Below are 72,089 nucleotides of genomic sequence, written 5' to 3' on the forward strand. Positions count from 1 at the left end.
CCACGTACATACACCGTTTCCATTCCACAGCTGTAAAAGTTCTTCAACTAATGGCCTTAGGTACACATCAATTTCGTTGTCGGGTTGCTTAGGGCCTTGGATGAGAACTGACATCATAATGAACTTCCGCTTCATGCACATCCAAGGAGGAAGGTTATACATACATAGAGTCACGGGCCAGGTGCTGTGATTGCTGCTATGCTCCCTGAAAGGATTAATTTCATCCGCGCTTAAAGCAAACCATACATTCCGTGGGTCCTTTGCAAACTCATCCCAGTACTTTCTCTTGATTTTTCTCCACTGCGGCCCGTCAGCGGGTGCTCTCAACTTCCCATCTTTCTTTCGGTTCTCACTGTGCCATCGCATCAACTTGGCATGCTCTTCGTTTCTGAACAGATGTTTCAACAGTGGTATTATAGGAGCATACCACATCACCTTCGTAGGAACCCTCTTCCTGAGGGGCTTCCATCAACATCACCAGGGTCATCTCGTTTGATCTTATACCGCAATGCACCACATACTGGGCATGCGTTCAGATCCTTGTATGCACCGCGGTAGAGGATGCAGTCATTAGGGCATGCATGTATGTTCTCCACCTCCAATCCTAGAGGGAATATGACCTTCTTTGCTGCGTATGTAATGTCGGGCAATTCGTTATCCTTTGGAAGCTTCTTCTTCAATATTTTCAGTAGCTTCTCAAATCCTTTGTCAGCCACAGCATTCTCTGCCTTCCACTGCAGCAATTCCAGTACGGTACCGAGCTTTGTGTTGCCATCTTCGCAATTGGGGTATAACCCTTTTTTGTGATCCTCTAACATGCGATCGAACTTCGGCTTCTCCTTTTGAATTTCGCATTGTGTCCTTGCATCGACAATGACCCGACGGAGATCATCATCATCGGGCACATCGTCTGGTTCCTCTTGATCTTCAGAAGCTTCACCCATTGCAGCATCATTGGGCACATCGTCTGGTTCCTCTTGATCTTCACCAGCTCCCCCCGTTGCAGCATAACCGTATTTAGGGAGCACATAGTTGTCATCGTACTCTTCTTCTTCGCCGTCTTCCATCATAACCCCTATTTCTCCGTGCCTCGTCCAAACATTATAGTTTGGCATGAAATCCTTGTAAAGCAGGTGGGAGTGAAGGATTTTCCGGTTAGAGTAAGACCTTGTATTCCCACATTCAGTGCATGGACAACACATAAAACCATTCTGCTTGTTTGCCTCAGCCGCATCGAGAAACTCATGCACGCCCTTAATGTACTCGCGGGTGTGTCTGTCACCGTACATCCATTGTCGGTTCATCTGCGTGCATTATATATAATTAAGTGTCCAAATTAATAGAAGTTCATCATCACATTAAAACCAAAGTGCATACATAGTTCTCATCTAACAACATATAGCTCTCTAGAGCATCTATTAATTAAACCATACATTGAAACTATGTAAAACATTTCAATGCGAAAACAAATGCTATCATAATCGCAACCAAGGTAACAATTGATCCAACGGCATAATGATACCAAGCCTCGGTATGAATGGCATATTTTCTAATCTTTCTAATCTTCAAGCGCATTGCATCCATCTTGATCTTGTGATCATCGACGACATCCGCAACATGCAACTCCAATATCATCTTCTCCTCCTCAATTTTTTTATTTTTTCCTTCAACAAATTGTTTTCTTTCAGGGGGCGGATACCAAAACCATCGCACTATATAAGATGCAATAATAAAAGTAAGAAAATAATACAAGTATCTATGTAAACATACAAGTAAGAATATTTTTCCTTTCAGAAAGAAGATAAGAACAAGAGGCTCACCACGGTGGTGCAGGCGATGAGCTCGACGCGGGTGATCGACGACGGTGAAGACGGGGACGGGGCGTGACGGACCGCTAAATCTAGACAAATATTATGGAAAATGGAGCTTGGAGGTCGAGCTTGGAGAGGAGAAAGCTTAAGTAGTGTGGCTCGAGCATTCCATCGAACACCTTGTGTGCATAGGAGGTGAGCTAGAGCACCACCAAGCCCTCTCCCCCTCGGCCAGAGAAAAACAGAGCACTGGGGTGCTCTGCTCGCGAGCGAGGGGTATATATAGGAACCTCATTGGTCCCGGTTGGTGACATGAGCCGGGACTAAAGGGGAGCCTTTGGTCCCGGTTCAAGCCACCAACCGGGACCAATGGTGGTGGGCCAGGAGCGAGGCCCATTGGTCTCGGTTGATCCCACCAACCGGGACCAAAAGGTCCAGATGAATCGGGACCAATGGCCCACGTGGCCTGGCCGGCCCCTTGGGCTCACGAACCGGGACCAATGCCCACATTGGACCCGGTTCTGGACTGAACCGGGACTAATGGGCTGACCCGGCCTGGACCAAAGCCCTGTTTTCTACTAGTGCATGGCGCCGATTAGGAGGTTTTCCGCAGCGGAAAAGGGAAAGATCCCCCTCGGGGAGCCTAAACTGCTCCCGCCGAAGAAGAGGTCCAGGCGTCCCCACGACATCAGGGAGAGGCAGGAAGTGGCGCAGCCCTGGTACAAGCGGCCACCACCTGGCTTCCCACTCCCTCTGTACGCCCGGGCGCAAGGCTCGGGAAAAGGCGGCAGTGCTCCATGCCATGCGAGTCGCGGCCGCGGGGATCAGACTGGGGCTGCATGGCCGACCGGCCCGCGAACCCACGCCGAAGGCTCTTCGCGGGAGTTCATGATGTGGGCGGCGATGCCATCGTGCACGTGGATCCGATTCCCGTAGTTCTTCACCAAAGAGATGCCGCCGAGGGGGGCGCTTGAGCTGTGGCTGCAGCACGCCAGGTGCTGTAGTCTGGCCATGGGGCGGAGGTCGATGTCGTATCCCTCAAGATCTTCATGACCCGAGGACGGGGTTAGGTCGCCTGCACTTGTCGCACAAAGGGGGACCTCGCCATCCATTTCGAGTATGACAGCACTTCCATGCTGTTCTTCAAGGTCTTCGATGAGGAAGGCCGCCGCTAAGAGTGCTGCCTCGGAGCAGACTGTCAGCGTGGTGAGGAGACGGGCGCAGGGCCTGCCGCTGGCTCTGCCGACAGCTCCTCCGGCAGCAGCGACGACTCCTGGGAGTCCAGCGACTCTCCCGAGCCTAGTGAGTCTCCGGAGCCGAGAGACAACAACTACATGCCCTCGAGCTCTCGTCGTGCTTGAAGCGCGGCAGCGACCTCCGCCTGGCGTCGATGCTGATCTGGATGGGGTTGGCGCTAGCCTCACATGGCCCACTATTGATGATGGCGTCAGCGGCGGTGCCCGTGGTCGAGGCTTCTTGAAGTTGTTCTCCTTTTGTTCCCTGCGAGGAATCAAAACGAACCCCGTGGGGGTATGTAAAAAACCTAGAATGCTTTTTCTCCAATGTTTACTGTCCTTAGCATGAGATTGCGGTTGTGTGTCTCGCTCTGGCATTACTCCCCCCTTTTCATTCTCATGGTAGCTTAGCGCTCTACGCCGGTGTAGGATTCTGGGTTCCGGCAAACCCTTGAGGTTCGAACACTAGGGTGCGCACAAAGAACTATCTCTCTCTCTAGCTCGCTCGCACAACGATCACAAGGCCTAACTTGACGAACCCAAGGAACAAGAGACATGCGGGATTATACTGGTTTGGGCCACCGTTGTGGTGTAATAACCTACTGCAGTGTGGTGTGGTGGATTGCCTCGAGGGCTAGGGATGAACTAGTACAATGGATGAACTGCCTCCTAAGGAGAGGTGTTCTTGAGCTCGATGAGCTGGTGTGTGTGAGGGTGGTCCGAATGATCCATCCTCCCCTTGCTACGGTGGTGGCTAGTCCTATTTATAGAGGCCCCGGTCCTCTTCCCAAATGTTAGTTAGGAAGGGATCCAAAAACGGCCAAGTTTGAAGGGGGACAACTAGTACAAGTTATCCTGACAAAAGGTGGTCTTCGCCTGCCAAAGACTTTGGTGGTGATGCTCCTGTGGGATTCGCGGTGACCTCCGTCCTGGTGGCCTTGGTCTTGTTGCCCCGATATGGAAACCTTTGCCTGATGCCTCGGGACTTCTCGCCTGCGCCTGCCTCTTTAGCATCAAAGAGGAAAATGGTACACTGCGCCCGCTGGCGCCCGCCTGGCCTTTGTCGTCATGGCTCACGTCACGTGCACCTCGCGAGGTGCCCCTTGCATAGATATCTCCGCTCCTCGGGAGCCAGCCTAGTGAGGCTGCCCCCAGGGAGGTCTTGACGTCGTCCACCTCGCGAGGCTTGGCCCCTAGCGAGGGTCTTGAGTGGTTGTTGTAGTTGATGGGCCATACCAGGCCGCTAGTGGAGCCATGCTGTGGGCCGCAAGCAGGCAAGTCTGGGTACCTCCATTCCTAGGACGCCGACAGTAGCCCCCGGGCCCAAGGCGCTCTCGAACTTGGTTTCGAGGCGAAGCCAAAGGGCAAGTACGGAGCGCCGCGGGCCCCATCCGCCTGTGGCCTTGATTGATGCGTGGAGACTGACGGGACGTGGGTGACTCCACTTCCCCATGCAGCCTCGGTTTCCTCCTAGATAGGCGGCCACCATAGTCTACATAGCTGAGGGAGTCCTGGATTAGGGGGACTCCGGACAGCTGGACTATATCCTTTGGCCGGACTCTTAGACTATGAAGATACGAGATTGAAGACTTCGTCCCGTGTCCGGATGGGACTCTACTTGGCGTGGAAGGCAAGCTAGGAAATACGGATATGTATATCTCCACCTTTGTAACCGACCTTGTGTAACCCTAGCCCCCTCCGGTGTCTATATAAACCGGAGGGTTTTAGTCCATAGGACAACAGACAATCATACCATAGGCTAGCTTCTAGGGTTTAGCCTCTTCGATCTCGTGGTAGATCAACTCTTGTAATACTCATATCATCAAGAACAATCAAGAAGGACGTAGGGTATTACCTCCATCAAGAGGGCCCGAACCTGGGTAAACATCGTGTCCCCTGCCTCCTGTTACCATCCGCCTTAAATGCATAGTTCGGGACCCCCTACCCGAGATCCGCCGGTTTTGACACCGACATTGGTGCTTTCATTGAGAGTTCCACTGTGTCATCACCATAAGGCTTGATGGCTCCTTCGATCATCGCTAGCGATGCGGTCCAGGGTGAGGCTTTCCTCCCCGGACAGATCTTCGTATTCGGCGGCTTCGCACTGCGGGCCAATTCGCTTGGCCATCTGGAGCAGATCGAAAGCTACGCCCCTGGCCATCAGGTCAGATTTGGAAACTTGAACTACACGGCCGACATCCACGGAGACTTGATCTTCGACGGATTCGAGCCCATGACGGACGCGCCGCACAGTTGCGACGAGTGAGATGTAACTCTGCCATCGGACAGTGTTCGGGAGATCACATCCGCAGCTACTCCGGTCGTTAATCCGGAGCAAATCACGCCATTCGAGAGCGGAGGGATAGACCCCGCCATGGAGGCCACACTCTCAGTGGCGATTGAGCCAGATACTGACTTCACCCCTTTCGAGAGCCGCATCACCGAACCACTGGATTAATCCCCAGCCACGGAATCCGAGCCTCCTACATCCGTGCCTGTCGAATCCGACGGGGCGCCGATCATAGAGTTCACCTCCGCGGATATCTTTCAGCACTCACCTTTTGGAGATGTGCTAAATTCATTAAGGTCTCTCTCCCTGTCAGGAAAACCTTGGCCGAACTATGTCCGGCTAGAACGGGATGCGGACGACGAAGAAATTCACTGCCCACCCACCACCCACTTAGTAGCCAATGTCGATGTAACGCCCACGATGCGGCTATATCTCCCACGTGTCGAAGCACGACTTAGAGGCATAACCGCATTGTAAGCAATGTCGCAAGTGGGGTAATCTTCACAAAACCCATGTACTGAATAAGAAAAGAGGTACATAGTTGGCTTATAATCACCATGTCACACAATAGCATAAATATATCATTACAATCATCCAGATACAATCAAGGTCCGACTACCGAACCAAAATAAAGACAACCCCAAATGCATAATGTCCCTGATCGCCCCAACTGGGCACCACTACTGATCATCAGGAAAGGAAACGTAGTATCATCCCGAGTCCTCATCGAACTCCCACTTGAGCTCAGTCGAATCTCCTGGAATGGTATCATCGGTCCTTGCATCTAGTTTTGGAAGTAATCTGTGAGTCATAGGGACTCAACAATCTCACACCCTCGCGATCAAGACTATTTAAGCTTATAGGTAAGGTAAAAGGTATGAGGAGGAGCTGCAGCAAGCACTAGCATATATGGTGGCTAACATACAAAAATGAGAGCGAGAAGAGAAGGCAAGGCGCGGTCGAAAAACTATGATCAAGAAGTGATCTTAGAACAACCTACGTTCAAGCATAACACGAGACCGTGTTCTATTTTCGGACTCCGCCAAAAAGAGACCATCACGGCCACACAATCTGTTGATTCATTTTAATTAAGTTAAGTTTCAGGTTATCTACAACCGGACATTAACAAATTCCGATCTGCCCATAACCGCGGGCACGGCTTTCGAAAGATCAAAATCCCTGCAGGGGTGTCCCAACTTAGCCCATCACAAGCTCTCATGGTCAACGAAGGATATTCCTTCTCCCAAGACAATCTGATCAGACTCGGAATCCCGGTTACAAGACATCTCGACAATGGTAAAACAAGTCCAGCAAAACCACCCGAATGTGCCGACAAATCCTGATATGAGCTACACATATCTCATTCTCAGGGCACACCGGATAAGCAATCCGTACAACTAAAACCAACCCTCAGGTTTCCCTGAGGTGGCGCTGCAAGGGGCTCTAGTTTGGACCAACACTCAGAGGAGCACTGACCCGGGGGTTTAAAATAAAGATGACCCTTGAGTCCGCGGAACCCAAGGGAAAAGAGGCTAGGTGACGAATGGTAAAACCAAGGTTGGGCCTTGCTGGAGGAGTTTTATTCAAGGCGAACTGTCAAGGGGTTCCCATTATAACCCAACCGTGTAAGGCACGCAAATTCAAGGAACATAACACCGGTATGACGGAAACTAGGGCGGCAAGAGTGGAACAAAACACTAGGCATAAGGCTGAGCCTTCCACCCTTTACCAAGTATATAGATGCATTAAAGACAAGACATAATAATGATATCCCAACAATAAACATGTTCCAACAAGGAACAAACTCCAATCTTCACCTGCAACTAGCAACGCTATAAGAGGGGCTAAGCAAAGCGGTAACATAGCCAAACAACGGTTTGCTAGGACAAGGTGGGTTAGAGGTTTGACATGGCAATATGGGAGGCATGATAAGCAAGTGGTAGGTATCATAGCATAGTCATAGCAATAGAGCGAGCATCTAACAAGCAAAGATAGAAGTGATTTCGAGGGTATGGTCATCTTGCCTGCAAAGTTCTCCGAGTTGACGTTAGCTTGATCCTCGTAAGCGTACTCAACTGGTTCCTCAATCACGTACTCGTCTCCCGGCTCTACCCAAGCAAGAACACAAGCAAAGGGAGATACACCACGGTGCAATGCGCAAGCAACATGATGCAAAACATGGCATGATATGCGGGATGTGATATGCAATGCATATGCATGCTTCGGAAAGTAAAGATTGAACCTGGCCTCATCTTGGAAAACCAAGAGTGCCACTGGAAAGAGGAGTTTATTTCGTTCGAAATCGAAATAAAGATCGCCGGAATCGGATGCACGGTTTGCAAATGGCAAGCAAAACAATAATGGCGCAAAGTTGTGCTTAACAACACGAGTCCATCTAAATGCATCAAGAACAACAAGCTACTGCACTCTAACATAGCACTAATCACATGGCAGTGATCCACTCAAGATGCTTAACAAAAGATGAACAATGAGCTACGGATAATTCACACAATAGCAGGCTCAAACAAGCATGACAAAAGTGAAAAAGATATCCGGTTACAGACTTAGTGAAAATAACATGTCAGGAATTTAACATCAGGAAGCAATGTTTAGAGCAAGATAACAACATGCTACAGGAACATATCATGGCAAAGCAAGGCATGGCATGAAGCTACTCAAAGCATAAAACAAAAGTCCCTTACTGACCATGAGCCAAAAGGGATTAGAAAATACAATGGCAACCATGTGAACATAGCAACTTTCGTTAACAGATTCAGACTTAGCAGAAAACTGGAACATGGCAAAAAAGATTCACGTAGGCATGTTTACGAGCTCGATGCACTCACCACAAGGCATTGCAAGACAAACTAAGCATACACCCAGCAAGTAGACATGTCATAGAAGCTAAACATGGCAAGAACAACCTCATAGCATGCACGGATAAATTATAATAACCTTGGCAAAAATGCTTAACACGTAAACATTCTACCAGGAACATTTTATAGCAAAAGTAGAGCAAGATTCATTCATGCTAGGGTGCTCCATAATTAAAAACAAAGGCATGGCTGGACAGAGCATAACAATATCTCCAAAACATCCTTACTGATCATGCTCAAAAGAGGCACGGATCACTCTGTAGCAACAAGAATACATCGCATAAAAATATTAACATGGCAATGACTTAGAAGATTTCTAAGTCCCTGAAATCAGCAACATCACGAGATCTACTTTGCATGCTTGTGCTAGTCACCACAGAGATCACAAAAATACATGGCATATACCCCTGTAAAGATGGCATGGCATACTTCAAAACACATGTAGGGCTCAAGTTCATAGGAGGCACACATCAATCATGGCAAAAAAGACAAATGTCCAAATTCTGATAAGAATCTGAAACTAACATTGCATAGCACTCTTGCAACAGCATTTAGGGCATCAAGATGAGCTCATATGAACATGGTGCAATGGAATGAAATGAAGTACTCGTCGAGATGAACAATCTGATATGCTACACGGCCAAAACGGAGCCACGGATGATGAGTTATGATGCGATGAAGAATGCAAAAAAAATACTGGGACTTAGGGAAAAAGTCAACCGTTAGGGTTTCGTCCAGATCTGGATCGGGATCACGCAAATAAGGTTCGCCGGACTTCTCACGGGAGTTGCTGTAGAGGAAGAAGAACTCACCGGAGAGGGGATCCGGCGACGAAGCGCTCGCCGGAGAGGGGCCGGACAGCGCGCAGAGGTGCGGGCGGCGATGGGAGGCGACACCAGCGAGGAGGAGCGGCGGCTTGGGGCGGCGAGGATCGACGTCGGCGTGAGGAGGCGGGCAGCATGGCGAGGGCGGCCTCGCCTCGGGCGAGTGGCGGCGGCGACCGGGCCTCGGGGGCCTGCCCTGGGCTCGGCGGGCCGGCGCGGTGGGACGCGGCGGCGGTGACACGTGGTGGCTCAGGAGTGGCGGCGCCGATTTGTCCGGCGGCGGGTGGACGCGTCCGGCCGCGCGGAGGTGAGGGGAGCTATGGTTAGGGTGGTTTGATCCTGGATTTTCGGGGGGAGTTGCCTTTTTATAGGTAGAGGGAGCTAGGAGGCTCCAAATTGAGCATGTTTTGCGGCCACGCGATCGTGATCGAACGACCGAGACGATGGTGGGGTTTTAGGTGGGTTTTGGGCCACTTTGGAGGGGTGTTAGGCTGCAACACACATGAGGCCTTTTCGGTTCCTCGGTTAACCGTTAGAGTACCAAACGAAGTCCAAATGGCACGAAACTTGACAAGCGGTCTACCGGTAGTAAACCAAGGCCGCTTGGCAAGTCTTGGTACAATCCGAGAACGTTTAATACCCACACACGAAAAGAGGTAAAAGGGAACACCGGATGACATAGGAGCGCTGGAATGCAAAACGGACAACGGGAAAAATGCTCGGATGCATGAGACGAACACGTATGCAAATGCGATGCACATAATGACATGACATGAGATGCATGACAAGACAAAAACAACACAAAGACAAAAACCCGACAACAAGGAAATATCATAACTTAGGGTCGGAAATGGCAAGAGTTGGAATACAAATATGGCAGGTTACATACGGGGCGTTACAACACTCCACCACTATGAAAGGATCTCGTCCCGAGATCTAGGACTGGAAAAACTCCGGATATTCGGAACGGAGGTGGTCCTCGCATTCCCAGGTGGCTTCACGGTCAGAATGATGTGACGACTTCAGTTTCAGGAATTTTAGAGACTTGTTGCGAGTCTTGCGCTCAGTTTCTTCAAGAATAGAAACGGGATGCTCATGATAAGACAAGTCTTCTTGGAGATCAATCTCTTCAAAGTTGATGGTGCGGTCAAGAGTCTTGAAACACTTGCACAGCTGAGACACGTGAAACACGTCGTGCACATTTGCAAAGTTGGATGGAAGCTCAAGTTGATAGGCGAGATCGCCTCTTTTGTCAATGATCTTGAAAGGACCCACGTATCTAGGGGCAAGCTTCCCTTTGATACCGAAGCGACGAGTACCTTTCATTGGAGAGACGCGGAGGTAGACATGGTCTCCGATCTCGAAAGCAAAGTCACGATGCTTGCTATCATAGTAACTCTTCTGGCGCGATTGCACGGCTTTGAGATTTTCATGAATGACTTTGCACATTTCTTCAGCCTCTGTGATCAAGTCATTGCCAAGAAGTTGGCATTCATCAGTCTCTGACTAGTTAAGAGGAGTACGGCACTTCCTGCCATAGAGAATCTCGAATGGGGCCTTTCCCGAACTCGCTTGGAAGCTGTTGTTGTAGGAAAACTCGGCATGTGGAAGACAATCTTCCCACTTCATATCGAAAGAAATGACACATGCCCTGAGCATATCTTCAAGAATTTGATTGGCCCTCTAGACTTGGCCACTGGTTTGAGGATGAAAAGCTGTGCTGAAACGAATGTTGGTGCCCATGGCCTTCTGAAAAGAATCCTAGAACTTAGAGGTGAAGATGCTTCCACGATCTGAAGATATCAACTGCAGAATGCCGTGCAGAGAGACAATCCTGGAGGTATATAGCTCTGCCAACTGAGCTGCTGTGATAGATTATTTGATAGGCAGAAAATGAGCCACTTTAGTGAGCTTGTCAATGACAACGAAGATAGCATCATTGCCACGCTTGGACTTGGGAAATCCAGTCACGGAGTCCATCCCAATATGATCAAACTTCCATTCTGGAATGGCAAGAGGTTGGAGGAGACCAGCTGGTCATTGGTGTTCTGCTTTCACTCTTCTGTAGACATCACATTCATTCACGAACTGAGCAATCTCGCGCTTCATTCGAGTCCACCAATACGACTGCTTGAGGTCATGGTACATCTTTGTACTACTAGGATGGATAGAGAGGAGTGAATTGTGAGCTTCGTTCATGATGACTTTACAAAGGTCTAATTTAGGAACAACAATGCGATCCTCGAAGAATAGAGTATCCTTGTCATCAAGGTGATAGCACTTGTACTTGGGTTGACTCTTGGCAATCCCAATCTTCACCTTCTTCACCATAGCATCAAGAATTTGAGCCTCACGAATCTAATCTTCCAAAGTAGGAGAGACTTGGAGGTTGGCAAGGAGTCCTTGAGGAACAACTTGGAGATTAAGTTTGCGGAAAGCTTCACAAAGCTCTGGTTGGTAGGGTTGAGAATCAAACTGTTGCAGTAAGCCTTTCTGCTCAAAGCGTCAGCAATGACATTAGCCTTGCCTGGAGTATATTCAATACTCGGATTATACTCTTGAATCATTTCGACCCAACAAGTCTGCCTAAGGTTGAGGTTGGGATGAGTGAATATGTACTTGAGACTCTTATGATCAGTGAAGATGTCCACTTCTCTTCCCAATAAGAGATGTCTCCAAGTTAAAAGAGCATGGACAACTGCCGCTAACTCGAGGTCGTGAGTGGGGTAGTTCTTTTTGTTGGGCTTCAACTGGCGAGAGGTATAGGCCACAACTTTCTTCTCTTACATCAACACTTCACCGAGACCTTGAAGGGAAGTATCACAGAAGACCTCGAACGGTTTGGATTCATCAGGAGGAGTCAGAACTGGAGCAGTGACTAACTTCTCTTTGAGGGTGTTGAAATCTACATCACATTCAGGCGACCAGACATACTTCACATGCTTCTAGAGGAGGTTGGAAAGAGGCTTCGCGATCTTTGAGAAGTTCTCAACGAACCTTCAACAATAACTTGCGAGCCCAAGGAAGCTGCGGAGTTTCTTCACATTCTGAGGCGGTTCCCAATTCACAATTACAGACACCTTCTCAGGATTAATAACTATGCCCTTGGCGGAGATGATATGCCCAAGGTAGAGAACCTCATCGAAACACTTTGAAAACTTCACGTAGAACTGATGTTCTCTGAGTTTATCCAGCACCAATCTCAAATGCTTGGCATGATCCTCCTTGTTCTTGGAAAAGACCAAAATGTCATCGAGGTAGACCAAGACGAAGTCATTTGTGTAGGCGTTGAAGATGAAGTTCATCATGCGAGAGAATGTTGGAGGAGCATTAACAAGGCCGAAAGACATGACAGTGTATTCATATGAACCATAGCTTGTTCTGAATGCTGTCTTGGGGATATCTTCTTCATGAATGCGAATCTGATGATAGCCCATATGGAGGTCAAGCTTGGAGAATACTTGAGCACCATTATGTTGTTCGAAAAGCTCATTGATGTTGGGAAGTGGGTACTTGTTCTTTATGGTCTTCTTGTTCAATGGATGGTAGTCGACACAAACTCAGTCCGTTCCATCCTTCTTCTTGACAAAAAGAACACCACAACCCCATGGAGAAGAACTTCTTCAGATGAGACCCATACGCTCTTCAATATCGAGTTGTTTATTCAGCTCCTTCAACTCTTCAGGTCCAAGCTTGTAAGGACATTTGCAAATAGGTTCCGTGCCAGGCTCAAGATCGATGACGAATTCAACTGGCCGGTGCGGAGGCATTCCTGGCAGCTCTTCTGGAAAGACGTCTTGATATTCGCAAACGACTGAAATCTGAGAGATGGCATCCAGCTCGCCCTTCTCATTGACAGAAAACAGTCGAATGGTATCATCATGAGCGGCAAAGACGATTACATCCTCAGAAGAATGTGTCAATTGAATCTGCCTGGCAGCACAATCAAGTTGAGCCTTGTGCTTAGAAAGCCAGTCCATTCCGAGAATAAGATCGATATCCGAGTCACCAAGAACATTAGGAGAAGACAGAAACTTATAGTCGCCCAACGTGATAGAAACATCCGGAACGAAAACTCTGGAAGTCATTTGTTGGGCCGGAGAAACAATAGCCAAAGGTCTCGGCAAAACTTGAGTAACCAAATCATGCATAGACACAAAAGGTCTTGAAATGAAAGAATGCGATGCACCAGTATCAAAAAGGACTTTTGCAGGAATATCTTTAACAGGAAGGTTACCCATAATCACATCTGACGAGTCCTCTACCTGAGCTACGTTCAACAAGTTGACCTTGGCATGATTGGGATTATTCTTGACCACTACAGTGCTGGCAGATCTCACAGGAGGAGGAGGAGGAGGAAGATGCATCTGATTGAAGCATTTGTTGGGATAGTGACCCTTCTGCTGACACTTGTTGCACGTGACCTCTGAAAGCGGACGGTGATACGAAGCACTAGATCTTGGAGCATGAGACAAAGTCTTGTTCTGAAAGCCTAGGTTGGGTGGGTGGGAAGATCCATTGCCACCTTTGCTCTTCTGCTGATAAGGCTGACCGAACAGAGGAGGAGGCAACCAATACTTTTGCTGCTTAGTTGCCACTTGAGTTGAGGAAGAGGGAGTTGTATCCCTGACTCGTTTCTTGGAAGCATCGCACTTCAGTTGAGCAGCCTCTTGTTTCAGTGCCATGTTGTAGAACTCATCGTACTTCTTCGGCTCGAAAAGCACGAGAGCTAGTTGGAGATCTTCTCTGAGGCCACCTCTGAACTGATAAATCATGCTCTTCTCGTCAGGGACGTCTTGCTTAGCGAAACGGGCGAGCTTCTGGAACATGATGTCATACTGGTAAATAGACAAGCTGCCTTGCTTCAGATTGCGGAACTCCTCACGCTTGCTCTCAACAACACTCTGAGGAATGTGGTGATCTTTGAAGTCTTGACAGAATTCATCCCAGGTAATCACACGACCTCCTCTGGAATCTTTGTATTGCTGATACCACTCTGCAGCTTGGTATTTGAGTTGGAACGAGGCAAACTTGACAAAGTCCTCAGGCCTGACGTTGCTGCACTCGAAATGCTTGCAGATATCCACGAGCCAATCATCAGCGTCTGTTGCCTCGACACAGTTATTGAAGGTCTTTGCCTGGTTTGCGAGGAACTGGTTGAGTGTAGCAAACTGATTTTGATTGTTGCCATGGCCTTGATTTCCTTGGTTGCGCTCTTGCAAGAGTTGCATGATCAGCTGCATGTTGGCATTAGTAGCGGCCATCACAGCTTGCCATGCCTCCGGAGGTGCAGGTGGTGGCGGCGGTTCAGTATTCTGACGCGTTGGAGGAGCCATCATAAAGAGGGTGACATCCGTTAGCATCTTGACATACATATATTCAAGCTGAATCAAATGGATCGAAATCGTAACATATAGTCTTAACATCCGAACAAGAATGAACGAATGCGTTCCAAATTAAATGGTCACACTTCCATAAATTGAGAAGCCACTTAGATAGAGGTAGATGAAAAAAACAACAAGGTACGGACATGAACAAATACTTGGTGAGGATTACCCAATCACAAACCAAATATTCGCGGAAGAAATACTAGAGCTACATGAATTCCCACCTATGAAACTCCCGAAATTTTCCCGGTTATGCAATCAGGTGTTGGGGATACAGGGGAAGCATAATATCTCACCCAAAGCTAACAAATCCTACATCCAGCTGTATCCATCCTTCAACACATAACCAAGAAACCTTCGGAAATCATTTACCTCAACCTTCGAAAAGCATCCGTTATACGAGTTATGGCAATACTCCCGAACTCCCGCCCCAGTACTGGGTGGCGTCGAGGTTATCTCACCAACAACTACATAAAAGAGATTTTCAATGTCGGTGAAAACTCAGGTATTCCAGAACTGCAACGATAAAATTGTGACGACAACAACTCGGAGCTCAACTCCCCGGGACACTGCCACAACCCCTAAATGTCAGGAGGCACCAAGAAAAATGTTCTCGTCACAAAACCATCGGAACGATTCCATGATACCCGCGTGATCCTAAATTTTTTTTAGTGAAATTTGAGAAGAGAAGAGTCAAAACTCTACGTTCGGATGCCTCACCAGAGCGACGAAGGGACTGAGGAGTAAAAAGAATCCTACTCTCCGATATATATAATCCTAAATGACTCATAACATTTTTCTAGACTCAACAACGCTAAGGATTCGATCAATCAGGGGGCTCCTAAGTCGGGGAAGGCTCTGAATACCAACTTGTAACACCCACGATGCGGCTATATCTCCCACGTGTCGAAGCACGACTTAGAGGGATAACCGCATTGTAAGCAATGTCGCAAGTGGGGTAATATTCACACAACCCATGTACTGAATAAGAAAAGAGGTACATAGTTGGCTTACAATCGCCACATCACACAATAGCATAAATATATCATTACAATCATCCAGATACAATCAAGGTCCGACTACAGAACCAAAATAAAGACAACCCCAAATGCATAATGTCCCCGATCGCCCCAACTGGGCACCACTACTAATCATCTGGAAAGGAAACGTAGTATCGTCCTGAGTCCTCATCGAACTCCCACTTGAGCTCAGTTGAATCTCCTAGAATGGTATCGTCGGTCCCTGCATCTGGTTTGGGAAGTAATCTGTGAGTCACGGGGACTCGGCAATCTCACACCCTCGCGATCAAGACTATTTAAGCTTATAAGTAAGGTAAAAGGTATGAGGAGGAGCTCCAGCAAGCACTAGCATATATGGTGGCTAACATACGCAAATGAGAGCGAGAAGAGAAGGCAAGGCGCGGTCGAGAAACTATGATCAAGAAGTGATCCTAGAACAACCTACGTTCAAGCATAACACGAGATCGTGTTCTCTTTTCGGACTCCGCCGAAAAGAGACCATCACGGCCACACACTCTGTTGATTCATTTTAATTAAGTTAAGTTTCAGGTTATCTACAACCGGACATTAACAAATCCCCATCTGCCCATAACCGCGGGCACGACTTTTGAAAGATCAAAATCCCTATAGGGGTGTCCCAACTTAGCCCATCACAAGCTCTCACGGTCAACGAAGGATATCCCTTCTCCCAAGACAATTCGATTAGACTCAGAATCCCGGTTACAAGACATCTCGACAATGGTAAAACAAGTCCAGCAAAACCACCCGAATGTGCCGACAAATCCCGATAGGAGCTGCACATATATCGTTCTCAGGGCACACCGGATAAGCAATCTGTACAACTAAAACCAACCCTTAGGTTTCCCCGAGGTGGCGCTGCAAGGGGCTGTAGTTTGGACCAACACTCATAGGAGCACTGACCCGGGGGTTTAAAATAAAGATGACCCTTGAGTCCGCGGAACCCAAGGGAAAAAGAGGCTAGGTGGCGAATGGTAAAACCAAGGTTGGGCCTTGCTGGAGGAGTTTTATTCAAGGCGAACTGTCAAGGGGTTCCCATTATAACCCAACCATGTAAGGAACGCAAAATCAAGGAACATAACACCGGTATGACGGAAACTAGGGCGGCGAGAGTGGAACAAAACACCAGGCATAAGGCCGAGCCTTCCACCCTTTACCAAGTATATAGATGCATTAAAGACAAGACATAATAATGATATCCCAACAATAAACATGTTCCAACAAGGAACAAACTCCAATCTTCACCTGCAACTAGGAACGCTATAAGAGGGGCTGAGCAAAGTGGTAACATAGCCAAACAACGGTTTGCTAGGACAAGGTGGGTTAGAGGTTTGACATAGCAATATGGGAGGCATGATAAGCAAGTGGTAGGTATCGTAGCATGGGCATAGCAATAGAGCGAGCATCTAGCAAGCAAAGATAGAAGTGATTTCGTGTGTATGGTCATCTTGCCTGCAAAGTTCTCCGAGTTGATGTTAGCTTGATCCACGGAAGCGTACTCAACTGGTTCCTCGATCACGTACTCGTCTCCCGGCTCTACCCAAGAAAGAACACAAGCAAAGGGAGATACAATCAACCACGGTGCAATGCGCAAGCAACATGATGCAAAACATGGCATGATATGCGGGATGTGATATGCAAAGCATATGCATGCTTCGGAAAGAAAAGATTAAAACTGGCCTCAACTTGGAAAACCAAGAGTGCCACTGGAAACAGGAGTTAATTTCGGTCGAAATCGATATAAAGATCACTGGAATCGGATGCACGGTTTGCAAATGGCAAGCAAAACAATAATGGCGCAAAGCTACCCTTAACAGCACGAGGCCATCTAAATGCATCAAGAACAACAAGCTACTGCACTCTAACATAGCAACAAATCACATGGCAGTGATCCACTCAAGATGCTTGACAAAATATGAACACTGAGCTACGGCTAATTCACACAATAGCAGGCTCAAACAAGCATGGCAAAAGTGCAAAAGATATCAGATTACAGACTTGGTGAAAATAACATGTCAGCAATTTAACATCAGGAAGCAATGTTTAGAGCAAGATAACAACATGCTACAGAAACATATCATGGCAAAGCAAGACATGGCATGAAGCTACTCAAAGCATACAACAAAAGTCCCTTACTGACCATGAACCAAAAGGGATCAGAAAATACAATGCCAACCATGTGAACATAGCAACTTCCGTTAACTGATTCAGACTTAGCAGAAAACTGGAACATGGCAAAACAGATTCACGTAGGCATGTTTACGAGCTCGATGCACTCATCACAAGGCATTACAAGACAAACTAAGCATACACCCAGCAAGTAGACATGGCATAGAAGCTAAACATGGCAAGAACAACCTCATAGCATGCACGGATAAACTATAACAACCTCGGCAAAAATGCTTAACACGTAAACATTCTGCCAGGAACATTTTATAGCAAAAGTAGAGCAAGATTCAGTCATGCTAGGGTGCTCCATAATTGCAAACAAAGACATGGCTGGATAGAGCATAACAATATCTCCAAAACATCCTTACTGATCTTTCTCAAAAGAGGCATGGATCACTCTGTAGCAACAAGAATACATGGCATAAAAATATTAACATGGCAATGACTTAGAAGATCTCTAAGTCCCTGAAATCAGCAACATCACGAGAGCTACTTTGCATGCTTGTGCTAGTCACCACAGAGATCACAAAAATACATGGCATACACCCCTGTAAAGATGGCATGGCATACTTCAAAACACATGTAGGGCTCAAGTTCATAGGAGGCACACATCAATCATGGCAAAAAAGACAAATGTCCAAATTCTGATAAGAATCTGAAACTAACATTGCATAGCACTCTTGCAACAACATTTAGGGCATCAAGATGAGCTCATATGAACATGGTGCAATGGAATGAAATGAAGTACTCATCGAGATGAACAATCTGATATGCTACACGCCCAAAACGGAGCCACGGATGAAGAGTTATCATGCGATGAAGAATGCAAAAAAATACTGGGACTTAGGGAAAAAGTCAACCGTTAGGGTTTCGTCCAGACCTAGATCAGGATCAGGCAAAACGAGGTTCGCCGGACTTCTTGCTGGAGTTGCTGTAGAGGAAGAAGAACTCGCCGGAGAGGGGATCTGGCGACGAGGCGCTCGCCGGAGAGGGGCCGGACGACGCGCGGAGGTGCGGGCGGCGATGGGAGGCGACGCCAACGAGGAGGAGCGGCGGCTCGGGGAGGCGAGGGTCGACGCCGGCATGAGGAGGCGGGCGGCGTGGCGAGGGCGGCCTCGCCTCGGGCAAGTGGCGGCGGCGACCGAGCCTTGGGGGCCCACCCTGGGCTCGGCGGGCCGGCGCGGTGGGAGGCGGCGGTGGTGACACGTGGCGGCTCAGGAGTGGTGGCGGCGATTTGTCCGGCGGCGGGTGGACGCGTCCGGCCGCGCGGAGGTGAGGGGAGCTAGGGTTTGGGTGGTTTGATCCGGGATTTTTGGGGGGGTTGCCTTTTTATAGGTAGAGGGAGCTAGGAGGCTCCAAATTGAGCACGGTTTGCGGCCACGCGATCGTGATCGAACGACCGAGACGATGGAGGGGTTTTAGGTGGGTTTTGGGCCACTTTGGATGGGTGTTGGGCTGCAACACACACGAGGCCTTTTCGGTTCCTCGGTTAACCGTTGGAGTATCAAACGAAGTCGAAATGGCACGAAACTTGACAGGCGGTCTACCGGTAGTAAACCAAGGCCGCTTGGCAAGTCTCGGTCCAATCCGAGAAGGTTTAATACCCACACACGAAAAGAGGTAAAAGGGAACACCGGAGGACATAGGAGCGCCAGAATGCAAAACGGACAACGGGGAAAATGCTCGGATGCATGAGACGAACACGTATGCAAATGCGATGCACATGATGACATGATATGAGATGCATGACAAGACAAAAACAACATGAAGACAAAACCCGACAATGAGGAAATATCATAACTTAGTGCCGGAAATGGCAAGAGTTGGAATACAAATATGCCAGGTTACATATGGGGCGTTACAGTCGACGACTTAACCGACATGCTCCGCTTTGACTCCGAAGACATCGACAGCATGGACGACGATGCAGGAGATGAACAGGAACCACCGCCCATAGGGCGCTAGACCGCCACTTTATCACATGACGTATACATGGTGGATACACCCAGAGAGGGCAATGGCAAAGAGATAGCGGAGGATGCCCCCTCGAAGCAGCCCCGGCGCCGACGTCAGCGGCGCCACTCTAAGTCCTGCCATAGCAAAAATAGCGATAACAGCGCAAGAGGAAATAACAGTCCGGTCGACTCTAGAAGAAACGACGACTACACCACCCCAGTGGCAGAGCACGATCAAGATGCAAACTACAAACATAGTACGGATCCGACGTCCGACCACGACGCCGCCAAGGATAAGCCTCATCAAACCCCGTCTGGGAAAGAAAACAGTCCGGACGAAGATGCACACATCATCCTGGAGCAAGAAAACCTCCACAGAAGGCTTATTGCCACAGCAAGGAGCCTGAAGAAACAGAAGCAAAGGCTCAAGGTCGCACAAGATACACTCAACAGCAAGTGGAACAAAGTAACAAAGTATGGTGGAAGTTACCATAAAAATAGCTATCCAAAGCACAAGCTATTAACGGAATTCGACGATGAGGCCTTAGAGCCCATACAACCGAAAAGTGATACGGCCAACCGCCGGATCCACCACCTTGTGAACGTGATAGAGCGGCTAACAAAGTCGCGCATAAGTCAACACACGATCTACGTGAGAACTTGTGTCAAAAATCTGGCGCGACCAGATCTATCTATCGATCTAGGAAGCGCGCTACGGTACAAAACCAACACCGAATACTACAACCGTCCAAACACCATGGAGCATCCCAATACAGGGGTGCCGCACACCCCTTACGTTTCACTGATGAGGTGCTGGATCACGAATTCCTCGAGGGATTCAAACGGGTGAACATAGAGGTGTACAACGGAACCATAGACCCTAGAGTCTAGATAGAGGACTTCATCCTCCATATTCATATGGCTCGTGGAGACGATCTCCATGCCATTAAATACTTGCCCCTCAAGCTTAAAGGGCCAGCTCGGCACTGGCTGAAAAGCCTCCCCGAAAACTCAATTGGAAGTTAGGGAGGAGCTCGAGGACACTTTTTGGGCCAATTTTCAAGGGACTTATGTCCGACCCCTGGATGCAGAAGATTTAAGTCATATAATCCAACAGTCCGGAGAGTCCGCCCAAAAGCTTTGGAACAGGTTCCTCACCAAGAAGAACCAAATCGTCGACTGTCCGGACGCCGAAACCTTAGCAGCTTTTAAACATAGTGTCCGAGACGAATGGCTCGCCAGACACCACGGTCAAGAAAAACCAAGAACAATGGCAGCCCTAACAAGCCTCATGATCCGCTTTTGTGCGGGCGAGGACAACTGGTTGGCCGTAGCAGCACCAGCGACCCAAGCACATCCGAAGTCAGGGATGGCAATGGTAAACCACGACGCAACAAAAACAAGCGTCGAATTAAAGAAGGTAGCCCAGATAACACGACGGTAAATGCCGGATTCAGGGGCTCCCTACCAGGTCAGCGGAAAAAGCCTTTCAAAGGCAGCAGAGAAGGACAATCTGGCCTAAACAAAATTCTTGACAAACTCTGTCAGATTCATGGCACCCCAGACAAACCTGCAAATCATACCCACCGAGAATGTTGGGTCTTCAAGCAGGCTGGTAAGCTAAACGCCGAACACAAAGGGGAAGAGACACCAAGCAAAGACGAGGATGGGCCCCGCCAGCAAAGCGCCGGAGGACAAAAAAGTTCCCACCAGAGGTTAAAACAGTAAACATGATCCATGTAACAAAGAGGAGAAGCAAGCATGCACTCTGAGGCACACGCGCCATAGAGCCCGTCACCCCTAGGTTCAACTCCTGGTTGGCCTACCCGATCACTTTTGATCGTAGGGATCATGAGACAAATATACGGCACAAAGGACTGACGGCCTTGGTGTTAGACCCAATAATAAATGGTTACCATTTCACACGAGTCCTCATGGACGGCGGCAGTGATCTAAATCTGATATATCAGGACACAGTCCGCAAAATGGGGATAAACCCGACACAAATAAGCCACAGTAAAACTACCTTCAAGGGAGTAATACCAGGCCAAGAGGCCCGCTGTATGGGCTCTCTACTACTAGAGGTGGTATTCGGTTCTCCTGATAACTTCCAAGGCGAAAGGTTAACTTTTCACATTGCCCCATTCTGAAGTGGCTATCAAAGCACTACTCGGAAGAACGGCTTTCGCTCGTTTTAACGCAATACCGCATTATGCTTTTCTCAAGCTTAAGATGCTCGGTCCACGTGGCATCATCTCAGTTAGCGGAAATACCGAACGTTTCCCACGTACGGAAGAGGATGCGGCGGCTCTAGCAGCCGCAAACTAGACGGCCTCACCAACCAGAAAAATGGCAGGTCGTCAAGACCACAGACATGGTCAAACGAATCTGCCGTTCCACCATATATACATGAGATTGGTTTGATGATCAAACCCTCATAAACGATACCAGGGGCTTCCCGTGTGTAATCAGGGCCAGCCCGGCTCAACTTGGCTTCTCTTGAATTTTGATAGTTCATTGATAATAACCAACTCTTCTTTTTGGCACAACAACTTTCACCTAAGTTCTTTCCTTTTGCAGATGACAATCATGCTACACCCATCCAGGACACGGCACAACGGAGACATAGGCGTAGACATGCAGCAGGGACCGGCCCAAAGGTTTGTTTTTAGATTAAGACCCTGTGTAAACCTTTTTTACTGTCTCTTGTTGCTCACATCCTCCGGATACTCCAAACAACCGAGAAGGATGCTGGCGTTATTGGCATGTGGCCACGCCAGGATTTTGCACGTACCTGGACACATGGGGTTTCTTATTAAGGGCATTGTTTAGCCCGGTCTATGTTATAAAGACCGAACACCTTAGGGAGTGTTCGGCGTCGCGAGTTTGGCCCTATATGCATCAGCTCCGAATCATGTATTTGGTCAAATGTTGCGTTTGCCCGGCTCCCACGTTTTGGTACCTTACATTCCGTTATATAGGCTAAGGTAGCACTGGGAGAACTACTGCGATTGTGCCTTGCTTCATCGGGATGAGCACCTCAGTAGAGAAAGCCAAAAACTGACTGTCATGATATAGCGAGAGACTGGTCAACCACTCGATGACTCATCAGAATCTTCGGGATTCCTCCGCATTAAGGAAGGTCCGTTTCCCGGTCATGTACGTATGCGCCACCATATTCGGACAAGCGCAGAAGTACCAGGGGCTATATAGTAGCCCCACTGTCAAACTCCTATGGCTAAGTGAAAGTGTTAAAGCAATATATTCCGATTGCCTCGTTCGCTACGCTATCACCTCCTTAACGGGCCAAGACATTGGATCGAATGTGGATATGCATCTTTTGCGAGCACCCCCGCATTATATGCATGGGGGTGGAAGCCGAGGACTGCAAACTTTCAGGTTATATACATATATACATAAACGGCCGCACAGGAGGCATCATAGTACTTTCGAGCAAAAGTATAAATACAGCCTTGATAATTCAGTAAAACATTGTTTGTACAATGGGAATACATGTTACTAGAACATAATATTCTTTGAGCACCGAGCCTCTATCGAACGAGCGCTTTCAAGAACTTCTTTAAAGTAGTGCTCGGCAGCCACTCAGCCTACGGTCGAACCCTGTGTCGCAACAGTGGTGGCCTCCATCTCTGCCCAGTATGTCTTGACACAGGCAAGGGCCATCCGTGCACCCTCTATGCACGCCGATCTCTTTACATCATCGGTGCATGGCACAGCACCAAGGAATTATTGCACTAAGCTAAAGTAGCTATTCGGCCTTGGCCCTCCCGGCCACAGGTGATCCACAACGGACCTCATGGCAAGACTGGACAACCTATGGAGCTCGGCCCACTCGGCCAATCGCTCATTCAACAGCAGCGGACGGACTGGAGCGTGAAACTGTGACCAGAACAGCTTTTCCACTTCGGGACCTTTCTGATCCTTGAAGTACTCGGCCGCATCAGCAGCACTTGCAGCCAAATCCATGTACGCGTCCGCAGAACTCCATAGCCGGTCCAAAGGAGCATACTTCGGATCTTCGAACTTAGTCCGCAACAAGAAGGGCTTCCTTGGCAGCCACCAGGGCCTTCTCCAGGTTCGTCCCCTTCGCCCAGTTTTCTTCTTCAAGAAGCTGGTAACGGTCAGCGGCATCTTTTAACTCTACAGCCATCTTGGCTATTTTTTCCTTCCTCTCGCAATGCGCGGCCTGTTCGGCCCTTAACTCTTCGGCCGCCTTTAGAGCGGCCGCATTGCTACTCCTTGCTTGCTCCTTGGCTCGGGCAAGCTCCGCCCGAAGGGTCTCCACGGTGGCAGCTCCATCTGCAGTCACAACATATTAAAGACACTGGCATCATGCTACTCTTATTATGTGACGATCACCAGAAAAAATCACTCACCCTGTGCCTCATCAAGCCGCTTGTTGACAAGCACGATGTCGGCATCGGCCGCATCAAGTTGCTGCTTTAGCTGGGTAAACCCATCAGTCCGGCTAGCCACCGGAGCTTCAGCCACCTGCACATAAAGGTGGTCTGGTTATTACCTGGGACTATGATCCTCTATTTTCCGCCATTTTCGATGACAACCAGAGTCTCAGGGGCTACTATCTACATAGGGCATACCTAACGTATGTGGTACTGTTAAAAACATACATTATTTCACGTACCTCGAAGCCTTTCAGGAGACTCATAAAGGCTTCATGCAAACTGCTTTCAGCGGATGAAATCTGTTGGGGATATTACTACCAGTATGACCCGCCCAGGAGGGGCCGGGTCAGCCTTAATGGCGGGTTACAGAAGAAGCCCGATAAACATTCAAGATGATAGTTTACTAAATGTATAGAAGGCCCAAAGGCCTGGGGCCGGCTTAAGGCCTAATACTGTAAACCGCCGTATGTAAGGAAATACTTGTAAAGAAAGGCATGTAAAGGAAGTCACCGAGCCGGACACGATTATGAGCCGTCCGGGACTCTGTAGGCCACCAGGCATCAACCCGTGTATATAAGGGGATGACCCGGTGGTGGTTTAGGGCAAGAAACAACCAAGTCGATAACCAAGCCGGCGAGTTGAGCCTCTTGGAGATCGAAACATCAGCAATACCAATCCCAACTAGACGTAGGCTTTTACCTTCATCGCAAGGGGCCGAACTAGTATAAAAACTCTCTCGTGTGTCCTTTGTCCTGATCAACCCCTTTAAGCTTCCTAGTGCGATGGCCCTATGACTAAGTCCTTGCTCTAGGACATCTGTCATGTCAACTCCACGATAGTTGGCGCCCACCGTGGGGCCAGCACATGGTGGATTTGAGTTCTTGAAGGGCAACTTCGAAGGGCTCAAAGGATACGCTGTGGGCCGGATGACCAAGAGTCATCGCGGCAAACTATACATCGAAGATGAAGGCTGGGGCCCCGAGGCCAGCTCGATCGAGTATGGGTACCGGGTCCCCTTCGGCGGAATTCACGTCTTCATCGGCCGGATCGGCGAGTCAGGCCCTGAGCCAGACGTCCACACCAACCTCATCGAAACAGCTCAGCGCGCCGGGTCCGCCCGTGTTCAATTTGTCGTGAAACATGCCTTCGTAGGCTGCATCCATGGCGGTGAATACTCCCAAGGATCGATGGAAGGCGGGGAGATGGCCATCTGCTCTGATACTGCATCATCAACAACGTCGGCTCGTTTGGCGGCTCTCCCAATGGAAGGCGACTCGCCAGCAGCAATTGAAACCCAGAGGGTAAGAGAGCTACTTCAGACAGCTTTGGCCCAGCAGGATGCATACTCCTACAGTCAAGACAGGATTCATTCAACTCCTCGCCCAAGATGGAGCCCGAGTTACAGCAGGCACATGGAGTCCGCAGAGATGTCAAGTAATGCTCAACGCCACAACCATCCATATAGGCATGAGCAGGTGCAGGCTGGAACCCTTAACTTGGCGGATCAGGAGAGGACTCGTCAAGAGGCGGAACGGGCGGCTCAGATAGCAGTAGAGCAGACGGCTCACCAAACCTTTCCGGCTTATCCAGCAACCTCGGTTGAGGCAGGAGTGGCCACAAGAACCAGAGGTGTGCCTTGCCTGGTCCCAGCCATACGCAATGAGCGGTTGCCCAAGGATTTCAAGGGGCCTCGTAAAGTGCCTAATTACATGGCTGACTTACAGCCGGGGGCTTGGATTGAGAGTTATGAATGGCTATGGAGCTGTTGGAGGTTAGTGATGCTGCAATGGCCAAGTATTTTACCATGATGTTGGATGGAACGGCTCGGACCTGGTTGAAGGGATTGCCACCCAATTCTATCGGCTCATGGGTGGAGTTGGAAGCACGGTTCATCCAGAACTTTAAGGACACGTGTAAGCAGCCAATGTCGATTGTGGACCTGACCAATTGCAAGCAAGAGGATGGAGAATCTACAACCCATTGGGTGCGCCGGATCAAGGAGATAATACATTCATCTGATAAGATGGATGCCACCTCAGCAGTTTTGATGTTGGAGAAAAACTCCCGCTTTGAACCGCTGAAGCAAAAGTTGGGGCGGCTTAAACGTGACTGTAATGACATGGGGATGTTGATGGCAGCTCTTGTCAAGTATGCTAACTCCGATACCACCAAGGACCTAGTGTCTGATGAAGAAAAGACAACAAAGGGAAAAAAGAATAGCAATGGCAAGGGTCACCAGCATAACCCGGCGAATCAACGAGGTAATAAATGTAAGGCTGATGAGTTTGTTGCTAATACTAATGCGCAGGGTGGTAATGAGCGGCGCAAGGGCAGGCAACCCCCTCGATCGGGCGGGTCAGGCCCCACCCTTGAGCAGTTGTTGAATGAACCTTGTCCAAAACACGGCACCCGGGAGAAACCAGCCACCCACTTGTGGAAGGATTGCACGATCATGAAGGCATTTAAAAATTCAAATGCATTTGATGGGGGTCACGGCCCAGGCGGCGGCTCAGGTGGAGGCTTATTTTCAGGGCCCGGGTGCCGGTTCAATCGGAGTAGGTTTTCACGGTCAGGGTTATCCTGGTCACCAAGGAGGGTATAATCAGCAACACGGCCAAGGGAATCAGCAGCAGCGGCAGCAATCTGGCTATCAAAGCAACTTGAAGCAGTTGAGTAGCGGACAGTATCATGTCTTTACTACCAGTTTATGCAAGAGGGACCAGAAACTCCATAAGAGGGTCGTCAATTCCGTTGAGCCGGCAATTCCACGTTATTTATGTTGGTCGGAGCAGCCTATTGTGTGGAGCAGAGAGGATCACCCGCCCCGGGTTGATAATCCGGGTCACTTGGCTTTGGTGGTGGCACCTCAGGTTGGTGGGTACAAGTTTACTAAAGTACTCATGGATGGAGGCAGCAGCATCAACATCCTCTACTATGAGACGTTCCGCCGGATGGGATTGACGGATAAAAATCTTAAACAATCCAACACTGTTTTTCATGGTGTGGTACCTGGTAAGTCGGCATACCCGGTTGGTAAGATTTAACTGGAAGTAGCCTTTGGGGAGGAGTATGACTCTTGAGCAGAAAAATTAACCTTTGAAGTGGTTAAGATCAAAAGCCCATATCATGCTCTGTTTGGGTGGCCGGCTTATGCCAAGTTCATGGCTCGGCCATGTTACGTATATTTGCAGCTCAATATGCCGGGTCACAAGGGCACCATTACAGTCCATGGGAGCCGGAAGATAGCCTTGGAATGTGAAGAAGGTGATGCTGCCTATGCCGAATCTGTTTGTGCAACAGAGGAGTTGAAATTCTACAAAGATCACGTTGACCCGGCGGAGATGACGTCATTAAAAAAGCCAACCACAGATCATGAGCCGGAGTTAAAATTCAAATCAGCTGATGACACTAAGATGGTCGACTTTGTGCCTAGCGATTCATCTAAGCAGTTCATCATTAGCGCAAACTTGGATCTGAAATAGGAAAGCACGCTCATCGAGTTCATCCGTGAGAACCGGGATATCTTTGCATGGAAACCTTCAGACATGCCGGGTGTCCCAAGGGAACTCGTTGAGCACACTCTTAATATTGATCCAAAGTTCAAACCTGTCAGACAGTTTCTCCAACGGTTCAATGAAGAAAGGCGCAAGGCCATCGGAGAAGAGGTGGCCCGGCTCTTGGCAGCCGGGTTCATTGTGGAGGTCTTTCACCCATAATGGTTAGCTAACCCGGTGCTTGTACTCAAAAGAATGGCACCTAGCGTATGTGTGTGTATTACACAGATTTGAACAAGGCTTGCCCGGCTGATCCTTTTGGTCTTCCCCGTATTGATCAGATCATTGATGCTACGGCAGGTTGCGCACGATTGAGTTTCTTAGATGCTTACTCCGGTTATCATCAGATTAAGATGGCAGTCAAGGATCAAGAGAAGACAGCTTTCATAACTCCTTTTGGGGCTTTCTTCTATGTGTCTATGCCTTTTGGGCTTAAGAGTGCCTAGGCGACTTACCAGCGGTGTGTGCAGAATTGTCTTCACAATCAAATTGGGCGCAATGTTCATGCCTATGTGGATGATATAGTGGTGAAATCCAGGAAGAGGAAACCTTGGTCACAGACCTGAAGGAAACTTTTGATAATCTTTGGGTTTAAAAGATGATGCTTAACCTGACCAAGTGTGTTTTTGGAGTGCCAGCCGGCAAGCTCTTGGGTTTTCTGGTGTCTAACCGAGGTATTGAAGCTAACCAGGAGAAAATCAAGGCAATTACATCTCTAGCCAAACCAACCTGCGTCAATGATGTTCAACGACTAGCAGGTCGTGTGGCTGCTTTGAGCCGGTTCATAAGCCAGTTAGGGGAAAAGGCTATGCCTCTGTATCAGTTGATGAAGAAAACAGATGTTTTTGTTTGGAGCGATGCTGCGAACGCTGCTTTTGAGGATCTGAAGGCACAGCTGGCTGAGCCACCGGTCCTAGCTGCTCCAATTGAGAAAGAGCCACTATTCCTATACATGGCTGCCAACTCACGGGTTGTTAGTGTGGCTATGGTGGTAGAGCACAAGGAGGCTGGCAAAGAGCATCCGGTTCAGCGGCCGATTTATTACGTCAGTGAAGTACTAATTGAATCTAAGCAAAGATATCCACATTGGCAGAAGCTTGTTTATGGGGTGTTCATGGCAAGCCGGAAGCTTAAGCATTACTTTCAGGGACATCCAATCACTGTGGTTAGCTCTGCTCCTTTGGGAGACATTATTCAAAACAGAGAAGCCATAGGGCGAGTTGCCAAGTGGGTAATTGAGCTTGGGTCTCATGGGCTGAAGTATGTTCCACGTACTGCAATTAAGTCTCAAGCCCTAGTTGACTTCATCAATGACTGGACAGAGATGTAGATGCCAGAAGAGAAGCCGGACAACACATATTGGACTATTCATTTTCATGGATCCAGGCAATTGGAAGGCTCGGGGGCTGGAGTCGTATTAACTTCCCCACGAGGTGATAAATTTTGTTATGTGTTACAGTTGATGTTTCCATGCACTAACAACGCAGTAGAGTATGAAGCATTGCTCCATGGTCTTCGAGTGCCAAAGGAGATGAGCTTGAGCCGGGTCAGATGTCTTGGTGATTCATATCTAGTGGCTCAACAGGTAGCTGGCAAGTGGGATTCCAAAGACCCTCTCATGGCGGCTTATCGCCGAGAGGTCGATGCTGTTGTAGGATATTTTAAAGGTTATCAGGTGGAGCTGATGCTTTAAGCCAGCTGGGGTCTCAGCGTAAGCCGGTACCACCCAACACTTTTTTGGATGTTTTGCATAACCCCTCTGTCAAGTTGCCCACAGAAGAAGATTTAGTTGTTCCTGACCCGGAGGCGCAGGGTGGCGGCTCTTCATGTCATCCCAGATTGGACGGTGCCGTTCTTGGCTTACATGACCCAGGGAGAATTGCCGGCGGATGAGACCCTGGCTCGGCAGATAACCCGGCAATCTAAGTCCATTACGATTTCGGATGGAGAGTTATTTCATTGCAGTGTTTCCGGAGCATTTCAACGGTGTGTTTCCCCCGAAGAAGGTCAAGAAATCCTTCGTGAGATCCATGAAGGCGATTGCGGTCATCACGCCGGGTCAAAATCTTTAGTGGCCAAAGCGTTTCGTCACAGTTTTTACTGGTTGATGGCTCACACTGATGCAGAAGATCTGGTCAGTAGATGTGATGGATGTCAAAAAATCGCTCGACGAGCGCATGTGCCGGCTCAAGAGCTCCGGATGATTCCAATCACTTGGCCGTTTGCAGTTTGGAGGCTTGACATGGTGGGACCTTTCAAAAGGTCTAAGGATAAAAAGACACATCTCTTGGTGGCTGTTGATAAGTTCACCAAATGTGTTGAGGCGGAGCCTGTGAGTAAGTGTGATGTAGCCACAGCGGTTCAGTTCATGAAAAAAGTAATCTTCCGTTTCGGTTTTCCACACAGTATTATCACAGACAATGGCACTAATCTGTGCCAAGGGGCTATGGAAGATATTTGTCAGCGAGAGCACATCCGGCTTGATGTTTCTTCCTTAGCTCATCCTCAATCCAATGGTCAAGCTGAGAGAGCCAATCAGGAAATTCTGAAAGGACTAAAACCCCGGCTTATGGTTCCTTTATAGCGAACATCGGGTTGTTGGGTAGAGGAATTGCCTTTAGTGTTATGGAGTATCAATACTACACCCAACAGGTCTACGGGTTACACACCCTTCTTCATGGTTTATGGAGCAGAAGCAGTGTTGCTCAGTGACATCCGTCATGACTCGCCCCGTGTGGCGGCTTATGTTGAAGCTAACAATGAAAAAGCCAGACAGGATGCGCTTGACTTGTTGGATGAAGAAAGATACTTAGCACACAATTTATCCCCACCTTGGGAAGGACCCTTTGTGGTCAGTAAAAATTTAAACAATGGGTCCTACTACCTCATTGACGTTCGAGAGCATGCAGACTCACATAAGTCGGAAGAGGAGACCTGCCGTCCATGGAACATTGCTCAACTTCATCCATATTACACCTGAGCCACCGGCTCTCAACATGTACATACATTCACGTTGTATATATTATGATAAGCAATAAAGTAAGACCATCGATCTCCTTTCTTTTCACAGACAATACATCTTTATTGTTTCTTACTTACAATGACTATTAAGGAGCTGATCATATTTGAATCCAGTTTAACCTTTTTAGTCCGGCTTATGATCGTATCCGAATCTAGCTGCAAATCTCAAGGTCATTTGGGGGCTTCCTATTCAAACATAGGTCGTATTCGAACCAAAGAGAACATAGCTGTCGTAACCCTCTTGATCGGCTCAAGGCCAAACTCACTTGGGTGCTTCTTGATCCTATCTGAATCATAGCTTAACCCCTTTTGAGTCCGAATTGGATCGTATTCAAATCAGGGTCATTAAAAACCTCTCAAGGTCATTTGGGGGCTTCCTGTTCAAACATAGGTCATATTCGAACCAAAGAGAACATAGTTGTCGGTACCCTCTTGATCGGTGCAACGCCAAAGCCACTAGGGGCTATATGGTCGTATTCAAACCTTAGCTTAACCCCTTTGGTCCGGTTTACTGATCGTATTTGAATCAGAAACCCCCAACTTTTTGAATACAGAGTTAAAATTATTTTTATTATATGTTGCTTGCCTTTTAGCTTTTGTTGTTTCAATATTACAAATAAGACAGCCTGGTTTTCTTCACCGGCTCAGTTATTGAACAACACAGCAGCCCGGGTTATTCAAGCCGGTGGCTCAAGGCTCCAAGGTTCACCACCTGGATTATTAAACCCGGCAATCTAAGGGTCAACAAGGACAAGGTATGATTTCTACTTATGCACGCTTACTCGCTGCGTTAGCTCGAAAATTCATATTAACCCTTATACTTTCTTTATGTTTGTTTCTGTTCTTTATTGAGGAAAATATATCGGCTGTGAATTAGGGTGTCTACACCCGTTTGGTTCTAAAGCACCTTGCCAGTCTTTTTCTTGTATTCACAGAAACATAGTTCAAATACCGAAGAGACAAACATTAAACGATGCATACATTGACATCTGGAAGCAGATTCACATAGAAATATTTTATGCACGATGGCATAAGCAAACATGCGGTGTTTTAGCAACTACAGTTATTACAAGGCTTTATAAACCTATGAAGATGATCACCGTCCCTCCCTTGCCGGTTCACCACCTTCTGTTTGCTGGAAGTTGGATTTTGACCAATCAAAGCCGTTCATGGCGACAAATTCGGCTTTGTCGTCAATCAGGCTGACCGGGTCAATTTCCGGAGCAAAGGTATATTCTCTCACAGGTGGGATCACGTCTGCTACTTTGTATGAAGGAGTGGCCATCTTCTTATTTTCACTATCAAAACCCGGCTGGTACTTGTCAACATTGGTGTCTTCTCCAAGACTAGTCGCCTGAGGCCGGACTTCGCATACACATGCTATGAAATCATCCTGATCAAACGGAGACCCGTCCTCCTTTACAGTAGGGTAACCTCTTGCTACGTCCGCCGAGTCTAGGTTTGGTACCCAAGCCTTGGAGCGGCTTAGGGCAGTCAAAGCTCCGGCTCGCGCGCAGGAGCGTTTTACATCTTGGAATATCGCCGGAAGGATGGACAGCTTCTTCAGGACATCGCTAAGCCGGTTGGGTCCTTGATTTGCAGGAGAGATAGCGGCCAGAGCCCCTTGTGCACCAATGTACAATTGTTCAACCAAGGTGTATACGGCCTTCAGTTTAATCAACGGGTCTTGGCTCAGATTTTTACTTCACGGACCTGTATATATTTAACAGAGTAAGTTGGTGGATCATATTCCGGTTTGGCAAAAATTATACGAAAGGTCAACTCAGGAAGCTTACCAAAGATAGCATCAACCATCTGAGACACCCGGCCCTTCAAACTATTCAGCTCTGTTGGAATTTCTTTTAGAGTTGTTTCGGCTATCTCAGCTCGTCGGGTCAGGAGTGTTTTCTCATTTTCCCAAGCCTTCTCCTTGGTAGCAAAGCTGGTCTTCAAATTTTCCATTGCAGAAAGGCTCATTTGCAGTTTGGAAGTGGAAGATTTGATTTTGGACTCTTGACTTGCTAGCCGGGTCTTTACGTCAGATAATTGAGAATTCAATTCAGACAATGCATTCTGTGAAATGTTCAGATAAATCAAGACTTGATTCCAGTATTTAAATTCAAGATTCAAGTCCCAAGTACTTTACAAATAAACCACTTGACACTTGGGGGCTAATGTATGCCAAATCAAAATTTTACGATTCTACCAACATATTTAAAGTCCCGAGTCCTTTACAAAGTAACAGCACTTGGCACTTGGGGGCTAATGTACGTAGTTCAGCAAGTTTATCAAGGTTAAACCGGAGTGTTAGATACTTCGCAGATAGTTTTAAATTCTGAAGTACTGATTCATTAATGATCGAAATAAACCGGTCCTTGGGGACTATAGGTGAAGTTTTGTTCTATCGATATCAGGCAAAGATTTAGAGGTAAAAGTCTCGGCCTATATTTTAAGTCTACGGGATTATTCCGTTTCTCTCATAATCTGAAGACTTGGGGGCTGAAGGAATATTGGTAAACCGGAAACAACATACCTCATACTTCAACTGAAGCTACTTGACCATCTCAATCTCAGAATCACGACTGGAGTGTACATGACTGAGATAGCCGGATAAGATATCACTGGCATTAAGATGGTCATAGTTGGCAACATCAAGACGAACCTTCTACCGCTCTAATGCTTCTTGCTTAGCTATGCACCGAGCCAATACCGTTGGGTTCCCCGGCTCAAGAAAGCGGCTCCCAGTAATTTGAACATCTTGAACACGGGGAGACGGCGGGTCGGTTGAGCTTGACGGTCCAGCCATAGAAGGGTCCATAGTGGCTTTGTCAAGGGACGGCTCTGGAGGATTTGCCTCATTGACAATAGGCGGGTCTTCTGGGGCGACAGATAATGGAGAAGGCGGCCTAGCCGGCTTAGATGCTAGTACTGGCGGGTCTTCCGCCAGTTTTGTTTCCTTCGCCTTCTTGGATTTAGCCAGGCCGCTAAGGAAAAAATATATATTACAGGACAGTCATTATCAAGATACAATTGATCAACTCGGAAGAAAAGAGGATTTCTAATTACCCAGGAGCAGTCTTGAAAGCTGGAAATTGTGTTTGTGATGAGTCGCCTGAGGAACGAGACACCTCCTGAAAAGGTAAAAGAAAGAAGTTAAAAGGAATACAATGAGCAGGATTCATTAAAACAAGTTAAGGACAGTAATAAGTAAACCTCGTTCGGGTGTTTCCGAGGGGTCTGTTGAAGGACGACGGCCGGTTCATCTTCAATCTCAACTTCACGGTGGTTTTCATGTTGCTACTTTTTCAAATGAAAGTTGGGATCCAAGTGAGCTAAGGGGTTAGAAAACCTTACTTTACGGATCACTTGTTGAACTTTGTGTCTTGGTAAGGGCTCTGAGCCGGAGGAAATGATAGTTACCTCTGCTTCCCCGGCCTGACTGGCCCCAGTTTCATCCTGGAAGGGATCAGTGTCAATAAGATTGTTAAAAAACTAGCCAAGGGAATCAAGGGCTACCTCCGAGTCAGACATGTCATCAAGTTTCATTAAATCTTCAACAGTGGTTTTCTTCTTCCTCGTTTTCTGGGTCGTCTTCTTGGTGTTCATGGCGGTGGCTTCCGCCTTCTTGGCAGCTTCGTGGTCTTATTTCACCTTCCAAAAGTCAGAATTGGCCTGTAAAGACAAGAGGAAAGATCGGTGCTAAAGTAGTATAGCTGGGCAAAATGCAAAGGAAAAGAGATCAGAATATGCTTACTTCTGGTACTGGGTTAAGCTTGCAGAAGGGGTTTAACCCAACAATGCTGCAGTCTTCATATTTCCCGTTCACCAAAAGGTTTGACATTGAAACAATGCCTTCTTCGATGAGTTCAATTGGGCTGTGACGAAGAGAGTCGTCCGGGCCTCCAACGTATTCATACATCAGTTTTGATCGAAGACTTAATGGAATAACCCGCCATGAGATCCAGCAGCGGGTCAGATCTACTCTGGTTAAACCGTTCCCCAACAAAGCGTTGATTCTTTTGATGGATGGAAGCAGCCTCTTGCATTCAGCAACGGTGAGTTTATCCGGAAGGGTGAACTTAGAGTCAAGACGACCGGGGCGATAACCCGACAGTGGCTTCTCGTTTGCTGGAGAGATATCCTGACAGTAAAACCAAGTTTGGTTCCAGTCCTTTGGGTGACTTGGTAAAACTATGAGAGGGAAAACAGCACCCTGACGGCGCTGAATTGAGATGCCTCCAAGTTCTAAGCTGGGACCATTGGTGCATTCGTTCTGCCGGTTCAGATAAAAGTACTCTCTAAATAGCTCTACGGTTGGCTCTTGCTGAAGATACACCTCACAGAGTACTTCGAAGTTACAAATGTTGGAAATGGAATTGGGTCCAAGGTCCTGAGGATGGAGTTTGAAAAAATGAAGGACCTCTCTGAAGAATTTCGAACCGGGCGGTGAGAAGCCACGGTTCATGTGGTCAGTGAAGACAATCACTTCTCCGTCTTTTGGATTGGGGCGTTCTTCCTCCGGGTCAGGAGCACGATAAGCCATGACATTTGTTGAAGGCAAAAACCCAACGATGAAGAACTCTTTTAACCGTTCCTCAGTTATGGATGAGGGGACCCAGTTACAGACGGTGGGTGTATTTGACGGCATGATGTGCAGAGAAATGAAAAATAAATAACAACATGACGGTTCAGTCTAGGTCAGTTATAAAACAAGTAATGGCAGTTTAACTAAGGGCTAATGACATATAGGGAAAAGAAAGCCGGAGCGGTAAGCCGCCATGACTACAGATTTTCTCAGAAGGTAGACTCAACTAAGTGTTTGCATAAACACGTTTTACCAAGCTGTTATTATTATTTTGGATCAAATGGCTGTTTTGAAAAGAAAAATATTCTAGACCTAAATATCTAGTACAGATGGGTTCATCGGTTGTAACGAAGCATCTATACAGAAAAAGGGATCTACGGCTATCAAAAATGGATGCCAAACAACTACCGCGCAAGTTATATTTCCTTTTTGGATCCATAGAGGCTGCGGAGGAAGAACTGCCAGGACAATTCATGAAGAACGATGAAGAACACCGACGAACTCGCAAAGCCCTAATGCAGATCTAAAAAGATTGAGAAGACGAGACTTACGGGTACGGATTCGCTGCGGTGGTTCGTAGCGTCTTTCTCTGGACAAGTCAGGTCGATGCAGCGGCCTGAGGTGGAGACGAGGAGATCTGCGGCGACGGCGGCGGCAGAGCTCCAGTAGCAGCAAAGCAGTGAGAGGAGGAACACGACCGAAGGAGGAGAATGAAAAAAAGACCTAAGTGGTACCTATTTATAAGGGGGTGCACGAATAGGCAGGCGCGAAAATCAAGGACACCCAAGTAATGATTATCCAGCTAAACGGACGCCTCGATTCTCGTAAGGCATTAAAAAATGAAAGATCCATTGGAAGATGACATCATGAAGGTTTTTTTTGTTTTCAGAAGATGATGCCACGACGGGTTACAGAAGTTTTCAGACAGAGGATGGATTCCACCTAAGTATTGAAGATTGACAAAGAACAAAGTTCAAAGTCAACTTGGGGCCTAATGTTGGGGATATTACTACCAGTATGACCCGCCCAGAAGGGGCCGGGTCAGCCTTAATGGTGGGTTACAGAAGAAGCCCGATAAACATTCAAGATGATAGTTTACTAAATGTATAGAAGGCCCAAAGGCCTGGGGCCGGCTTAAGGCCTGATACTGTAAACTGCCGTATGTAAGGAAATACTTGTAAAGAAAGGCATGTAAAGGAAGTCACCAAGCCGGACACGATTATGAGCGGGCTGGAACTCTGTAGGCCACCAGGCGTCAACCCGTGTATATAAGGGGACGACCCGGTGGCGGTTTAGGGCAAGAAACAACCAAGTCGATAACCAAGCCGGCGAGTTGAGCCTCTTGGAGATCGAAACATCAGCAATACCAATCCCAACTAGACGTAGGATTTTACCTTCATTGTAAGGGGCCGAAATAGTATAAAAACTCTCTCATGTGTCCTTTGTCCCGATCAACCCCTTTAAGCTTCCTAGTGCGATGGCCCTACGACTAAGTCCTTGCTCTAGGACATCTGTCATGTTAACTCCACAACAAAATCCTTTAAATTACCGTACCCATTAGCGTACGATGCGCTTCCGAGACGGCCGCTTGTCCTAGAAGATCCTTCAGCGCGTCCGACCGCACAGTGTACGGACCCTTGCTATCGCTCTCCTTAAGAGCCGGATACTGGGGATTCCGGGTAGCCAAAGGGTTATCCTCTGGCCCTAGTGGATCCAGAGATACCCTTCGCGATGACACTTCAAGGTCGCTCGCTTCTTGAGGCGGGGTGTCAGGGGGAGGCGTTTCGCTCTCCATCATCTCCGGAAGAAGATCCCCCGAAGATGAACTCTATCAAGAAGGGCTACGATCCAGACTACAATTTATAAGCATCGGTTATTGTCTTCGGAAGTAAGGTAGGATGTTTTCACTATTAAGTACTTTTTGATTACTTACAGCTCAGTAGAGGGATGATCCCCGCGTGCACATTGTGCGGCAAGAATACCCTCCGAGGCAGGACCCTCTGATGAAGATTTCTTCTCCCGCTTGGAAACCTTAGTTTCCGGATCTTAAGAGGTAGTCCTCTTCCTTCCCAGGGAGAGAGAATGTCAGATTCTTCCCTTTGATTGTCCTCCCTCGCAGAGGTGCTCATTCCCCCGGCTGGAATAAGTAGCGAGTGAGGCCCGCTTTCACCCTCTTTATTCCCCCCATCATCTTCCTTTGAGGATACTGGATAAGGCGCCGGCTCGAGCATCTTGTCCAGTACCGGATTGTCCAAGCCCTCAGGAAGGGGGGCCGAACACCTGATCATCATCGCCTTCGTTATCCAATCCTGTTCAAAAGGCAGCTCTTTAGAATGATGCCATGATAAATAAAAGCACAACAGGTTCGGCATGGGATTACTTACTTGGGCAGCGGGGCGGTTGTAGCTCAGGCCCACGTCCTCAGTGGTGTCCGGACACTCTATTTGGGGTCCGAAGAATGATTTTGTAACACCCTCGATGCGGCTATATCTCCCACGTGTCGAAGCATGACTTAGAGGCATAACCACATTGAAAGCAATGTCGCAAGTGAGGTAATCTTCACACAACCCATGTAATACATAAGGGAAAGATACATAGTTGGCTTACAATCGCCACTTCACACAATTACATGAATAAAGCATTATATCAGCCAAATACAAACAAGGTCCGACTACGGAACCAAAATTAAAGAAGACTACCCCAAAAGCTACACAGATCCCCGATCGACCCCGACTGGGCTCCACTACTGATCAACTAGAACGAAACAACACAAAGGACAAGATCTTCATCGAGCTCCTCCTTGAGCTTGGTTGAGTCTCCTGCACGGTATCATCGGCACCTGCAAACTGGTTTTGGAAGTATCTATGAGTCATGGGGACTCAGCAATCTCACACCCTCGCGATCAAGACTATTTAAGCTTATGGGAAGGGTAAAAGGTACGAGGTGGATCTGCAGCAAGCGACTAGCATATATGGTGGCTAACATATGAAAATGAGAGCGAGAAGAGAAGGCAACGCACGTTCGAGAATCTATGATCAAGAAGTGATCCTAGAACAACCTACGTCAAGCATAACTCCAACATGGTGTTCACTTCCCGGACTCCGCCGAGAAGAGACCATCACGGTTACACACGCGGTTGGTGCATTTTAATTAAAGTCTACTTCAGGTTTTCTACAACTGGACATTAAAAAATTCCCATCTGCCCATAACCGCGGGCGCGGCTTTCGAAAGTTCAAATCCCTGCAGGGGTGTCCCAACTTAGCCCATCACAAGCTCTCACGGTCAACGAAGGATATTCCTTCTAGCGGGAAGGCCCGATCAGACTCGGAATCCCGGTTACAAGACATTTCGACAATGGAGAAACAAGACCAGCAAAGCCACCCAGATGTGCCGACAAATCCCGATAGGAGCTGCACATATCTCGTTCTCAGGGCACACCGGATGAGCCAGACGTCGGGTAAGCCAGCCCAGAGTTACCCCTGGTAGGCTCGGACATCGCTCAGTTGGACCAACACTTAGAGAAGCACTGGCCCGGGGGGGTTAAATAAAGATGACCCTTGAGCCGGCCGACCCAAGGGAAAGAAAAGGCTAGGTGGCAAATGGTAAAACCAATGTTGGTTCTTGCTGGAGGAGTTTTATTCAAGGCGAAGTGTCAAGGGGTTCCCATTATAACCCAACCGGGTAAGGAACGCAAAATCCGGGAACATAACACCGATATGACGGAAACTAGGGCGGCAAGAGTGGAACAAAACACCAGGCATAAGGTCGAGCCTTCCACCCTTTACCAAGTATATAGATGCATTAATTAAATAAGAGATATTGTGATATCCCAACAAGTAAACATGTTCCAACAAGGAACAACATCTCCATGTTCCAACAAGGAACAAACTTCAATCTTCACCTGCAACTAACAACGCTATAAGAGGGGCTGAGCAAAGCGGTAACATAGCCAAACAACGGTTTGCTAGGACAAGGTGGGTTAGAGGCTTGGTTCAACAATATGGGAGGCATGATAAGCAAGTGGTAGGTATCGCAGCATAGGCATAGCAAAAGAGCGAGCAACTAGCAAGCAAAGATAGAAGAGATTTCGAGGGTATGGTCATCTTGCCTGAAATCCCGCAAGGAAGAAGAACGAGTCCATGAAGAAGACACACGGACGAAGTCGAACGGATCCTCATAACTCTGGAACGGAACCGAAGCTCACGAGAAAGGCAACCCAGAAAGAAGCAAACAACATAGTAAACAACCACCACATAAGCATGGCATGATGCACAACCAAGTATGATGCATGTCCGGGTTAAATATGCATGGCATGGCAAGATGCACGAACAATCCTACAAATTAAGTGGAGCTCAATATGCAACGGAGTTGCATATTGAAGAAAACACCACATGACTTATTTAGTTCTCTCTCGTTTATGTACCCAACAAGGTTAAATGTTGTTAGCATGGCAAGAGGTGAAGCATGATGAAACTACCTAATCTAGGCAAGTTTAAATGAGGCCGCAACAACAAAACAGGAAGTCCGGAAACTCCTCATATGCATATATTAGGTTTGGTACTGTTCTGCCCTAAACATAATTTTAGAGTTGTTAAACATGCTAGATGAGTGCATCATGTTAAACTAGGCATTTTCTACCCCATTTACATATAAAGTTTATTAGATTACGAGCTATGGTTGATTAGTTATGAAGTAAAGCATTTTAACATGGCATAGGGGCAAATTTAAACAAATAGCATTTTAAACATTTCAAACATGGATGAAAGTTGGAAATTATTAATCTACACAAAATTCTAAGGAAGTTTCATATGTTAAGTTTTTACATGTGATGCATGGTCGGTGAGTTATTAAATGCAAGAAGAACAGGGAATTTTCTGTAAAACAGTCATCTCTGGAATATTGGCAAAAATCGCAGGACCAGGGAAAAAACCATAGCGGGCCGAATTTGGAACAGAGCATGGGCGCATGACAGCAAAACTGTAGCACCAAGCAAGGGGTAGATGGAAGTGCTCACTTTGGGCCTTCGGCCAAAAGTGGAGGTGGGCTTCGAACACTGCAACTGGGCCGGCTAGGCGTTTGATCCGCGGAGCTGTTCTCCTTTGCGGGCTGGAGTGGAGATGGGCCGGGCCTCACGGGGACGCGGCCTGCCTGCGTGGACGAGGCCAGCAACGTAGATGGCGTCGTCCTCCTCCCGACAAGGACGAGCGGCGGTGGCTTGCAGACTCTGGCGACGGGACGAAGCGGGAAGGACGGGATCCCTTGGATCCGGCGGGGAGGAGGCCGTAGTGGCCGGATCCGGGGTCGGCGCGCCCATTGATGATCGACGGCGGCAGTGGAAGCTCCAAATGACGCCGGTGGTTCCCTGCGGCAACAGAGGGAGGGAGAGAGCTAGTGAGGGAAGGAAAGGAAAGGGAAAGGAGAGAGAGGGCCATGCGGCATCGCGACCTGGCCGAAGGTGGTCGCCGGCGGCGACTCTGGCGTCTTGCCGGCCAGTGGCGGGGCTGGACGGGGAGAGGACCTCCTGCGCGAGGCTCGGGAACCAGGGCGCGGGGCTCTCGGAAGTGGTGGCGGGATTCGGGTTTCGATGGGCTCGGCGGGCCCCACATGGGCCTGGCAGGGCCGCGGGAGGTGGGAGGATGCCAGGGGCGACGTGGCATCGTCCCATTGGCTGCGGGTGACCACGCGGTGGCGGCTGGCCACTAGGAGCGCGCCATGTGGCACCGGCGAGGTGGCGGTGCGGGAAGAGACCAAGGGCGGCGGCGACAAGTGGAGGCCAGGGAGGGGTTCGGCGCTGAAATTGAGGGGAGGGGGCTATAGGTAGGTGGAGGGCTAGGGATGCCAAAAAATGGCATGGAGGGGGTCTATATAAGGCAAGGGGGCTAGGGTTAGGGGGTTTGAGGCCATTTCGAAGCCGTTCGATCTCGATCAGACGACCCGGAGCGGAGGGGGGTTAGATAGGTGGGCTAGTGGGCCGTGCTAGAGAGAGATGGGATGAGAAGAGAGGAGAGAGAGGCCCGGCAACAGTTTTCGGAGACCGAAAACGTCTGACATTAGACCGGCTATATTGTCGCTTTAGCTATCCATTGGGGCGTCAAACTGACTCCAAATGCGATGAAACTTGACAGGCGGTCTATCTACACTACAACAAGACCGCACGCCAACTCTCAACTCATTCCAGGAACAATTTCCGGCCACTTATAAAATAATAAACTGGACATGCCGCGGGTGCATGCAAGTGTGTCTGGGCTCACAACGGAAAACGGATGAAACGAGGAGATCGGGACCAATGCAAGTTTTGAAAACATGATGATGCAATGCACATGATGACATGACAAGATACAACACGCAAGCAAATGACATGGCAACGACGGCGAATAACTGGAAGACACCTGGCGCAGCGGTCTCGGGGCGTCACAACACTCCACCACTACGAGAGGGTCTCGTCCCGAGATCTAGAATGGCACCGGGAGGACAACAGAAGAGAAGGAGAAGAGGTAAAACTAAGTTGCTTCTTTGACCAATGAGTGAAACCAAAGAACCTTCAAAATGTTAAGCCATTTTGAGAAAAGAATACAACGGAGATGAACAAAGTAGAAAACACTCCGTTAGTAAAAGGAAACAAGGAAGAACAGATTGGAACAGCACTCCGGTTGGAAAGATATGCAAGACTTGATAAGATGAAAAGAACTTGAGCAAAAGGCACAACACTCCGGATAAATGGGATAAGCGAGGAAAAGAATATGAACTTTGACAACGGGATGATGGTTGAAGAAAGCAATATCACAATGCCTCTGGAACAGAAGTGAGAATGGAATGGAATGAACGACGAGAAACAAGATCTTGAGGGAGCACGCTTACAACAAATGGTAGAACGGAGTTGTTGGAAAACCAACAACGAAAAGAATAAGCTTGATATGGTCTTATGGAATACATCTCAAATTATGAGGTGACAACCTGCCACTCACGGGAAAAGAATTGGATTGATAAGAACAAAGAGACGAGAAACTTATTTCACCGGGAGGATAAACGAAGAACTTGGATCATTTATAAGCACCATAAGTAGCAACAATCCTTAGGGAAGGCTTTAGGTGTGCCATGACACAAGATAACTCCAATGAAGAGATTGATGGATTTAAAATACCCCATTCTTAACAACATGTGAATCATGAAACATGAATTCAAATTATCAAGAATGACATAATACCACCTCAAATGATACGGTAGAAGGAATTGCACTCCGGATTGCAAGAAGAAGAAAGCTTGAACTCCTCTGAAAATAATCTTGATGAACGTTTCTAGAACAGATTAAGTCCTTGATGAACTATCATGTAGAACTCCACGAAGAACTCCATTAAACAAAAGAATGATCAAACGGAAGGAAAGAGAAGTTGAAAACACAAAGTGAATCCTTCTACCGATTTAGATGGATCTCCGTGATAATTAGAGCTTGGTACTCTGAGAAAGAAAAGATGAAAAAAAGAAAATCAAGAATTTGATGAGCCTCCGGAATAAAGAATTAAATTCACTCGATGAAACAAGAATAAGAATTACATTATGCTTATCCTTCACCAATTCAAATTGATGACAACCAATGGAATTGGCATACTACTTATTCTCGTAGAAAGGATTAAGATAGATAATGTGCAAACTTGAAGAGGCCTTCGATGATCCACCAGTAGGATTTGAAAGAACGGAAGTATGATAACATAAGAAGAGGAATCTTGAACAAACCACCGTAAGAATTGAAAATGAACGAAGAAAAGATAAAGAAACACCTGAAAGAATTAGCAAATGAACGAAGAAGCTTGAGGGGATTTAGATACATCAGAACGAAGAGATCAAGAACTGATTCGAGGATATTTGATTGCTGCACCAGTAAGATTTGGAGAATGTGAGCTGCCAGCTGAAATGAATAATATTTGAAAAGATGGCCTTCGGAGGAAAGAAATGGAAAACAACTCAAGAAATGCTTCGGATGGGTATAAAGATTTCTCACGATCAAAACAATTATGAGAGAATGGTGTCGAATTAGAACCACGAATCTCTGAGAGAACGGATAAGATATAGAGGTAAAACTCTTCTTCGGTCTTCCAAAATCTGAGAATGACGACGAGAAACGCCACCAAGAATTGTTGAGACACTCCGGAATAAAGAAGAATAGAAAAGTTGAACCAATGATGAAAAGAATTTGGAAGATCTTGGAGAAGACATTTGACTGATGATAATTCATTCTTACGTCAAGCTTTAGAAAATTTGAGAATAACTCTGGGAGAATAAGGCGAGTCAGGTAAGATCCTGGGAAAAGACCTATGGGTTAGGGCCCACTGAAAAGATACACCGTTGAAAAGATTTAAAAGAGAGGTTGCACCGGTTGAATTAAATGGCTAAAATGAGATAACAATCTCGAAAGAGCTTGAAAGGATTACGAAAGCAGAGTGGAAACACGAATCTTCTGATATTTCTTGAGCACTCTGGAACAAATGAATAGCGAAGAGGTGAATGATTATGAGGTGCACCGGTATGATAAAACTTCTGAAACGAGGAAAGGATATGATCAGCACCAAAAGCTTGAATTGAATCCCTCGGAGAAGAAAAAAACCGAGAATGATGAGCTTGAAGCGCCATTAGAATCTTCATGAGAATCGCCGGATAAGAACATTGATGAAAAAGACTGGAGAGACTTCACAAGAATAAAAAGATACTTGATAAAGAAATCCGAGTACTTGAGGAAGAAAGGGTGGGAGGGCGGGAAAACAAAGTCAACTTGGAATGGATGAAGACAACACCATTGAGAAGAACTAGTAATAGATCTTGCTGATGTTGAAATGATCGGATCCACTTGAAGAGAAACACACCGGTTGAAAAGGATTGACATGATTGTCTCGATTATCATGAAGGTTTGGTATTCACATAGGAGTATGAGAACACCATTTAGGAAAGGTATGGAATCAACATTTGACTTCGAAGCAACTCGAATACCACAACTCAAAACAAAAACAAAGGATTGGCTTGCAGAATAAGCCGGAACAAACATATGATAAAGATTTCGTCCGAAGTTTTCGTGGTGGGGCCTACACGGGCTCGATCGTACAGCACCATCGTGTACAAGGCAGTGCACATGACATACGAAGCATCCCCGAGTCGGCATAGCCAAGGACTCTTTAAGACACAACAAGACCACTGTAAAACCGACCGTGAATAGGCGGACCACTAGACGTTGAACCCCAATTTCATATCATACATCTGTCAGAAAGATATCCTAAGAGCTACTTGAATTCCCACTTATAAACTCCTGAAATTTTCCGGTTATGCAATCAGGTGTTGGGGATACAGGGGAAGTATAATATCTCACCCAAACTAACAAATCCTACATCCAGCTGTATCCATCCTTCAACACATAACCAAGAAACCTTCGGAAATCGTCTACCTCAACCTTCGAAAAGCATCCGTTATACGAGTTATAGCAATACTCCCGAACTCCCGCCCTAGTACTGGGTGGTGTCGAGGTTATCTCACCAACAACTGCATAAAAGAGATTTTCGATGTCGTCGGAACTAATCTCAGGTATTCCAGAACTGCAACGATAAAATTGCAACGACAACACCTCAGAGCTCAACTCCCCGGGACACTGCCACAACCCCTAAATGACAGGAGGCACCAAGAACAATGTTCTCGTCACAAAACCATCGGAACGATTCCAAGATACCCGCGTGATCCTAAATTTTTTTAGTGAAATTTGAGAAGAGAAGAGTCAAAACTCTACGTCAGGATGCCTCACCAGCGACGAAGGGACTGAGGAGTAAAAAGAATTCCTAACTCCCCGATATATATAATCCTATAAGACTCAAAACATTTATAGACTCAATAACGCCAGCGATTCGATCAAGCAGGGGGCTCCTAAGGTCGGGGAAGGCTCTGATACCAACTTGTAACGCCCTTGATGCGGCTATATCTCCCACGTGTCGAAGCACGACTTAGAGGCATAACCGCATTGAAAGCAATGTCGCAAGTGAGGTAATCTTCACACAACCCATGTAATACATAAGGGAAAGATACATAGTTGGCTTACAATCGCCACTTCACACAATTACATGAATAAAGCATTACATCAGCCAAATACAAACAAGGTCCGACTAAAGCTACACAGATCCCCGATCGACCCCGACTGGGCTCCACTACTGATCAACTAGAACGAAACAACACAAAGGACAAGATCTTCATCGGGCTCCTCCTTGAGCTTGGTTGAGTCTCCTGCATGGTATCATCGGCACCTGCAAACTGGTTTTGGAAGTATCTGTGAGTCACGGGGACTCAGCAATCTCACACCCTCGCGATCAAGACTATTTAAGATTATGGGAAGGGTAAAAGGTATGAGGTGGAGCTGCAGCAAGCGACTAGCATATATGGTGGCTAACATACGCAAATGAGAGCGAGAAGAGAAGGCAAAGCATGTTCGAGAATCATTGATCAAGAAGTGATCCTAGAACAACCTACGTCAAGCATAACTCCAACACGGTGTTCACTTCCCGGACTCCGCCGAGAAGAGACCATCACGGTTACACACGCGGTTGGTGCATTTTAATTAAAGTCAACTTTAGGTTTTCTACAACCGGACATTAACAAATTCCCATCTGCCCATAACCGCGGGCACGGCTTTCGAAAGTTCAAATCCCTGCAAGGGTGTCCCAACTTAGCCCATCACAAGCTCTCACGGTCAAGGAAGGATATTCCTTCTAGCGGGAAGGCCCGATCAGACTCGGAATCCTGGTTACAAGACATTTATACAATGGTAAAACAAGACCAGCAAAGCCACCCAGATGTGCCGACAAATCCCGATAGGAGCTGCACATATCTCGTTCTCAGGGCACACCAGATGAGCCAGACGTCGGGTAAGCCAGCCCAGAGTTACCCCTGGTAGCCTCGGACATCGCTCTGTTGGACCAACACTTAGAGAAGCACTGGCTCGGGGGGGTTAAATAAAGATGACCCTTGAGCCGGCCGACCCAAGGGAAAGAAAAGGCTAGGTGGCAAATTGTAAAACCAATGTTGGGCCTTGCTGGAGGAGTTTTATTCAAGGCGAACTGTCAAGGGGTTCCCATTATAACCCAACCGCGTAAGGAACGCAAAATCTGGGAACATAACACCGATATGACGGAAACTAGGGCGGCAAGAGTGGAACAAAACACCAGGCATAAGGCCGAGCCTTCCACCCTTTACCAAGTATATAGATGCAACAAGTAAACATGTTCCAACAAGGAACAACATCTGCATGTTCCAATAAGGAACAAACTTCAATCTTCACCTGCAACTAACAACGCTATAAGAGGGGCTGAGCAAAGCGGTAACATAGCCAAACAACGGTTTGCTAGGACAAGGTGGGTTAGAGGCTTGGTTCAACAATATGGGAGGCATGATAAGCAAGTGGTAGGTATCGCAGCATAAGCATAGCAAAAGAGCGAGCAACTAGCAAGCAAAGATAGAAGAGATTTCGAGGGTATGGTCATCTTGCCTGAAATCCCGCAAGGAAGAAGAACGAGTCCATGAAGAAGACACACAGACGAAGTCGAACGGATCCTCACAACTCCGGAACAGAACCGAAGCTCACGAGAAAGGCAACCCGGAAAGAAGCAAACAACATAGTAAACAACCACCACATAAGCATGGCATGATGCACAACCAAGTATGATGCATGTCCGGGTTAAATATGCATGGCATGGCAAGATGCACAAACAATCTTACAAATTAAGTGGAGCTCAATATGCAACGGAGTTGCATATTGAAGAAAACACCACATGACTTATTTAGTTCTCTCTCGTTTATGTACCCAACAAGGTTAAATGTTGTTAGCATGGCAAGAGGTGAAGCATGATGAAACTATCTAATCTAGGCAAGTTTAAATGAGGCCGGAACAACAAAACAGCAAGTCCGAAAACTCCTCATATGAATATATTAGGTTTGGTACTATTCTGCCATAAACATAATTTTAGAGTTGTTGAACATGCTAGATGAGTGCATCATGTTAAACTAGGCATTTTCTACCCCATTTATATATAAAGTTTACTAGATTCCGACCTACGGTTGATTAGTTATGAAGTAAAGCATTTTAACATGGCATAGGGGCAAATTTGAACAAACAGCATTTTAAACATTTCAAACATGGATGAAAGTTGGAAATTATTAATCTACACAAAATTCTAAGCAAGTTTCATATGTTAAGTTTTTACATTTGATGCATGGTCGGTGAGTTATTAAATGCAAGAAGAACATGGACTTTTCTGTAAAACAGTCATCTCTGGAATATTGGCAAAAATCACAGGACCAGGGAAAAAACCATAGCGGGCCGAATCTGGAACAGAGCATGGGCGCATAACAGCAAAACTGTAGCACCAAGCGAGGGGTAGATGGAAGTGCTCACTTTGGGCCTTCGGCCAAAAGTGGAGGTGGGCTTGGAACACTGCAACTGGGCCGGCTAGGCATTTGATCCGCGGAGCTGTTCTCCTTGGCGGGCTGGAGTGGAGATGGGCCGGGCCTCACGGGGATGCAGCCTGCCTGCGTGGACGGGGCCAGCGACGTAGATGGCGTCGTCCTCCTCCCGACGAGGATGAGCGGCGGCGGCTTGCAGACTCCGGCGACGGGACGAAGCGGGAAGGACGGGATCCCTCGGATCCGGCGAGGACGAGGCCGTAGTGGCCTGATCTGGGGTCGGCGCGCCCATCGATGATCAACGGCGGCAGCGGAAGCTCCAAATGACGCCGGTGGTTCCCTGCGGCAATAAAGGGAGGGAGAGAGCTAGTGAGGGAAGGAAAGGAAAGGGAAAGGAGAGAGAGGGCCATGCGGCATCGCGACCTGGCCGAAGGTGGTCGCCGGCGGCGACTCCGGCGTCTTGCCGGCCAGTGGCGGGGCTGGACGGGGAGAGGTCCTCCTGCGCGAGGCTCAGGAACCAGGGCGCGGGGCTCTCGGAAGCGGCGGTGGGATCCGGGCTTCGATGGGCTCGGCGGGCCCCACATGGACCTGGCAGGGCCGCGGGAGGTGGGAGGAGGCCAGGGGTGACGTGGCATCATCCCGTTGGCTGCGGGTGACCACGCGGTGGCGGCTGGCCACTAGGAGTGCGCCATGTAGCACCGGCGAGGTGGCGGTGCGGGAAGAGACCAAGGGCGGCGGCGACAAGTGGAGGCCAGGGAGGGGTTCGGCGCTGAAATTGAGGGGAGGGGGCTAGAGGTAGGTGGAGGGCTAGGGATGCGAAAAAATGGCATGGAGGGGGTCTATATAAGGCAAGGGGGCTAGGGTTAGGGGGTTTGAGGCCGTTTTGGAGCCGTTCGATCTCGATCAGACGACCCGGAGCGGAGGGGGGTTAGATAGGTGGGCTGGTGGGCCGTGCTAGAGAGAAATGGGCTGAGAAGAGAGGAGAGAGAGGCCCGACAATAGTTTTCGGAGACCGAAAACGTCCGACGTTAGACCGGCTATATTGCCGCTTTAGCTATCCGTTGGGGTGTCAAACGGACTCCAAATGCGATGAAACTTGACAGGCGGTCTATCTACACTATAACAAGACCGCAGGCCAACTCTCAACTCATTCCGAGAACATTTTCTGGCCACTTATAAAATAATAAACCGGACATGTCACGGGCACGTGCAAGTGTGTTTGGGCTCACAACGGACAACGGACGAAACGAGGAGACCGGGACGAATGCAAGTTTTGAAAACATGATGATGTAATGCACATGATGACATGACAAGATACAACACGCAAGCAAATGACATGGCAATGACGGCGAATAACTGGAAGACACCTGGCGCAGCGGTCTCGGGCGTCACCGATTTGTACATCTCTTCATGCGTCATGCCCAGGAAATGTTGAATAGCACGCGGTCCTTCCGGGTTGAATTCCCACATGCGGAGTGGCCGGCGTTTGCAAGGCTGGACTCGACGAACTAGCATAACTTGCATCACCATAACCAGACTGAAATCTCTCTCAAAGAGATCTCGGATACGGCTTTGAAGTATTGGCACGTCCTGGGAACCCAGCTCAGCCCCCTGCTGATCCATGACATCAGTTGCGGTGGGGGCCGAGTGAAAGGTGTGGGCAGCTACCCACTTGGCACTTCGGGGAGTTGTGACGTAAAACCACTCCCGCTGCCACAATCCGGACACCTCTGGGAAGGAACCCTCTGGCCATGGAGCGTCAGCGATTTTGCTCATTAAAGCACCTCCGCACGCTGCGTGCTGCCCCTCGATCATCTTCGGCTTCACATCGAAGGTCTTGAGCCACAGGCCGAAGTGAGGGGTAATGCGGAGGAAGGCCTCACATACGACAATAAATGACGAGATGTGAAGAAGGGAATCCGGGTCCAGATCGTGAAAATCCATCCTGTAATAGAACATAAGACCCCTGACAAAGGGATCCAGAGCGAGGCCTAGTCCTTGGAGGAAGTGGGAGATGAACACAACGCTCTCGTTGGGTTCGGGAGTAGGGACGAACTTCCCTCGGGCGGGCAGCCTATGCGAAATTTCGGTGGTCAGATATCTGGCCTCTCTCAACTTCTTGATGTCCTCCTCTATGACGGAGGAAGGAATCCACCGACCTTGAAGGTTGGATCCGGACATAGTTGAAGGTCCGAAGCACATGACCTGAGCATTGGGTGTTAGAACTCGAGGCGGGGGAAGGATTCGATTGAGCGCGGGAGGGAAAAAAGAAAAAGCCTTGTCCCCTTTATAAAGAGCGTGAATATCAGGCGTCCTCCTCGTGGCCGTTTGAGACTTACCTAAGATCTAGGAGTCATACCAACAGGCATGGTTGGGTTACCCACATTTGTATTGATGAGAATCCTGTGATAAGGGGGACATGATCTCTACTTTGACAAGACGTGTCAAGGAAACCGCCTCGCGTTATGTGCGGAGCTGGTTAGGAAAAACAGTTCGAATAATGACCGGGCCATGGCGTGATGTCATGCTGTCAAAATGTGTCAGCAGATTAGATTTGTGGAAATATTATTCTCTCTACGATGGTATGTGGAACTTATTTTGCAGGGTCATACACTATCCTTGTATTTCAAACTCTTCCATGGTGTATTCGGAGGAGGAACCCGGCTTGCAATGCCGAACACAATACTGCGCGCCGAACTCATCGTCATTGAAGCCTGGTTCAGGGGTTACTGAGGGAGTCCTGGATTAGGGGGTCTCCAGACAACCGGACTATATCCTTTGGCCGGACTGTTGGACTATGAAGATACGATATGGAAGACTTCGTCCCATGCCCGGATGGGACTCTACTTGGCGTGGAAGGAAAGCTAGGCAATACGGATATGTATATCTCCTCCTTTGTAACTGACCTTGTGTAACCCTAGCCCCCTCCGGTGTCTATATAAACCAGAGGGTTTTAGTCCATAGGACAATAGCCAATCATACCATAGGCTAGCTTCTAGGGTTTAGCCTCTTCGATCTCGTGGTAGATCAACTCTTGTAATACTCATATCATCAAGAACAATGAAGCAGGACGTAGGGTATTACCTCCATCAAGAGGTCTCGAACCTGGGTAGACATCGTTTCCCCTGCCTCCTATTACCATCCGCCTTAGATGCACAGTTCGGGACCCCCTACCCAAGATTCGCCGGTTTTGACACCGACAATAGCTCCGCCTCCATTACTGGTAGCGCGCTTCACAATTCCCTCGCCTTTTGGAAAACAGCAGTCCCTTCCCCCAGTTCGACTCGACACCAAACCTCCTCGCCGCCATGGCGCCAAGCAGGAAGAAGAAAGGGAAGAAGAAGTCCCATACCTCATCCCCCACGCCACCGGTCTTCGAGCCCACCATCGAGCGGTCGGTGGTGCTTAACCAGGAAGCGATGGACAAGGTTTGCCCAGTGTTTGCCTCTGATTCCAATGAGTGGGGGGCGACGGTGGCTTGGCCTGCTTCCCGCACCTCGATCAACAGGACGGCCATCGAGATCCCCATCCATCTCCACGCCCTATGGGCTAGCTTGATCCCTCCCTTCTACAATTTCTTCAACGATGTGCTTTCGCATTATCAGATCAATGCGCTGCACCTCTACCCCCAATCCAACATCCTCCTGGCCGTCTGTGCCTTTGTCTGCGAATCCATGGTGGGCATTGCCCCTTTCGTGGCCTTGCTTCACCACTTTTTCTCTCTGCACCTGACGGACGCTCTCCAGTGCTCGGGGTGTGTATCCCTTCAGGCCTTTGCGGCGGCGGCCGGCTCGGGGATCGACTTTGAGCTCTCGGCGGTCGTGGGAGGTTTTCGAAAGAGGTGGGTGTTTGTGGATGTTGGCGTGCTTAGCCCCCTGCTGCTACTCCCGTGGATTCTGGCCGCCCCAAGCTCCGGCAGGGGGCACGCGAAGCTTGCTGACCAGCGGCTTTCCCATGTCTGGTGTCGGTTGGCCAGGCTGAAGGATCTTGGGGTGACGACGCCGATGGTGGTGAAGGAGTTCATCCGTTGTCGCATTGCTCCACTTCAGCACCACTCCTGGCCGATGTGGGCCTTCTCCGCTTACGGGGACCCCATGACGCTTCATGCGCCTGCTCTTCCTCCCGAGGTGCGGCCCACAGTGCTCGAGCTCCTGACGGGCGACCCATCACCAACTAATCTGCTAGAGGATGGCTGCCTTTTGTACTGCTGCTCGAACAAGGTGGAGTTCGTGAAGCAGATGCCCCCCTTCAATGAATGGGGATTGCACACAGCCGGCCTTGAGGGGCCGCATGAATGCCCCGTCTTAGTGCCGCCCTACCTATTGTCACCTCAACGCTCGCCCCAGAAGCTGATGCAGGGGGGCGAGCACTGTCGAGCGCCAGCGAGGTGGCTGCCGAGGAAACGGCGCCAGCCGAGACCCCGGAGGCTGCGGCTCCTGAGGCTTGGGCGAGCCTTCCCGAAGCAGGAACAGGAGGATTGACACGGTCAGAGGATCTCGATGCTCAGGCGGCTCGTCCGGAGGTGGAGGTCGCAGGGCCGACGGAGACGGGCACTGCTGAGGCCGCCCCCTCAGGAACCCCGCCAACTGCCCAACGCGGCGGTGGCCACTACCAAGGCTTTGGGCAACTCCGCCTGAACTTTCAGGCACTTTGCAAGAGGAAGGTATCTCCAAGCTGCAATGAAGGCGCATACCGGCCGCTGAAGCAGATGAAATACGTTGCCAAAGACGAGTAAGTACCTCATATGCGTGATTTCTTGAGTGTTGCATCCTTTTCTAACCAACGATCTTTAGGTTTCCCTCGGTTGAGAAGGCGAAATATCTTGAGGTGCGGCCCTCACCGGTCGCCGGCTCGTCATTGACCTTGAGCTCTGCTCGCCAGACCGCCGCACAGGGCCCGGGGCCCACATCGGAGGCGGACGCGTCTTCCTGGAGCCTTGACTCGTTCTTGTTGGGGTGGAGCCGGTATGCCAAGGACTCCATTGATCATCGCTGGCAGATGGGCGTCCCCAGCACCGGCCTCGTCTTCAGGTGGTGGGGCCGTGTCATCTAGCACCTTCGTCGGGTTCCGCGAGGTGGCGTAGAAGGTGTCGGCCTCATGCCCCTTGCCTAGGACAAGCAGGCCAGCTCGAACTTCCCTAGCGACCTTAGGCACGGAGGACGGACTTGGCTGCGCAATGGATCTTGCGCCCTGTCGTGGCGTCGTGCGCCATGAGCTCTTGTAGGAGGTGATGAGCGCGCTGAGCCGCTGTCGGTGTCAAAACCGGCGGATCTTGGGTAGGGGGTCCCAAACTGTGCATCTAAGGCGGATGGTAACAGGAGGCAAGTGACACGATGTTTTACCTAGGTTCGGGCCCTCTTGATGGAGGTAAAACCCTACATCCTGCTTGATTATTCTTAATAATATGAGTAGTACAAGAGTTGATCTACCACGAGATCAGAGAGGCTAAACCCTAGAAGCTAGCCTATGGTATGATTGTATGTTGTCCTACGGACTAAAACCCTCCGGTTTATATAGACACCGGAGGAGGCTAGGGTTACACAAGGTCGGTTACAGAGGAGGAGATGTGCATATCCGTATTTCCTAGCTTGCCTTCCACGCCAAGTAGAGTCCCATCCGGACACGGGATGAAGTCTTCAATCTCGTATCTTCATAGTCCAACAGCCCAGCCAAAGGATATAGTCCGGCTGTTCGGAGACTCCCTAATCTAGGACTCACTCAGTAGCCCCTGAACCAGGCTTCAATGACGTCAAGTCCGACACGCAGTATTGTCTTCGACATTGCAAGGCGGGTTCTTCTCCAAATTTTGAATGTTTGTCAAGTAGTGTCCGGCACCATAAATGTTGGACTTCTTGGCTTCTGCACCCAATAAGGGCTATCTTCCACGCGTCGAATGAATACGAGGAGCCAGGGCGTTTTTACATTCGCCCCCTAGCCATATAAATAAATTGTCTATTAAAGGGATGGGGATTCTTAGATCCAATCCATACCCTCCTCCCCCAGCGAGAATCCATCGGAGCGTGCTTCGGAAAAATCCACTCCAGCATGGCCGACCTCCGCAGCTCCTCCTCCCGCCCCCGTAGCCCTAAGCCCAGTGATTGGGAGAGGTGTTCTGTCCCACACAGTCGATTAGTTGAACTGCAGACCAAGGGATTTCTCCCTCCAGCGTATATGGTTCCCGTCCGAGCCGGGCTCGCCACCTACAATGGCGGGGAGCAAGCGGAGAGCTTCCCTAGCCCCTCTATGGGGGAAGGGATATGCCTTGTTCCTTACTTATTAAGGGGACTCGGATTTCCAATTCATCTGTTCCTCCGTGGGCTCCTGGAGTTTTACGGCCTCCAACTGCATAATTTCACCCCTGCTTCCATATTACACATCGCCGGCTATGTTGCCCTCTGCGAGTTATTCCTCGCACACAGAAGGGGTCACTTTATCAAGTGGGCGGAGCCGAAATATGGCGCATCGCCGGAACCGGATACCTATCCGGTACTCCGAAGAAGACATCCGAAGACTGGCCTTCAGAATGGTTTCATATGGAGGACGTCCCCCTTCCGGACCCTGTTCAGCGGGGTCTTCCTGAGTTCAACAATGCTCCTCTGAAGAAGCGCCAAAGTTGGCACCCACGGAGCCCCTAGGAGGAAGACAACGGAGAAGTCCTTTACCTGATGAACCGGATTAAAGCGCTGGCTCAATCAGGATTGACAGTAATCGGGGTTATGTCAATATGCATAATGCGGGGAGTGCAACCACTTCAATATTGAGGGCATCCCCTGTGGTGTTTTAATGGGGAAGATGACGCAACTCGTTGCGGGCGTAAGGTTCCGGACAACGCTACTGATTTAGCAAAAAATATGTCCGAGTTGTTCAAGGGAGAGGAAGAGGAGTTCATCCGCATCAAGCCACGGGATGGATTCTCCATGTACAACCCTCCAAGCTGGGTGAGTTATATCTCCTTTCTCCCATTCTTCCCGCATTCTTTGTCGTAGGTACTCACCTTGCCATTTTGCGGCAGGAACTGCGAAAAGCCATAAGGGAGGTCAACAGCCCATCTCCACAACCAGAGGACCCTGACCGGGCCCTTGGTCCCAGACTCGAAGAAGATCCGGACATATTCGTGGAGCTAATAGACCGGCAGTTCTATCAATTAAGCTGTGATGACGCCATGGTGGCCATTACGGCCGACTATCCCGGACTGCTTCCTCCATCGCACATAAGAAAAACCAAAAATCCCAACTCCAAAAACTAGGATCCCCTTTTAGACACTTCACCTACCATATACATATGGTGTTTTACAGGGAAGGCATTCGGGACGCTGTGCCGAACCCGCAGCAACTCGCCAACAAGAGGCACCGAGGCCGGGCAGGCCAAAAAGGAAGGCGGTCAGGACGGAGACGCCGGCGCAGAGGTATGACAAAAACCCCGCTCCGTGGTTGTCGTATTTCTCAAAATGTAATGACATCCATGTTTCTTTAACAGAAAAACGCTCGCCGGAATATGTCCGATGAGGCTGCCGATCATGCTTCCACCAGTCGGGCTCCAGGACCGGACATAGAGGCGGAAGCCGACATGGGGCCGACGCCGGATACTCCGCCTACAGAGGATGGGGATAGACTATCCGCTACAAATTCAGAAGTGGAGAGCTCCATGAATCATAGGCGTCGCCGGGCCGTACTCCGTGAAGCTTACTTCTCACCAGAGGCATTTGATGCCTTCAATTCTGGAGACGGGTACCTCTGTGCTGCTCAAAATGGTTTAGCCAGAGCCACGGACCAGTATGTAAGGGATGTACGGGTAAGCAAATCTGACGATTATATGTATCAGTAGCCCCTGAGACTTGAAACAGTTAGCAGAACTGATTTAAGGATCATCTATTGTGCAGGTTCTTACAAAGAAGAATACTCGACTGTCACAGGAGCTGGAGGAATGCAAGACCCAACTTCGGGCCGCCGTTGCCGCATTGAAGGAACCTAAAAAGTCCCCAGCTGGTAACATTTCTTTCAAAGAATGATAGGTACCATATAGCGTGCGGTTGTGGCTGCAGATCTAACAATATATATTGCAGATGAATCCAAAGAGAATCCGGAGGACTAGCATGTCGTACGACAGCTAAAGGCTGGCGAATGCATGCTGACTGAGGTCAGGCGGGAGAAAAAAATCTCCAACACGCCAATACCAAGCTGAGTGTGGAACTTAAGGATGTTCGAGCCCAGCTTGCGGACTCCGAGAAGGAGAATAAGCGGCTTCGACGTGGCATTTTCAGTAAATGCTTGGATGAACCCTTAAAAGGGGGGCGGCGGAGAAGCTGGCTAACAGAATTATGTCTGCAGGTATGCTGACGGGTTGTCCTGCGGAGGAGATGCCCGGATCTGTTGGTGATCTTCTATCCGAGCTCTCACGACTGCACGAACAAGTTCGGCAGGTGATGCAAGGTATTGCCCAGGCCTTGTGGCCATCCGTCGCCCTGCCAGAAGGCATTGGAGAGCTTGCGGAGAAGCTCAAGGGAGCGCGGTGGAGCTTCTGATTATGGAAGATGTCAGCCTGCCGTCAAGGTGCCAGGGAAGCCTGGGCCATGGTGAAGACGTGGTATACCAAGGCTGACCCAAACCACATGGCCGAGGTCGGACCTGTGGGGCCCGATGGGAAAGAGATCCCCGTTAGCTTAGTGTATGGGCAAGTAGAATTAGCCGCAAAGTATTCCCAACAGGATTGTAGGCTAAACAGCCTGTTGGATCGTATAGAAGAGGAATTTAGTCAGTCTACATGACTATGTAATTAAAGTGACATGTATAATGCCTTCTAGCTGGATTGTAAATCATTTGTCATGGCAGACCTTTTTGCTTCAACCTCGGGACCCGATAGTCCGGAGTGTATGCGAGTACCCACTCAGTTATATAAGAACCCGGGTATGCGTGGAAACCAGGCGTAGGGGTCATTAGTGCTTGAACAGACAAGTACCCAACTAGTTATGTTATATTACATGGGTAGTAAGAAACATCTTCCAGGGAGAATAGTTCCGTTAAGGGTTCCTTTCCCTGGGTACGCATGCCCTAAAGTGCATGTCAGGACTGTGAGAGGAAACGCAGGCAAAAACATCTAGGGGCACATATGGAGAATAAATAAAAATCATCTTTTTTTCACCGACCGAATATTCCCTTAAGAACGCTAGCTTTCGGCTTCACCAAGTCTGAGGTACACATCCGTCTGACCCGGCAGTAACAATCGCAGAGGTGCTCCCCTTATGCCCTAGCCAAATTAACGGGAACGTGGGGCATAAATACAAGAGCCAGGCAACCTAGCTTGGCCAAAACTTAAGTCATATCGATGCATATAATGGCAAAGAAAAGGTACATGCAGAAGAATAACACATGTGCGGGGCATGAAGCCCAGATAAATAATTAAGCTTCTGTGTAAGAACCCCCAGGTATAATGAGCACGGTTAGCGCATCAATGGTGTGCAAGCAAGGCACAAGTTGGCCCTTGAAGGCCTTGATAAAGAATAAAAGAAAGAAAGGGAAAAAGACAGATAATGTAAATGCGAAAAATGGACAGAGGAAGGAGACGAACATAGAGTCCGGCACTAGGCGTAGAATCTTCGGAGCCTGGCTGCATTCCATGGGTTCGGCTCAAGTCGATTATTTGATGCATCCCGCAGATGGTATGCTCCACCAGTCAGAACTTGGTCAATAATGAAGGGACCTTCCCATTTGGGCTCGAGCTTGGTCTTTTTCTTCTCCGGCAGGCGTAGAACTAGCTCGCCAATGTTATAAGTTTTGGTCCGTACTTCTCTGCTTTGGTATCTTCGAGCCTGTTGCTGATAGAATGCGGAACGGGCTTTTGCCATGTCGCGCTCCTCCTCCAGGGTGTCCAGACTGTCCTGCCGATCGAGCTCGGCTTCTCTTTCTTCATACATGCGCACTCGAGGTGAGTCATGAATTATGTCACAGGGCAGAACCGCCTCTGCACCGTACACCATAAAGAAGGGTGTGTATCCGGTAGTACGATTCGGCGTGGTCCGCAGCCCCCAGAGTACGAAGTCGAGCTCCTCTACCTAGTGCGTGTTAGACTCCTTTAAGGACCGCACTAATCTGGGTTTGATGCCGCTCATGATAAGACCATTTGCTCGTTCAACTTGGTCATTGGTTTGTGGGTGATAGACAGAAGCATAATCGAGCTTGATGCCCATGTTGCTGCACCAGAGTTTTACCTCGTCGGCCGTAAAGATCGTGCCGTTGTCAGTGATGATGCTGTGGGGGACGCCATAACAGTGTACAACCCAGGATATGAAGTCTATCACCGGTCCGGATTCGGCCGTTTTAACAGGTTTGGCTTCTATCCGTTTGGTGAATTTATCCACCATGACCAGTAAGTATTTTTCTTATGGGTTCCCCCTTTAAGGGGTCCAACCATGTCAAGCCCCCAGACCGCGAAGGGCCATGTAATGGGGATTGTTTGGAGGGCGGTGGGTGGCATGTGGCTTTGGTTTGCAAAAAGCTGGCAACCGACGCAGCGTTGGACCAAGTCCTGTGCATCTACCCGGGTCGTCGGCCAATAAAAACTTGTACAGAAGGCCTTGCTTACAAGGGCCTGGGCTGCGGCGTGGTGGCCGCCAAGTCTGGCGTGAATTTCTGCCAAAAGTTTCCACCCTTCCTCTTCGGAGATGCACCTTTGAAAGACTCTGGTAGTGCTTTTTTATACAGCTCTCCCTCATGGACCCTGTAGGCTTTAGATCGCCGCACTATGCAGCGTGCCTCATTTTGTCCTCGAAAAGTTCCTGCCTAGTTAGGTAGGCCAGGAATGGTTCTGTCCACGGGGCGATGATGGCCATTATTACGTGGGCTGAAGGTGTTATTTCGGTGGCAGAGCCTCCGATTATGTCAGAGTGTTCGGTATCGAGCATTTTGGTCGGGTCCGGACTATTGTTACCAGTGTCCCCTTCCCATACCACGATGGCTTAAACAACCTTTCCAAAAAGATGTTGGGGGGATCGCATCGCGTTTTGCGCCAATGCGGGTGAGGATATCCGCCGCCTGATTATTTTCCTGAGCCACATGGTGAAATTCGAGCCCCTCGAACCGAGCTGACATCTTTAGGACGGCGTTGCAATAGGCCGCCATCTTCGGATCCTTGGCATCAAAGTCTCCATTTATTTGGGATATTGCAAGGTTCAAATCCCCATGCACCTCCGGGCGTTGAAAGCCCATGGAAACTGCCATCCGGAGACCATGTAACAGGGCTTCGAATTCGGCTGCGTTGTTGGAGTCTCTATACAGTATCTGTAATACGTATTGAACTGTATCACCGGTTGGGGACGTCAGGACGACGCCAGCCCCCAGACCAGCCAGCATTTTGGAGTCGTCGAAGCGCATGATTCAATTGGAGTATGCGCCGTACTCTTTAGGTAGTTCGGCTTCCGTCCATTCGACGACAAAGTCGGCCAATACTTGTGATTTAATGGCTCGCCTGGGATTGTATGTTATGTCGAACGGGAGGAGGTCAATGGCCCATTAGGCAATCCGGCCCGTGGCGTCGCGATTGTTTATAATATCATTAAGTGGCACTTGCGAGGCTACTATAATAAAACACTCTAGAAAGTAGTGTCGCAGCTTCCGGGATGCCATGAATACCGCATAGGCTATCTTTTGATAATGTGGGTACCGTGACTTGCATGGAGTGAGGACAGTGGATACATAATATACCGGCTTTTGAAGGGGGAATTAATGTCCATCTGCTTCTCGTTCGACGATGAGCACTGCGCTTACAACCTAATGAGTTGCCGCAATGTACAACAACATTGGTTCGCTGATGTTTGGCGCGGCCAGGATTGGGTTGATTGCTAGTATGGCTTTTATTTCTTCCAATCCGGCTGTGGCAGCGTCCGTCCACTCGAAGTGTTTGGTGCACCGAAGGAGGCGATAAAGGGGTAATGCCTTTTCTCCTGAGCGGGAGATAAATCGGCTTAGAGCCGCCAAACATCTAGTTAATTTCTGGATTTGTTTGAGGTCTGTTGGGGTAGCCAACTGTGACAGAGCTTGGATTTTGGCCGGATTAGCTTCAATTCCTCTGCTGGATACAATGAAACCTAGGAGCTTTCCAGCTAGTACGCCGAAAATGCATTTTTCCGGATTGAGCTTGATGTCGTATTTTCGGAGGTTGTCGAATGTGAGCCTCAAGTCGTCTATTAGAGAGTCGACGTGCTTAGTTTTGACGACCACATCATCTACGTATGCCTCTACTGTTTTGCCGGTCTGTTTCTCCAGACATGTCTGAATCATGCGCTGATATGTTGTGTCAGTGTTTTTGAACCCGAAAGGCATTGTCTTGAAACAGAAGGGGCCGTATGGTGTGATAAATGCCGTTGCGGCTTGGTCGGACTCCGCCATCTTGATTTGGTGGTAGCCAGAGTATGCGTCAAGGAAACACAATGACTCGTGTCCTACGGTAGCATCGATAATTTGATCAATGCGGGGGAGGGGAAGGGATCCTTTGGGCAGGCCTTGTTGAGGTCCTTAAAATCGACACACAGGCGCCAGGATTTGTCCTTCTTTGGTGCCATCACCAGGTTTGCTAGCCAGTCCGGGTGTTTTATATCTCTAATGAATCTGGCCTCTAATAACTTGGCTAGTTCTTCTCCCATAGCTTGTCTCTTAGGTTCAGAGAAACGCCAAAGAGTCTGCTTGACCGGTTTGAATCCCTTTAGAATATTGAGGCTGTGCTCAGCTAGCCTGCGTGGGATTCCTGGCATGTCTGAGGGGTGCCAGGCGAATATGTCCCAATTCTCACGTAGGAACTCTCGTAGTGCGGCGTCCACGGCGGGGTTTAACTGATGTCCCAATTCTTGGAGAAGATCTCGTGGCGGTTGATGCTCGACTCAAGACAGCGGACCTTTGCCTGGCTCATGAGTGGAACCAATTAAAGGTTGCCATCAAACTTGGGCAGCTTCAGCTCGGGCGAGACAAAGCAAAGGCCGTAGCAGAACTCGCAGCCTCCGTCCACCATCGAGAGGAAGCGAAGGAGGCCGACCACCATCGAGAGAACGCTAAGAAGCGGGAGCGCAAGCTCCAGTCCTTGAGTGCCGCTCTGGAGGAGCAGATCGAGGCGCGCCAGACCGTCTTGGCCTCGATGAGGGGAGGGGCCCTCGAAGAGAAGGAGATCCTGAAGCGTGAGGAAGCGCTGGCGCTGGAAGCCTCGGAGCGCAGCCTCGAGCTCGAGAGGCTGGAAACAAGGGAGTGGCAGGTTGCCATGGCAGAAGACGCCGTCACCGCGTGTGAAGCCAGGATCCAGGAGGAGGTTTACCGGAGAGTAGCGGAAGCTCGCCCGGACCTTGTCAACAAGCATGATCTGAAGTCGAAGCTGTCCGGGACCGAAGATGATGGCAGGACTGCCGCCCTCAGGGCAAGGTTGGATGAGGAGGAACGGCGCGAGAAGGTCGCATCGGAGGCCCTGACCTCTGCCTAGCCGACCTGGTTGAGGCTCGTGCGGATCTTCTCTCACTCCAGCAGTAGATCGACGGCGTCGCGTCCCTTGCACCGTAGAACAGGGAGGAGGCGTGTCGTTGCCAGATGCTGCAAGGCGAGCACGCCCCCATGCTCCAGGATCTCAGAGTGAGGGCCAACCGAGCATTGGGCTCTATCTGCGAGGAGAACGTCCCTCATCCCCGCGTGGAGGACTACGCCAGCTATACCCTCCTGGAGGACCAGGCCACGAGGGCTCGCGAGCTTGTCGAAGGGAGGAGCCGGGGCCTCCTCGGGCGCGCGTTCTCCCGTGTCTTTAGCCACCTCCAGGACCGCGGCCCACATTTCGACTTCGACGCCGTCATTGCCCTAGTGCCCGGGGTTATTCATGACAACCTGGCACACTAGGTGAATAATCACGTGGATGCCCTAGTCAGGGCGTTCGCCACCGAAGACGACGCATTGGTGGTCGCGGCGGATGAAGACAGTGTAGTCGACGATGGCGAAGACGACTCCAGCGACGGTGCCAGCAGCGCGCATGAGAGCGACCAAGACGACGTTGCAAGCGATATGTCCGACTGAGCCCATGTTCCTTCGCTTGAACCTGCACACAGAGACTTGGGCACGACCCCGTAGGATTGGAGAGCATTTTGGAGGGGGGGGCTCGTGTATATAAATTGATATTTCGCATTTTCCTTTAGGCTGGGCTTGGAACGTGTTTTTGCTAACCCCTCGGTTGAGTTGTTGTTGTGATTTACCTTGGTCCTGGCAGGCCTTATGCGGTCCTCGGGGTTGCTGATGCACCCTTCTCTAGAGAAGAGCTCCTCTGGGGCTCACGAGGGTTAGATTTCCCGAGGAGCCTGCTGGTCTGCCTAAGAGGGACTCGCGAGGAGTGAGTGCCAGACCTCGACAGGGTGCACGCGCAATGGTCCTTCGGCGATTGCGCTCTTGGTCCTGAGGGGGGATCGCCACCATCCGGGCCCGCCTGAACATGGTCGTTGTGCGCATACCACACCCAGCCCCCACTCGCGGGGCGCTCGCAGGGGAAGCGGTGGCAAGCACAAGTCTCGAAATAGAGCACGCAACCAAAACGCAACAAATTCACTCGAGGAAGAAGACTCATGTAGGATCGAAAGTATGTCTAGAGGGGGTAGGTGGGGGTTATTAGACTACTTGACCAAATAAAAATCTAGCCTTTTCCCAATTTTAAGTCTTGGCAGATTTTAGAAACTTAGCACTAGTCAAGTAAACAACCTACACATGCAAGTCTAAGAGTATAGCAGCGGAATGTAAACATTGCACATGAAGGTAAAGGGAGGAGTTTGGAGGGAGCAAACACAATGTAGACACGGAGATTTTTGGCGTGGTTCCGATAGGTGGTGCTATCGTACATCCACGTTGTTGGAGACTTCAACCCGCGAAGGGTAACGGTTGCGCGAGTCCACGGAGGGCTCCACCCATGAAGGGTCCACGAATAAGCAACCTTGTCTATCCCACCATGGCCATCGCCCACGAAACAGTTGCCTCACTAGGGTATATCTTCACGAAGTAGGCGATCTCCTTGCGCATACAAAATCCTTGGTTCAACTCCACAATCTTGATGGAGGCTTCCAAGTGACACCTAACCAATCCAGGAGACACCACTCTCCAAAAAGTATTAGATGGTGTGTTGATGATGAACTGCTTGCTCTTGTGCTTCAAATGATAGTCTCCCCAACACTCAACTCTCTCTCATAGATGTGGATTTGGTCAAAAGATGATTTGAGTGGAAAGCAACTTGGGGATGGCTAGAAATCAAGATTTATGTGGTTGGAATGGAAGATCTTGATCTCAACACAAGTGTAGGTGGTTCTCTCTCAGAAAATGTAAGTTGGAAGTGTAGGCATGTTCTGATGGCTCTCTCCATGAATGAAGAGTGGGTGGAGGGGTATATATAGCCTCCACACAAAATCTAACTGTTACACACAATTTACCAAACTGGGTGAGACTGAATCATGAAACTCGGTCGGGCTGATTCAGTTCAAAATGTGAACGTTAGGTTTTTCGGTGGGACCGACATGTCAACTCGGTGGGCCCGATTTCATTAGGGTTAGGGCTTAACGTAATCTCGGTGAGACCAATTACACTAACTCAGTGGGACATATTTTGGTAATAAGCTAACCAGAGAGTTGGCGAGGCAAACTCGATGGGACCGATTTGGTCATCTCGGTTGGACCGAAACGTTATGAAGGGGAAACAGAGAGTTTGCATTGCGAACTCGGTGGGACCGATCGCTCATCTTGGTTAGAACGAAATGTTACGAAGGGAAACAGAGAGTTTGCCATCCCATCTCGGTGAGACCGAGATCCCTATCGGTGAGACCGAAGTGACTAGGGTTTTGGGGCAGTGGCTATGTCAACTGAACAAGGTGGCGCCGAATGGAAAGTTTTGGTGGGGCCGAGTTTGACCTTTGGTTTGGGACATATGTGGATATGAGAAAGTGGTTGATGGCTTCGGAGCATATCACTAAGCACTTTGAGCAAGTAACCCATTAAGCAACACCTCATCCCCTTTTAATAGTATTGGCTTTTCCTATGGACTCAATGTGATCTTGCATCACTAAAAGGTAAAATGTAGAGTCTTGAGCTTTAGAGCTTGAGCCAATCTTTTGTCCTTAGCATTTTGAGGGGTCCACATTTCTAATCCATGCCATGCCAATCATTGAGATTTCCTGAAATATTTATCTTGAAATAGTATTAGCTCAATGAGCTATATTTTGATAGGGATTACCAAAACCACCCAGGGATAGTTGCACTTTCAATCTCCCCCTTTTTGGTAATTGATGACAACATATAGATCAAAGCTTCGACAAATGATTATAAGATTGAAATACATCGTCGCTTTAAGAAGTATGTGATAAGCAAGAGCTCCCCCTAAATTTGTGCATTATATAAAATTTGCTTTTGAATGCAAATGCACAATCGATTAGGATCATGGGTTACTCTTACATGTCACATACATCTTGGTGGAGCGCTCAAAATGATATAACTTAAAAGCATGCACTCATCACCAAGCAAAGTGAATGATCATATAAGAAAATAGAGGATAATATCATCCAAGCAAGCATTAAAGTAGCATATGATCAATCACATGATCACACAAGTATCTCACACAAGGACATAAAGTATCTCACACAGGCACACAATAAAAAGTTCAACCAAAAACAAAGAAGCAAAATACTCTCTCGAAGCCTATGATCTATACATATTTCTCCCCCTTTGGCAACAAGTTGCCAAAAAATTCAAATATGCATAGTGCTATGCATCTCTCAGGCTTGGTCTTCAGGAGCTGGTGTAGAGAGAACTGCAAGGACGAAGGCATCCGTTGATGTAGTTAGAGCTGGTGGAGTGGCTGCTGGAGGTGGTACTGAGGCTGTAGTTGCTAGTGCTGATGATGTTGCTCTTGTATCATGTACATGCACTGGAGTAGACCTCTGTCCTCTAGGCACTCGCTGAAATGCATCAGTAGTTGCCTTCCCTCTCTTCTCTTCTGCTGCCTCCTGGAGCTTCTCAACTGTTGTTTGAATCTCAATTACCTTCAGATCAAGATCATAAAATTTGGTTTCTATGATCCTCTCCAAGCTCTCCTGGTTTTGAGTCAGGGTGTCCAAGCCCTTCTCAATCCTCAGTCTAGACTGGATCCGATATGCAAGTTGATCTTGCTTGCTCTTCAGGAAAACTTGAGATGCCTCTTCAACACTTGGCATCTTGGCAGCTTTCTCAGCCTTTGCTTTGGCTCTCTTCTTCTGTGCTTGAGCTGATGATGGTTCCTCCTCATTCATCACTACAGTGTTGTCTTCAAAATCAGGATATAAGGGTAGATGCTCCTTATCCAACAAATATGTTCATGTGCCCATCTTGGAGTTGATGAGCTCCCGAATGTGTGGAGCATACCCACAGCTTCTCTTCTGGTCAGCAGCAGTCCTCTTGGTTGTCTCTACAATCAGACGCATGACCTTGAAGTTATGAGGGACATCAAAAAGTTGTAGCAGGTTGACAGAATGCCCTCTGATCATCTTGTGATCTCCTGAGTTGGGTACCAATGTGTGCCTTAGGATCCAGTTGATGGTAGGTGGACCAGACAACAAGTAATGTACTGATCCAAGCTTATGAGTCTCCAAAGCTTTATCTGGGATCTCCTTGTACATGTTTGCCATAGTGTTGTAGTCTTTCTTATTCTTGGCATGCACATCCAAGTCATCCTCAGGTTCCTCTGGGACATTTATCAACTTGGCCCATTCTTCAATAGTGGACTGGTACCTAGTACCTTCAGACATCCATATGATCTTCCCATCTGGGTAAAAGTGAGTAGTGGAGTAAAACTGCTTGATCAGCTCATCATTCCATTTTGTGAGCTTATGTCCAACAAAGTCATCTACTCCACATGCTTTGAAGCTGTCATATACTCCTGGGAAGTGATCTTCATTATCCTTGATGAATTCCCAATCAACCCATCTCATGTCACAAACAATGGTCTTCTTGTGAAGCAAAATAGTTTCATAGAAGTCTTGCTGTTCTTTTGTGTGGAACCTGTAGTCAACTGCAGTCCTTCTCCTCACAGCATAGGGATCAGACTATCTCCACAATCTTAGTCCAACATCTTTTCTGATGTGCATGTCTTCAGCCACTGGATGAGTATCTTTGTGGTCTAGGATCTTGGGTTTCAACTTTCTCAATACATGGGATTCATCATCCTCTTCTTCAGCTTTAGGCACTAGGCCTTGTTCTTCTCTTCAGCAAGAATACTTCTGGTGTTCCTCTTGGGCTTAGTGGGCTTCTGAGCTTGAGCTTTGGGAGCAGCTTTGGGCTTTGATGTTGCAGCACCTGACTTAATCGCATCTCCCATAAGCTTCTGAGCTTTGGGTGCTGGAGCATTCTTTTCCTCTTCCTCTTCTTTTGTCGGATCCTTGAACATGGATGATCTCCCTAGAACTCTGGCAGTGGTCTTATTGACCCTCTCCTTTCTCTTCTTGCCTTCTCCAGCCTCTTTGGGTTCAAGAGTGAACTCCATTGTATCTTGAGTAGAGGCTCTGGCCTTTGACATAGGAATCCTTCTTGCTGGAGCCTTCTTATTCATCCCTGGCTTAACTGTAGCAGCTGTGCCATACTCCTTTTTCGGCACCTTCTTCTTGGAGCTTACTTCCTCCTCAGTAGCCACATAGTCCTCATCCTCTGAATCTGAGGTTCTCTTCTTCTTGTTCTGGTGGCTGCCTTTGGCAAGTTACTTGGAGTGCTCGTGCTGCCATCATCAGAAGTGCTTGAGGGATCTGAACCCTCACTCAGGTGCACACGTTCCTCAGACCTATTCTGACAGTCACTCTGATCAGACATCTTTGCAAACTTACTGACAACAGACCCTGTGAATAGATGTAGATGAGGTAGAGTGGATGAGCATCACAAAGTGCATAGTTTTTGCAAAACATATGACTTAAAAACTTAGTTTTAGTTCTCCACAGAAAGCATTTCGGAGCTACCGATTTGATAAACTCGGTGATACCGAAGCAACTTTTGGAACCTAAACTAGTGAACTCGGTCAGAACGAGTCAGAGTTCGGTGGCACCAAGACTGCTAGGGTTTCACAGAGAATCGAACTCAGTCACACCGATTTGCAATTTTCGGTCAGACCAAAAATGCATGTGCTATGGCCTAAGACAAATCGGTGAGACCGATTTCTACAATTCGGTCGGTCCAAGATGAGTCCGGCGGAGACCTAACCCTAAGTTTTCAAATCAATTCTAATCTAAGGATGTTTTCTTATGGAAAGATTGTTTGCATACGTGGTAAAGATCATGGCAAAGTAATGTGCTATGAATCGGAGTTGGGAAATAGCACAAAGAGTCGAACTCATACCCTAGCTCGGAGGGAGTTCGCTATGGCGACAACAGGGGAGCAGAATTCCATTGATGGTGACGGAGACCATCGGCGGGAGGTCGCTGGCGGCAAGGAGATGATCCGGAGACCCGAGGAGGCAGAGAAGGACACGCGCGGGGTGAAGAGTTTTGGAGAAATTTCCAAAATTCTACCCGTGAGTATATATATCCCGACCCTGTCAGTGTGATCGAGTGGAACAACTCGGTGGCATCGAGATGCAAAATCGTGAGCAGTTACTGCAACTCGGTGTGACCGAAAAGTTCAAATCGGTTGCACGGAGATTGAAAACCTATATCAACTTAGTGAACTCGGTGTGACCGAAGTGGATGACTCGGTCATACCAAAATGCACAAAGAGGTTTTGGAAGTTTAAGTCTATGATGAATCGGGGACTCCGAGTGCTCCTCACACAGAGTGGTTCGAATCTGTCTTGACCAAACTTTGTGATGTAGCATGAATGGAGTTTGAGACGAGACAAGCATAGATAGCTAGAGGAGGTTCTTAGGCATTCTTGTTCATCCACTTAGCAAAAAGAGAAAAATGCCAAACAATCAAAACTACAAGTGGATGTCCTCGAATGAGTAAAATATGCAACCAACATGCTCAGATAATAAAATGGCAAATGAAATATGTGCTAGAGCATGCACAAACACTCTAGCATCTATCAAGAAATTGGCGATGACTAGGTCATCTATATATGAGTATATTGACTGAGGAGTCAAATGAGAACATTTGATCGTAGGTCATACTCATCACTTAAGCATAAGTGGGTTTGCCACTTTTACATATAGCATTGTTGTGTTCACACCATTAGAGTTGCTTCAACTCATTTGAGTAGAGTAAAGCTCCCCCTAGATGTGATATCCCCCCTAAGAGGGAAGAACTAACCTTGGGTTTTGTCGATGATGACTTCATGTAGGTGTTGAGGATGTAGATGCTAAATGTTGATGTAGATCATTTGGAGCAATCCATTGGAGTGAGTTGCACTTTCAATACCTACACGGGTTAGTCCCACAAGAAACAAACAAGGATATCCATAGATATAGAGTGATGTTCACATAGGATGATGTCCATGAAAGCATTAGGTTACCTTGTCCCTTGTCTTACCAACAAGAGGGTTTGTGACTCCTTGAACTAGTGCAAGATATGGAAGTTGTTTGCACTTGTCCTTGCCAAAATTATATGAGTGAAGTATGTTGGCGGAGTCACCCTCAAGAACTCTCTAGTTCTTTTTCTTCGGGATCCACGCCATCTTGATGGGAATCCTTGGAGTTGTAGTCGTACTTGATGAAGTAGAACTTGATGTAGTCTTGGGAACCCACTTGACCAAGGCTTTGGGAGCTTCCTCAAATGCATCAATCTCCTCTTGAAGCTTGTCCTGGCCTTTTGGCTTGTGGTCTTGTGGTGGAAGATCATCTTGAGCTTGTGTTCCTTGGAAAGAAGTAGGATCATACTTCTCCTGTTGAGGAACAAGCTTCGTCTTGGGGTATTGATATTCTTCCCACTCAACTCCAATGGGATTGAACTTTCGTTCAAAACCAACACCTTGATTCTTTCGGTGTCTTGCTTTATTGCGTACAATTTCCTCAAATTGCTTAGTTCCGGCAAGGCTCTTGTAAACACCTTTCTCTATAATTCCCTTCAATAAGCTATTTTCTTGCTCAAGTGTAACTTGGCTAAGAGAATCATTAGTGGAATCAAGAGAACTACTAGAAGCAACATCATTGGTTTTGGCATGATTATTGTTACTACTAGAAGAAGAATTTTTCTTACTCTTGTTGCTAGATTTAACTTGTGGCATGTAAGTATACAAGAGTAAACGCTTGGCAATGTAAGAAGAACTTTTCTTGCGAAGATCATCATTGGTCGCTTTTAAGAACCCATGCTCTTGCTCAAGGTTGAGCTTTTCAAAGCATAACTTCTCATGAGTCTTTAAAAGATCTCGATGATTTTCCAAGGTAGTTTCATGAGCTAACTTAAGAGTGTTTAGTTCTTTAGTTACACGCTCAATCTCCTTCTTATCATCATCATTAATAGCAAGTTCGTCATAGTTTTCATCACTAGAATTGTCAACAAGTAAATCATCATGACCTAGCAAGTCAAATTCATCACTATTAAAATCAACATACTTGGTGTGTGACACCTTTGGGCCTTTAGCCATGAAGCATCTTCCAATTCCTTCATTTGGTGACTCAAATATGTCATAAGAGTTGGTTGACACAAGTGCTAGACCGGGAACACCTTCATCTTGAGTATATTTGGAGTCGGAGTGATAACTTCTCTCTGAGTGATTGTTGGAGTCCAAACCGGATACCCATTCACCAACGTGAGCTTGATGTCTTTGTTTTGTGTAGCTCCTTGATGATTTGTCCTTCCTTTCTGTATCCTTGCTTCTCCGTGATGTTCTTCGTTCGTAACAGTCATCTCTAATCCTTCTCTCTCTTGGTGGTGATTCTTCTCTTCTACTTCTTCTTTTGGGAGAATCGTCTCTTCTTTTGTAGGGAGCCGTACACTCAATGGAGTAGTGTCCGGGTCATCCACAATTGTAGTAATTATGTTCACGACTTGAAGATCTTTTGTCATTGTAGGGCATTGACTTGGAACTTCTTTCCTTGCTTCTACTTTTGTAGAACTTGTTGAAATTCTTCACCATTAGGCTCAATTCTTCATTGAAGGCTTGTTTCTCACTTGATGATGTGGGAGCATCACATGAGGCTTTGTAAGCACCACTTGACTTGATCTGAAGCTCTTCCTTATCCTTGAGTGACATATCATGAGCAACAATTCTTCCAATGACTTCTGTTGGCTTGAGATCTATGTAATTGGGCATCATTTGGATCAATGTGCACACAATATCATATTTTACATCCAAGGCTCTTAGGATCTTCTTTATTATGAATCTATCGGTCATCTCTTCACTTCCTAAGCCGGCAATCTCATTTGTGATGAGAGCAATCCTAGAGTACATTTCAGTGACACCTTCACCATCCTTCATTTTGAACTTGTCAAGTTGACTTTGAAGCACATCCAATTCAGATTCCTTGACGGAGTCGGTACCTTCATGCATATCAATCAAAGTATCCCAAATTTCCTTTGCATTCTCTAGACGGCTGATTTTGTTGAATTTTTCGGGGGACAATCTGTTAAAGAGAATATCACAAGCTTAAGCATTGTATTGCAGCATCTTGAACTCTTCCACGCTACCTTCACGGTTCGGTTCTCTCCCATCAAATACCTTGCAAGCCAATACACACAATAGCCCAAACGGCGGGGTTATGTCCAAGAATATGCATTTTCATCTTATGCTTCCAACTAGCAAAATTTGTGCCATCAAAATAAGGACCTCTACAGTGATAATTTCCCTCGCTAGATGCCATACTCTCCTAGGTTGTGAAACCAAGGATATGATCACCAAAAGCTATGGAAATCAAGGAAAATGGAGACCAAAGCTTTGATACGACTTGTAGGATCAAAAGTATGTCTAGACAGGGGTGATTAGACTACTTGACCAAATAAAAATCTAGCCTTTTCCAATTTTTTGTCTTGGCAGATTTTAGCAACTTAGCACTAGTCAAGTAAACAACCTACACATGCAAGTCTTAGAGTATAGGAGCGGAATGTAAAACATTGCACATGAAGGTAAAGGGAACAGTTTGGAGGGAGCGAACACAATGTACACACGGAGATTTTTGGCGTGGTTTCGATAGGTGGTGCTATCGTACATCCACGTTGATGGACACTTCAACCCACGAAGGGTAACGATTGCGCGAGTGCACGGAGGGCTCCACCCACGAAGGGTCAACGAAGAAGCAACCTTGTCTATCCCACCATGGCCATCGCCTACGAAGGACTTGGTTCACTAGGGTAGATCTTCACAAAGTAGGCGATCTCCTTGCGTGTACAAACTCCTTGGTTCAACTCCACAATCTTGACGGAGGCTCCCAAGTGACACCTAACCAATCTAGGAGACACCACTCTCCAAAAGGTAATAGATGGTGTGTTGATGATGAACTCCTTGCTCTTGTGCTTCAAATGATAGTCTCCTCAACACTCAACTCTCTCACACAGATTTGGATGTGGTGGAAAGATGATTTGAGTGGAAAGCAACTTGGGGATGGCTAGAAATCAAGATTTATGTGGTTGGAATGGAAGGTCTTGATATCAACACAAGTGTAGGTGGTTCTCTCTCTGATAATGTAAGTTGGAACTGTAGGCATGTTCTGGTAGCTCTCTCCATGAATGAAGAGTGGGTGGAGGGGTATATATAGCCTCCACACAAAATCTAACAGTTACACACAATTTACCAAACTCTGTGAGATCAAATCATGAAACTCGGTCAAACCGATTCAGTTCAAAATGTGAACGTTAGGTTTTTTGGTGGGACCGACACGTCAACTCGGTGGGACCAGTTTCATTAGGGTTAGGGAATAACATAATATTGGTGAGGCCGATCACACAAACTCGGTGGGACCGATTTTGGTAATAAGCTAACCAGAGAGTTGGTCAGGCAAACTTGGTTGGACCGATTCGCTCATCTCGGTTGGACCGAAACGTTACAAAGGGTAAACAGAGAGTTTGCATTGCAAACTCGGTGGGACCGATCGCTCATCTCGGTTAGATCGAAACGTTATGAAGGGAAACAAAGAGTTTGCAATCCCATCTCGGTGAGACCGAGATCCCTATCAGGGAGACCGAAGTGACTAGGGTTTTGTGGTAGTGGCTATGTCAACTGAACTCTGTGGCGCCGGATGGAAAGTTTCGGTGGGGCCGAGCTTGACTTTTGGTTTGGGATAGATGTGGAAATGAGAAAGTGGTTGAGGGTTTTGGAGCATATCACTAAGCACTTTGAGCAAGTAACCCATTAAGAAACACCTCATCCCCTCTGAATAGTATTGGCTTTTCCTATGGACTCAATGTGATCTTGGATCACTAAAAGGTAAAATGTAGAGTCTTGAGCTTTAGAGCTTGAGCCAATATTTTGTCCTTCGCATTTTGAGGGGTCCACATTTCTAATCCATGCCATGCCAATCATTGAGATTTCCTGAAATATTTATCTTGAAATAGTATTAGCTCAATGAGCTATATGTTGTTAGGAATTACCAAAACCACCCAGGGATAGTTGCACTTTCAATTCCCCCC

The sequence above is a fragment of the Triticum dicoccoides genome, chromosome 4A (genome assembly GCF_002162155.2).
Source record: "Triticum dicoccoides isolate Atlit2015 ecotype Zavitan chromosome 4A, WEW_v2.0, whole genome shotgun sequence".
Taxonomy (NCBI): Eukaryota; Viridiplantae; Streptophyta; class Magnoliopsida; order Poales; family Poaceae; genus Triticum; species Triticum dicoccoides.